This window comes from Gymnoscopelus microlampas (genome assembly GCF_963454915.1).
Source record: "Gymnoscopelus microlampas genome assembly, chromosome: 16".
Classification (NCBI taxonomy): Eukaryota; Metazoa; Chordata; class Actinopteri; order Myctophiformes; family Myctophidae; genus Gymnoscopelus; species Gymnoscopelus microlampas.
The window spans coordinates 6,297,931-6,368,413 of record NC_139953.1 but is presented as its reverse complement, the minus strand read 5'-3'; the positions used below and the strand labels follow the sequence as shown (position 1 = coordinate 6,368,413).

Here is a 70,483-nt window from a genome sequence, read left to right as displayed (position 1 = left end):
ACGGCGGCAGATAGGCTAATATAATGCATGTTTTACCTATAACTTAATTACAAAGACATTGTTCGGTATATTGCGGTTAATAAGGGAAATTATTAGTTTTTTTAATGTTAAAATTGTTTAAAAAATATGTTAACATTTTTTTTTATTAAAAAAAAAAAAAGGCTCAAGCTCAGGGGCCCCCCTAGCTCAGGGGCCCCTGGGCCTGGGCCCAGTCGGCCCGTTGGGTAATCCTCCTCTGCGTGTGTGGGGACATTCGGCCCTCACAAGTATAGTAACACGCACACCGCACACACACAAACACACACACACAAACATATGCGTGCACGTACACGTGCACACGCACGTGCATGCACAGACACACACAGACACAGACACAGACACGCACACACACGCACAGACGCGCACACAGACACGCACACAGACACGCACACACGCACAAACACAGGCACGCGCACGTGTGCTAACAAGCCACGCACGCACGCACACGCGCACGCACACACACACACACACACACACACACACACACACACACACACACACACACACACACGCACACGCACATGCACACGCACACGCACACGCACACACACACAGTGGAAGAAGTACTCACATTTTAAGAAAAAGTACAAAAGTATTGGCAAGTATTGGTACTTAAAGTCCCAAAAGTAAAAGTAGTCATTATGCAGAAAGTCCCATTTCAGGATTTAAAATGTATAACAATCTTTTGAAAATAGCACATCTACAAGCTATTCTGCTATTTTCAAATCTACAAAGTAACTAGTATAACTAAAGCTGTCAAATAATTGTAGTGGAGTGTAATAGTTAAGGGGTTGTCAGAGTCCATCTGCAGCGGCCCCATCAGGTACCTGATAAATGCACCTGCAGCTGCTTGCTCAGCCTCCATGTCCCATAGTTTCTCATCACCGCCGGCACGATCTGGAACAGGAAACACAAGAGGTCACAACCTTAAAACATAACAACCCCCGAAAAACCAATAGGCTCTATGCACAGCAGCCATATTATGAAGACATTCACAGGTGTTACCAATGATACTAATGAAGGCTCTGTTCCATTCTGGTCAAACAGAGTCAGGGTGCTGATGTTGTGCATGTTGGCTCACTGGAAACACTCTGTTACACCAGTGGGTCTAAAGTTGGGGTCCAGGGACCCTCATGGGCTTCCAAATGGCCCCTTACAGGTGTGTAACTCTGAGAGTGTACAAATGGAACCAAATGGACCCGTAAGGGTCCATTTGGTTCCATTTGTACACTCTCAGAGTTATGGGGGTCGTGGAAACCACTGTGCTACACTAAATGGAACAGAGCCTTCATTAGTATCATCGGTAACACCTGTGAAGGAAGTGATAATATGGCTGCTGTGCATAGAGCCTATTCATCCTCAATTTGGAAGTAATCTTCCTGAAAATAGCAGATCTACAAGCTCACAACGTGTCTCCTTTTTAACTTGTAGATCGGCTATTTTTGGCCATTGACACGTAGTAGCTTATAAAATCAGGTTTAATCTGGACGTGTCCCAAATAAGCACTGCTTCAAGCAGGTAAATATTGACTGAGGTGAAGACAGGCCTCAGTGATTCCTTGAAAATATAGACCCCTTAACAGACGACGTGGTTGCAAGCGTCATACTGGTTGCAAATGAAACCCATTCTGTCAGGTCTATAGCTATAGGACGCGCCTCACTAGCCAACACACAAGAGGGGGTTGGGGTGTGCTGAAACAGTGCACCTCGAAACAACAGGTTGAGAATTGATTGCATGAAACAATCACCTGTGCATCCAGTTTCAACGTTGGTAAGCAAATAATTGGTCTATAAATATATATTAATATAATATATATCTGCTGTCGGGCAGACACCAGAATACAGAATCAGAATCAGAATCAGGTTTATTGTCACATCACAGGTTTACAAGGTAAAAAAGTGGGTGAAATTCGTTTTTGTACAACACTCCCATCGCAACGTTAAATCCGTAGAAAGAAGATACAGTATTACCTTTTCAGGAAATGAAAAATAGAACATGTTTTTAGAACAACACAACAGTGCCTCATCAAAGTTGGTACAGTGACTTTATACATTGATAATTAAATGTGTCCTAATATCACCAACTTTACCCAAATCCAGCTCAAGTGGAGTTAGGAGGTTTGACCATTAATGTGGACCATCATTTTTTTTTCTGTCAGACTTCGTCTTTCTAATCAATGATGGAAGAAACAACTATATCCACATTTGGAGTTGGATAGGCTCTATGCACAGCAGCCATATTGGAAAGAAATTGGACTTCTTCTTACTTCCTTCACAGGTGTTACCAATGATACTAATGAAGGCTCTGTTCCATTCTGGTCAGGGAGCTGATATCGTGCATGTTGGCTCACTAGAAACACTCCATTTTGGTTCCAAAATGGCCCCTTATGGTGGGTGTGTAACTCTGAGAGTTATGGAAAATAAGACAACCACTGTGCCACACTAAATGGAACAGAGCCTTAATTAGTATCATCGGTAACACCTGTTAAGGAAGTGAGGAAGGGGGGGCCCAATTCATTCCCAATATGGCTGCTGTGCAGAGTAAAGGGTGTTCAATAGCACTGATTCATTAAAACAACTTAAAAAGTTTTAAAATGGAGATAGCTCTAGTTTCTGCCTGATAGCGACGATGTAGATTATATAAAATATAAATTGTCGTTGCAGCACACTTGCCAATACTTCCAATGAATAACCGCTTGTGATCAACAGAAACTAACTTCCCCTAAAGACTTAAAAATAAGAGCCACTGGTAATGATTGATTAACTTAGTTTTATTTTGGTGTCTACTTACAGGAAGTATATACCCATTTGTAGTAACGTGACACACAGAGCTATAAATAATAACTCTTGCGCTTCTTTTCGTTTGATCTGCGCGCAACATTAAAACTACAGTAACGAGCCTGTTTTGAAAATGTACTGAGTAGAAAGTACTAGCACTTGTGTTAAAATGTAACGGATAAAAGTAAAAAGTAGTCCGAAAAATAAATACTGAGTAAAGTACAGATACTCAAAAAAGTACTTTGTTACAGTAACAAAGTACTTACTTCCCATCTCTGCCAATGATTGATATATAGCCTACTGCAAACCTCATCATTTTTTGATTCATTCAACAGCACTATCACCAGTGTTTCGTTAAACGCGTTTTGGTTGTTTGCACATTATGTTTGCTAATCATTGGATTCCTGTTAATGTGTATTTTCGTGTCAGTTCTTTGAGGGAGGGAAAAAAAGAAAGAAAATATTCCTATCACACAAACGTTTGACAGGCCCCTTATATATTCTCTGAAGACACCCTAGGGGTCCCGGATCCCTGTTGTTATTACAGCAATAATTAATGTCTCAGTCATTTAAATGGAGAAAGAGAACATGGCTAAAGCAGACAACCAGGGTTGTATGGAAATAACAAGGAACATAATGTGTTAACGCAGGTTTTCTTGATCGTCTGATCCAGATGTTATGTAGGTTTTTATGAATACGTCAGAAAGAAAATATAGTTTCTCCACCTTACCTGTTCACAGGGTGTGCACCAGGGAAAACTGGACACCTTGGGAAGAGTGGGCACTAGCGAAATCTGGGCACCAAAACAGAGTGGACACCAGACCTCGGACAAGTGGGCACTTAGTGGTAATAGGCTCTATTCACAGCAGCCATAGCCTGGTTCCATAGACCCCGCCCACTCTATGCCACGCAGCTTCAGTCTGATAATCAGGCTAGACATTCACAGGTGTTACCAATTATACTAATGAAGGCTCTGTTCCATTCTGGTCAAACAGAGTCAGGGTGCTGATATTGTGCATGTTGGCTCACTGGAAACACTCCCAAATGGCCCTTTACGGGTGTGTAACTCTGGGAGTGTACAAATGGAACCAAATGGACCCTCAGAGTTATGGGGGTCGTGAAAATTGAAAAATCTGAGAATTACTGTGCTACAGTACACTAAATGGAACAGAACCTTCATTTGTATCACTGGTAACATCTGTGAAGGAAGTGATAATATGGCTGCTGTGCATAGAGCCTATCCAGGTACCAAAACTGTAATACTTTGAAATTTGGCACGCATATTACTCGAATGCAACTACATTCAGGTGATTTTTTTATCCCCATCCACACATTTTATGAGGTTAAGGTTAGGCATAGCTCTGTGAGGTTAAGGTTAGGTTTAGGCATAGTTTTACTGAGGTTAGGGTTAGGCATATTTGACCAAAAGGTGCCCAGTCTTCCAAGACCTGGTGCCTACTTTCTCTAGTTTCCACTCTTCTCTTGTGCCCAGTCTTCCCCCCCAAAAATGGTGCCCAGATTTCCCTAGTGCCCACCCTTCCGTATTCATTCACAGAGCCAAATGTCTGTTATTTTAATGTGTAATGGTATATTCTGGCCAGTAGATGGCGGTCAGTCATCAGTAATAGGCTACATAATTATTTGCCTCATACAGAGCTGTGAGTTTGTGAAGAATAGGCTCTATTCACAGCAGCCATGTTATGAAGACATTCACAGGTGTTGCCAATGATACTAATGAAGGCTCTGTTACATTCTGGTCGAACAGAGTCAGGCTGATGTTGTGCATGTTGGCTCACTGGAAACACTCTGTTACACCAGTGGGTCTACAGTTGGGGTCCAGGGACCCTCATGGGCTTCCAAATGGCCCGTTACGGGTGTGTAACTCTGAGAGTGTACAAATGGAACCAAATGGACCAGTAAGGGTCCATTTGGTTCCATTTGTACACTCTCAGAGTTATGGGGGTCGTGGAAACCACTGTGCTAGGCTAAATGGAACAGAGCCTTCATTAGTATCATTGGTAACACCTGTGAAGGAAGTGATAATATGGCTGCTGTGCATAGAGCCTATTGAGCTAATAGAGCCTGCCTGCTTGCTCAGGGGATAAATTGAATTGACCTTCGGGTCAAAATTCATGTGAAACCAGAAACAGGTTTGTATCAATGGTCATGTCTCACCTAGACACACAATCTAAATGTCTCAATAGAAGAGCAGGGAGACCAAATGTAACCATCCCGGTAGTATATGTTATATTGTATTAACATACTCTACCATACAGATTGTGTAAGTTATATTGTATTAACATACTCTACCATACAGATTGTATAAGTTATATTGTATTAACATACTCTACCATACAGATTGTGTAAGTTATATTGTATTAACATACTCTACCATACAGATTGTATAAGTTATATTGTATTAACATACTCTACCATACAGATTGTATAAGTTATATTGTATTAACATACTCTACCATACATTACATTACATTTTACATTACATTACAGTCATTTAGCAGACGCTTTTATCCAAAGCAACTTACAATAAGTGTATTCAACATAGGTAGGGAACGAAAACTACTAATCACCAGAAGTTTTAAGTACATTTCCTGCAAAAACAAGCAACCAAGAGTATACCTAGCGCTAAGGTAAAAGTGCAATATATCAGCTACCTACTTTCTTAAGCAGATGAGACAAAAATGGCAAAATCAAATGAGCACGAGCTAAAACAAATAAGTGTATCGACTAAACAAAATCCAATAAAACAATACAAAAATAAAACAAGAGTTCGTACAACTAGTTAACAACAAGTAGGCCAGGCAAAGAGGAAGGATAGTGTTTCCTGAAGAGGTGGGTTTTCAGCCTGCGGCGAAAGATGGGCAGTGACTCTGCTGTCCTGACATCAGTGGGAAGTTCATTCCACCACTGTGGGGCCAGAACAGAAAAAAAGTCGTGACCGTGTCGATCGACCAGAAGGACCGTTGAGTGGCGAGGGAGTCAGTCGCCCCGAGGTGGCAGACCGGAGTGGTCGGGCAGGGGTGTGGGCATTGACCAAAACCCGGAGGTAAGAAGGAGCTGTTCCTTTCACTGCTCTATAGGCTAGCACCAGGGTTTTAAACTGAATGCGAGCTGCTACGGGGAGCCAGTGCAGAGAACGGAGAAGGATAGTTGTGTGGGAGAACTTGGGGCGGTTGAACACCAGACGAGCCGCAGCTTTCTGAACAAGCTCCAGAGGTCTGATGGCTGATGCCGGAGCACCAGCAAGGAGGGAGTTGCAGTAGTCCAGGCGGGAGATGACAAGAGCCTGGATGAGCACCTGGGCTGTTTTCTCCGTGAGGAAGGGGCGAATCCTCCTGATGTTGTAGAGGAGGAATCTGCAGGACCGTGTCACTGATGCGATGTTAGCCGAGAACGACAGTTGATCGTCCAGGGTCACACCCAGATTCTTCGCAGTCCGAGTTGACGTCACCACAGTATTCTCAATGGTGATGGCCATGTCTCGGTGAGGACAGCCCTTCCCCGGGATGAACATCAGCTCGGTCTTGTCCAGGTTGAGCTTCAGGTGGTTTGTCGACATCCACTCCGAGATGTCAGCCAGACAAGCAGCAATACAGATTGTATAAGTTATATTGTATTAACATACTCTACCATACAGATTGTATAAGTTATATTGTATTAACATACTCTACCATACAGATTGAACAAAATGATTTTGTTCATTTAAAAAAGTTACATAGTGCCGCATGAATTAAAATAAAAAATATATAATTAAAATGTCCCTTGAAAAATGAGTTTTCATAGTGAAACCTGTCACGGGGCAACCCGTGCCCTATAGACACTAAGGACTCCACAGTGTAAAACTGGACATTACAAGCACACACTGCACAGCTGCTTCTAATAATTGACTGTCATCAAGCTGCCTTGGAGGTGTGTCTGTTCAACACCCAGTGTTGCAGGCTATTCTATATTTTCTGTATCGTCTCATTTTATGGTCATTGTTTTGTGAATTATTTGATGCCTAGAAATGCATTTCAAGTTTGACTCCGAAAGCCTGATCATTGTGTAGTCTAACTTATGGGCCATGGTTTGCCTTGTTTGAGTTGATGATGATGCCAATTACTAAATTGTGGGTGGGCCTCATGGTATATAATGGGGACAAACGTGCTCTGAGAACGCACGCGGCCCACCCATCCGACCACTTAACACGGCAGCCTAATGGCTGCCGTGTTAAGTGGTCAGATGGGTGGACCGCGAACACTTTTAAAGAGCTGGTGCCATGTTTTTGCACTGTTTCTGTTTTTCATGTGTCTATGAGGTTGATAGAACTTCATTAAGCCCCCCGGTGGTGGTTTTATGGTGTTTTATGTCTTCTCTGACTATTTGGAGTTTCTTCCTGGAGGCTGAAACCTTGAGGGTCAAACGTGCCAATAGAGAAACAGCGCTTTAGTGACATAGTAAAAACATACCTTCCCCCTCATTATCATAACACAACAGGTGTGGGCATGAGGAGGAGGAGGCACTAGGACAGGTGGGTGGTGCTAAGGTGGTGGAGGAGGTGCTAAGGTGAGAACCAGGTATACTTAATGAACTGGAGGCGTGTCCACACAAAAACATAATTTTAACAATTTCTGTACACTTTTTTGAAAAAAATCTTCCTCCTAGTATAACCATAATACCTGATGATTATGTTTTTTTTGGGGGGGGGGGGGGGGGGGTCACTGAAAATCACGGCACCCCGTCTTTAAGATTTCCAAGTGGGCCCAGATCCAGAAAAGATTAGGAACCACTTAGAATGAGTGTATAATGGTGATTTGGGTTGATTTGACCGTCACGGCTTATTTTCAGAACGTTGACTCAGGGGAAGTGTGTGACAGCCAGCTGGCACAGACAAACCTCCTTTTGAAGTGTTATTATACTCCCAATGGTTCTTCCAGTGGTGGAAAAAGTACTCAAATGTTTTACTTAAGTAAAAGTATCAATACTGCAATATAGATATACTCTGTTACGAGTAAAAGTCCGGAATTCCAAATTTACTTGAGTAAAAGTACAAAAGTATTGGTATGAAAATGTCAAAAGAAAAAGTACTAAAATGTTGGAAAATAGCAGATCTACAAGCTCACAACGCGTCGCGAGCTTGTAGATCTGCTATTTTCAAATAGCCTATGCATAAAATAGGGCTAAAGTGGTTAATGTATGTTTTATAATGCAATTTATATCTGCAAAGTAACTAGTAACTGCAGTTTTCAAATAATTGTACTGGAGTAAAAGTACAATATTTGCCTCTGAGATGTAGTGGAGTAGAAGTAAAAGTACTGAAAATGCGAAATACTCCGGTAAAGTAAAAGTACCTCAAAAGTACAGTACTTGAGTAAATGTACTTAGTTACTTTACACCACTGACGACAGCCAGCTGGCACAGACAAACCTCCTTTTGAAGTGTTATGCTCCCAAAGTTTCTTTGTGTATGACAGGACCATTCTAAGAATACTTCACTATAGCTGTTACAATCTGGACCATTCTGGGCTTCTCTCCTGCTGCACGACTGTCACAAGTGAATGAGTGGGAGTTAAAGGGGGGTGTGACTGATATTCTTTTGTTCAATTAAGTGTTAAATAGCTCTATTTTCCCATTGTAATTATTGCTATAGAGAGTGTTTGTTCAGTAACAGGGGTCTCCCCGGTTCTCTAGCTCTTAAGCAGAAAATACATTTTCAGGGCGGGCTCTGAGAGTGCACAAATGGAATCAAATGGACCCAAGGGTCCATTTGATTCCATTTGTGCACTCTCAGACTTACAGACCCCAGGGGACCCCATCCGTTTGGACCTCTGGTGGTCCCTGGACCCAACATTGAGGACCTTCTAAGGCAGTGGTTCTCAAAGTGGGGTCTGGGGACCAGCATCACAATCATTTTAACCACTTAACTTTACTCCCATATTTTACATGTTGGCATTCAAAAATAGCAGATCTACCAAGCTCACATCTATAAGCTTGTAAATCTGCTATTTTTTAACTTTTATTTTTTTATCTTGAAAGTATTGGATAATTGGGAAATGTTTTTTAACACGAATCTTTAGGTGGTATCTGGCACAAAACCTTTTCAGATGCGGGCCCGCGGCTAAATGCATAATCTAATTTGGGGGTCCTTGACATGAAAAGGTTTGAGAATCCTCAGTGTTCTATAGGTGTAATAGTGAAGACAGGGCCTTGCACCCTTCCGCTGATGGCCTGGCTATACGTGCATAGAGTGAGTCCAGGACTGTAATGCAGAGGAAGCCCCCCCCCTGCTACACCCCTGCAACACCCCTGCCTGCCAGGATGTCAAACTCCTCACTGTCTGGGGTCATGACCTTGACAGCCGTCTATATGAGGTTCTGGGTGTCGGTGCAGTCTGTGTGGCTAATCTCGCGAACCACTGTAGGCCTACCTTTCACCACCAAATGCCTTGACAACTAGGCTACTGTAGAATCCCAACATATTATTGTTCACATAATGTTCTATGCTTTTTATTTTTATATTTCCTTCTTCCCCTAAATTTAGAGTAGCCAATTCTGTTTTTACCCCCTTTTTCTCCCCAATTTAGTCGTTATGCCAAGTGATTCCTCCCCACACACATTTCTGTGTTGTCACTGCTGTTGAATCCTACTGACTCACCTGCCAGTGAGGAGCTCCTACCGGGAGGACGTTGGGCCTTCGTCCTACTCCTCCCGCCCAACACTCCTCCCCGCCGACAGGTGCCGCCCCCAGCCCGTAGGAATACATGCAGTGACTAATATCACCCTCCCCTGTTCCATACTATTTGTAATATTTAAACTTTAAACTTTTACTTTTATGGCTCAGATTCTCCAAATTAGTTTTTTTTGGTTTGGTTTAAACAGCCATTTTAAATTTAGAAAATGTCAGAAATGGATTCAGCATTCTCATTAACCCCCATTATCACTCAAATATTGTCAATATCGGCCATGCACTAGCAGAAATATTGTCCATATAGGCGATTATGCTAATTGTCTCTAATTATGTAAATTGCCCAACATATGCAAGTAAGCATCGTTCTCTTTCTATACGTAGGGGACCATATAGTGTACATTTCTAACATAGACTACTCAACTATCTGGCTCTGAAGGCTGGCACATATGGATTGACAGATAATAACACACGCAGCGTTTCTATAAATACATAAAAAGCTCCAGACTATATTATCCAAGAGCCTCGATTGATATCGTCATGCTGTCGGGAGGAAACCTTGTATGTCCAAAACCGTTACTTTACAGAAAAAGAAAAAAGACAAGAAAAAAACTTGTGTCCCAATGGGTCCAATGTAGTTAGTCAAAAGCTCTTGTTAATAATTTTCATATGCTCAATATTTATAAAAACACACTTAAAGGCTCACTATGTATAGCTTTTTTTTAATGAATAAAATGTAATTGTGTCCAATCTGTATAGTAGAATTTGTTAATACAATATAACTCCTATAATTGGGGTGGTTGTATTTTGTCTCCCTGATCTTCTATTGAGACATTTCGATCAGGTCAAAGGTCTCACCTAGACACAGGATCTGACAGGAATTTATCCCCTGAGCAAGCAGGCAGGGTCTATTAGCTCAATGGTAAAACATGTCAGCACTCGCGCAGGAAACCCTGTTCAAATCCGGGGGTAGAAGGAAATAAAAACCACAAAGACACAATTAACCACTTTCATAATCGTTTTTCTTTAAACAGCAAGAACAGCCGATCTATAAGCTCGTCGCTCGATGCGATGCGTTGTGAGCTTGAAGATCAGCTATTTGGGCTACATTTTTGTGACACTGTATGCACTGGCGTATGGTGGGTTCTAACGTTGACCGGGTCAGATTATTAAACCCCCCTCCCCCGAGGGGGGTGTCGCACAACAATTATTGAGAATTACCGAGCCATTCCGGGTGGAAAACGGAACGCTCGTCCCAAAACACACTGCCCCATTTTTTTCCGGCGGACCGAGGCCGCCGGTTTAGACGCGGGGCAGGGTGTTTCAGGACGACGGCTCTTCTTCTATTACATTTCTGAATGGAGAGGTGCTCGTCTCTGCGCAATGGAGAACCGGTTTGACGGCGAAACTGGTTTTCTAATGGCCACTCATTAACAATTCGGCCGAATGCAAATGAGCCCCATTTGAAAACAAAGGCGACTTAAAGGGTGAGGGGCTGCTAATGTTGTTATGTTGATTTTTTGTTTTTTTCTCCCCTGGGGGAGCAGGGTTTTACAGACCGGGCCATGGCCTCGTTGGCCCCAATGAGCGTACGCCTCTGACTGTATGAAGACGTAGGGCATTAGTTCACAAAAAAATAATTACGGAGATGTACAAGTTTTCTTCCCGACGGCTACAATGTTATCCAAGAGCCTCGGCTGATATGAATGCTGAATAAATGAGGGAGTGGAGAACAGAGGACTAGACACCTCAAACAAAATATTAATGAAAGTTGATCATTCTGACACCAGATGGGGCTTTGTGCAAGACGATGTCTGCACTGTGATTACTACAGGCTCTGCCAAGAACTGTTGGCAGCGCCGAACAAACCCCAAATTAATTCAACAACATCCTAAAGGGTGTTGCGATGGTGTTTTTTTTTGTTTTGTTTTAAATCCAAGTTACCCCTGCTTCAAATCCATAGAGCAGTGGTTTTCAAACATTTTCATGCCAAGGACCCCTTAAATTGATATACATTTTGGCCGTGGACCCCCATCTGAAAATGTTTTGTGCCAGGGACCCCCAGAAGCAAAGATTTCGAGTTAAAAATGTTTGCTTTAAAAATGATATATATTCAAAGATCATGCACACATTTTCAAGATTAAAAAAAAAATAGCAGAGCTACAAGCTCATAGCGCGGTATTCGGTGCTGCGCTATGAGCTTGTATATCTGCTATTTTTGAATAGCCAAAGCTAAGTGGTTAAAATGATACTGACGCTATGTTAACTCATTTAGCTGGGGGACCCCCTGAAAAAAAGTAATTTTGGGGGTGAACTATCCCTTTAACCACTCAAACCCTCTAATAGTCTTAGAGCAGTGGAACTCTTGTTTTTTTTGCAGAATGTTCCCTCCCAGAAAAAGGTATTCTGGCGTTCAGGTGATTTAAATGAAGCATTTAGCTACAGGAGCCTGATGTCAGACATGTGCTCCTTTGATATGACAGATACCATGCTTCACAATAAGCAGCCAGTGGTGCATTTTATATTCCTTTATATTCCTACACAAACAAACTCAATTATCACACAAAATGTGATGTATGCTAATCTGTGCGTATGTGCAGCATCTGACATTAAAAGTCAATGCGTTTTGCCCGCACGCACGCACGCACGCACGCACGCACGCACGCACGCACGCACGCACGCACGCACGCACGCACGCACGCACGCACGCACACACACACACACACACACACACACACACACACACACACACACACACACACACTCTCCCCCAGCTCCGGCAGAGTAGTTCCGGACAAGCGGATTGAGTGGCTCTGTCTTGCCCATAAGAGGACTGACCGTGGGTAGCTACTGGGACGTCAATCGGGGCTTGATCAACCCCGGCTGGGTCTCCTGGGCGAGGATGTATGGTTGCGAGACCCGAAACACCCGTCGACCCGAGGCTACAACAGTGATGATACGTCCCAGGTGCATCCATGTGATGTTTTTTTTTTCGTTCGAGTACAAGTATAGATTATCGAAAAGCTCAAGTAAAAGTACCTCACTCTCACACACACACGCACGCACGCACGCACGCACGCACGCTCGCTCACACGCACGCACGCATGGCTGGCAGGAGCACACATTTGCCCTCACTGTGTTATTATGTATTCATAAATCACCAGCTAGTGACGGAAATTAATCTGAAAAGATGGTGAGCGTTAAGTCGGCGGATGCAAATATGACAGCTTTATTAGAAAGCTGCGATCGCTGGAAAATTCGTCTGAATTAATGTGACACTTTTTGATTAAACAGGAAGCCTCTCTTTGCCACGGGAGGTGAGGAACAACAAGTGCCTCAGCCTCGGCACAGTAAACATACACGGTTTCTACTGCCTTACAACCTTCAGTCATATAGCTTTGTTATTTTATGACAAATTAACATTTGTTACTCAAGTAAAAGTATCAACACCACAATGTAGAAATAGTCTTTACTCTTTTTACAATATATTCACTATTTTTGCATGACACACCATAGGCTCTATGCACAGCAGCCATATTGGGAATGAATTGGGTCCCTTCTTACTTCCTTCACAGGTGGTACCAATGATACTAATTAAGGCTCTGTTCCATTTAGTGTGGCATAGTGGTTGTCTTATTTTCAAGGACCCCCATAACTCTCAGAGTTACACACCCACCATAAGGGGCCATTTGAGAACCAAAATGGAGTGTTTCTAGTGAGCCAACATGCACAATATCAGCACCCTGACCAGAATGGAACTGAGCCTTCATTAGTATCATTGGTAACACCTGTGAAGGAAGTAAGAAGAGGCCCAATTTCTTTCCAATATGGCTGCTGTGCTTAGAGCCTATTGCACAACAACGTAAAATAGGGCTTAAAGAGATAGTTCTATGGGTGAACTTATTTTATATCGATGAGTCACTCCATGGAGAATTCATGGATATTTTAAACATTTTGTTGCATTCCTAAGCCAATAATTTGATGACCAGCGGACCGGTATAGGCAATGGTCCCGATAGGAGACACAAAGAGACTCTTTGTGTCTCCTACCGGAACCACTGCTGGTCATCACATTATTGGATAAGAAATGCGACAAAAAATCTCCATGGGTGACTAATCGATAGGAAAAAACTATTTTTGGGGGTGAACTATCCCTTTAAGTGGTGCATCAGACTGAAGGCTCTGTTCCATTTAGTGTAGCACAGTGGTTTCCACGACCCCCATAACTCTGAGAGTGTACAAATGGAACCAAACCATTTGGTTACATTTGTACACTCTCACTCTCAGAGTTACACACCTGTAAGGGGCCATTTGTAAGCCCAAGAGGGTCCCTGGACCCCAACTGTAGACCCACTGGTGTAACAGAGTGTTTCCAGTGAGCCAACATGCACAATATCAGCACCCTGACTCTGTTTGACCAGAATGGAACAGAGCCTTCATTAGTATCATTGGTTACACCTGTGAATGTCTTCATTATATGGCTGCTGTGAATAGAGCCTATTAGAAGTTTTTTCCCCAGATTGATTCGTTGATATAAAACATTTAAATTAAAACATGCAAACATGTCAATAAGGTGACTAATCAAAAAGAATTATTGATAGAATAACTGCTACGAAGATAATGAATAGATGCAACCCTATACTGAAGTGAATGGACGCCCACAGCTTCCTCTAGCTAGCTCGTTGGTTCTCAAGACGGGGTCTGGGGACCCCCAGCAGTCCTTGAGGGGACCCCAGGGGGTCCCCAGCAAAATGTGTTAATAACAGGAATCTTGTATGGGGGTCCCTGGCACAAGATGTTTTTTGGGGGTCGTTGACATGAACACGTTTGAGAACCACTGGTCTAAACTAAAGGTTTAGGAAGCATCACTTCTCTATTCTATTCTATTCTATTCTATTCTATTCTATTCTATTCTATTCTGTGCAAACTAATTATCTCTACCAGGCATAGATAATAAGCAACAGGCCTGTTTAATTATCTGTAACAGCAAGTCATCTCTCCTGGCCAGCACAGTGTGTGTGTGTGTGTGTGTGTGTGTGTGTGTGTGTGTGTGTGTGTGTGTGTGTGTGTGTGTGTGTGTGTGTGTGTGTGTGTGTGTGTGTGTGTGTGTGTGTTACACATGGTGAGAAAATGAATGTATGAGCATGTGAGTAAAACTAATTCAGTGGTGCGTGCAATGTGTATGCGCCTGCTTGTCCGCGTACATGCGTGCGTGCATGCGTGCGCGCATGCCTATTTGTGTGTGCACGCGAGTGCACTTTTTGTGTGTGTGTATGTGTGTGTATATGTGTGTGTGTATATGCGCGCGCGCGCGTGTGTGTGTGTGTGTGTGTGTGTGTGTGTGTGTGTGTGTGTGTGTGTTTGTGTGTGTGTATTAATCCATCAGTATTATTGCTGCTGGCTAGTTTAAATTTAGACACATAATGATTCCAACAGCATGGAGACATTATCTCTAATCTAATAAACGCACAAGAGGAGAGAGAGAGAACAAAAGGAAGAGAGAGAGAGAGAGAGAGAGAGAGAGAGAGAGAGAGAGAGAGGCACATACAGACAGACAGACAGACAGACAGACAGAGAGACAGTGACAGAGAGGGTGAGAGAGAGAGAGAGAGAGAGAGAGAGAGAGAGAGAGAGAGAGAGAGAGCAAAAGGTTATTAAAAACAGCATGAAGAGATTGATGTTGAGTGCATTTTAGTTGCATGAATTCTTGTATGTTGCTCAGTGCAGCTTTAATCACACAGCCAGTGTGTGTCTCTCATAAATCTAAAACACATACATGCTTTAATCCTCTACCTACGACCACACACACACACACACACACACACACACACACACACACACACACACACACACACACACACACACACACACACACACACACACACACACACACACACACACACACACACACACACACACACACACACACACGAATATCAGCTCCTCATGTCTCATTTACAATGGTTTCACCAGTTCTATTGTCTGGGTGCTGGACAGCAAATTCATGGTCTCAAGTCCTATTAAATATGTCTGTAATCAGGAAAAATACATATGTATACATAAAGATCATATATACATACACACACACAGTTGTCTGCCTTGATTACGGTGTGTGTGTGTGCGTGCGTGTGTGTGTGTGTGTGTGTGTGTGTGTGTGTTTGTGTGTGTGTGTGTGTGTGTGTGTGTGTGTGTGTGTGTGTGCGCGTGCGTGCGTGCGTGCGTGCGTGTGAATAAGTATAAATGTCATCAGCTCATCTCTAGTCAGTCATTTAGAGACATAAAAGTCAGTTATCCTGTCAGTAAAGCTGTACTGTTCTGTAGTTCAATTCACTGTAATTCAATTCAATGCTTTATTGGCAATTTCACGAACAATGTTGTCAAAGCGTATTACAGCAGGAAAACAAAACAAACCCGCAGCAGAACAAAAGAACACTCACAAAGAAACATCTTTGTGAGTGCTGCTTCATTATTTATTTACAGTGCAGCAAAATAACATCATTCTGGGCCTGGCTCCTCTTTAAGCCCTGGATTCTTGGCCATACATTCCATGGTAGTGAATCAGTGAGCCAAGCATAATCCACATGCACCCTAGTGTCCCTATTCTGCATGTCGTAATAGGAACACATACAAACATAGATCGGCATTTTTTTTTTTAGTGGTTAAACACACATATGAGGACATAATCTGCTGTAAGTGAGTGTTGCATACAGTATGTGCACACTTTATGTTGTGTGAAGACCACATTATTGTGGAGTTGGGGGAAACAGAAAGACTTCTCCAGCAGACAGTGAACTGAGAAAAAGAAAGAATCAACTGAAATCTCAACTATTTGTACTGAACATCAAACTTGTTAAAGTGTCAATGTTTTAAAAGTCGCACAAATTATTTGTGTGTTTCTTGTTTTTTTTTGTATTTTCTTTTCTAACTTTTATTATTACGGGGCCAGAGCTCAGCTCTGGACCTGTTTTGTTATTGGCAGTATTCTGTCACTTCTGCCACTTTTCGCAGTTCTGGCTGAACCGTGCAGTCGCTTTTTACGAAACTCGGCTATATGGTAGATGGTCATGAAAAACGATCAAGAAATAATTCTCACAATCTTTCGTCCAAAGGTGGCGCTATAGCACTCAATTGAAAATGGCAACTTTGAACAGGTACAACTCATGCCCTGTTTGACCTACAGCCATGAAACTTGAATACACATATGTGTCTCCTCATGCTGAACAACTTTCACCCTCTGACTTTTGACCTCTGACCTTTAGATCTCCCACCATTTTGAATTATATGAAAAACAGTCATTGGCTCCTAACTTCTGCATTTTTTCACTTATGGAAAATCCGTTGGAATTTTTTGTAGGCAGTGGTCCAAAGTTCAAGTGTTAAACGTTTCGTGAAGATTGCTCAAAAATCCCAGGAGGAGATAGATTTTAACTATTACAGTTTTATGAAAATTATTCATCTTTGCCTAAAACATACATGCAGACTCACATTTCTTTGAAACTTTACAGAAATGTACAGGGTCATTCCAAATATCACTGAAACCAATCTTACTCCAATTGGCCAAAAGGGGGCGCTATAGCAATTTTTTGAAAAGGCAGACTTTAAACAGGCATAAGTCATGCCTCGTTTGGCCGAAAGTCGTGAAACTTGCTTACACATGTGCCTTGACTCATGAGGAACACACGTATCGATTTGACCATTAAGCTCCGCCCTTAGATTTTCCGCAATTTTGAGCAGTTTGAAAAATACTTGTTTTTGCCAGTTCTGGCTTAACCGTGCATACGCTTTTTACGAAACTCGGCCATATGGTAGATGCTCATGAAAAACTACCAAGAAATAATTCTCACACTCATTCGTCAAAGGGTGGCGCTATAGCACTCAATTGAAAGTGCCAACTTTGAACAGGTACAACTCATGCCCTGTTTGACCTACAACCATGAAACTTCGATACACACATGCGTCTCTTCATGCCCGACAACTTTTGTGGTCTGACTTTTGACATAAGTCATGCCTCGTTTGGCCGAAAGTCGTGAAACTTGCTTACACATGTGCCTTGACTCATGAGGAACACACGTATCGATTTGACCATTAAGCTCCGCCCTTAGATTGTCCGCAATTTTGAGCAGTTTGAAAAACACTTAAACCCAGGATTTTTCAGCTATTTGCGTGAAACTGTATCATCTGTGTGATCTCCTTTTTCACAGTTACTTTTCTGTTGGGCCAATGGCGTCTCCCTTAAATGAATGCCTCACAATCTCAAGGTCGCCAGTTCAAGCCTCACTTGATGCAGACTTAATTTAAGTTGAATTGCAAACAACATGACTGTATCAATGAATACATGTGCAAATGGTAAAGATAACCTGAAATGCTTATTTGAGAGTACGTTTTTTCAACGTATGACATACTTTATCTGAAAATAGCTGATCTACAATCTCACAACTTTTCATGGTTTGTGAGCTTGTAGATCGGCTACTTTCACTAGTTTTGGTTCTGAGGAGATGTACAATTTCTTCATTGGTAAATGGTTTGTGAACGAGTGATCTTAGTGTTAGTGAAACAGGGGCTTGGTTCATGAAAGAAGGCAAGAGTTTATGATCTTCAACAGACAATATCAGCCTGGACAAAGCTATAGCACTATAGGTAGTGTTGCAGCCTATTAGTCTGAAGGTTGAGAGTTCGAATCCTGTTAATGGCAGTAGGTTGAGATGTCCAATCAAACCATTATGTTTCCATCTCTCTCTCTCATCAATCTATTGTTTCCATGTCACTCTCTCTCTCTTCAATCTATTCCGTTTCCATGTCTCTCTCTCTCTCTATTCACTGGCCCCGTATTATCGCTGCTTGCAGCTATATTTCATATTAAAGTACTTGCTTTTTCTGTACGTTTGATGATCATTTCCTGCTTTGGCTTGCATGGTGGTTTACTGCATGCACGTACAGTACACACGCACACACACGCACGCACGCACACACACACACACACATACACACACACACACACACACACACACACACACACACACACACACACACACACTCACACACTCACACACACACACACACACACACACACACACACACACACACACACACACACGTAGTTTTGATGACAATTAAGAGATGTTCTGGAGTCAAATCGTTATCACTTTAATGTTCTTGAATGTCTTATGAAGGACAACCGGTAAAAAATGTCAAACTGTCATAAAAAGGGAACTAAGCACTGTGTTTTGTTTCGTTTCGTGTTTTAGTTGGTTGTTTGGTTTTAAACGTGGTCATACAGCTAGCTAGGCCCTTTGCTATTTTTGATAACAAGTGAACGTGGTTAAGTCTGTCTGTTGGTTTTATAAATACTTAACCAATGAAAAGAGAGCAAGAGCTTTAGTCACGAGAGCTTGCGTGACTAAATACTATCATAACACTTTTGGACATACAACGCTCATGACACGGACCTCACCGTCGCCAGACAACATGGCCACAATCCAGTTATTGTCAATTATGATGGTTCTCACCAGGATTTGTACATCAAACGAGTCAACCAATTCAATCATGGTGTTTCCAGGTAAGTCTGGAAGTAGGTTTATATTTTTTTATTTTAATATGGTGTTCATGTACCTGTCATGGTTCCCTCAATGAATTACCTCTTGGCGGGATATTTACTATGTAATGTTCGCGGCATTTGGGAAACTATTAATAAATCAATCAATAAATAAATAAAACAAGTAAGTCAGTCAGTCAGCCTCAAAGAGGCATGAAATATATGTCATCATAACATTTATGAGAAACATAATGGAGAGGGACGCTGTTCAGCTAGTTAAACCAGTGGTTTTCAAAGTGGGGTCCGGGTCCCCAGACCCCACTTTGACACACACAGACAGGGGTCCTATGGGGGGGGGGGGGTTCCTGAGCAAAATGTGTTATCATCATTTTATCAATCATTTTAAAGACTTTACCCATTTATAAGTTGGCTATTCAAGAATAGCAGATCTACAAGCTCACGGTGTGTCACTTTGTGCCACACTGCGTGCTTGTACATCTGCTATTTTTGAAATGTTTGGGAAAATCGCAAAAATGTTATTGTGACATCAAATGCATTATTTAACACACATCTTCTATTCTGGGGGTCCCTGGCACAAAACATTTTCAGATGGGGGTCCGCGGCCAAATACATGATCTATTTAGGCGTCACAAAACGGTTTGAGTTAACTAGAAAAACTAGGAAAAAACTTGATGTTTGTGTGTTTCTGCTTTCTTGAAGGACAAGGACGTGGTTTCATTGGGAAAGAGGACAGTGTGCAGGACCAGGTAGGCCTGTCATAATTATAACATATTCACCTAAATCACAATTATTTGAGACAATAGTTGCGCATAATCGTCACCATAATTGTTTCCATGATGAAATAGTCCCCGCTCATCAATATGATGATGTTGTTTGTCACTAAATAAATGCACCATTTACCATTTACCATTTATTTGTGTAACAGTTAATCATCAAGTAAAATGTCATGACATGATGGCGACAACCCTATAGGTGGAGGTCAGCCTTGAAGACCGGAGGGCCTTGGAAGGCCGGTTGACCACCATCTTACTCCCCATCCTCTACATGGTGGTGTTTGCGGTGGCCCTGCCCGCCAACAGCATGGCATTGTGGGTGTATGTGTTCAGAACCAAGAAGAAGCGTCCGGCCTCCATCTACATGGCCAACCTGGCTCTGTCTGACCTGCTGTTTGTGGCGTGGATCCCCCTGAAGATCTCCTACCACCTGAACGGAAACAACTGGATCTATGGAGAGGCCCTGTGCAAAGTGCTGGTGGGGTTCTTCTACGGCAACATGTACTGCTCCAGCATTTTTATCGCCTGCATTAGTGTTCAACGCTACCAGGCTGTAGTTCACCCGCTGGCCCAGCAGAGGGGGACGAATGGCATCACCGTGGCTGTGTGTGTTGGTGTCTGGGTTGTGGTGTGGCTTCTCACCGTTCCTCTCTACCTTTACGATCAAACTGTGACAGAAAAAAACCTAACCATTGTAACCTGTCATGACATCACCAGGTACGTATATGACTATATTAGTTTTTTGTCTTGCGTTGTGTGTTGTGCACTCGGGCGGGGCGATATGATTTCAAAGCGACATGATGATTATTTCAAACTCTGCAATTGTCAGGAATGAGTATCGGGTAGGGCCCAAAAGCAGACGAGGTGGGCAGAAGTGTTCAAATGAAAGGATTCATTAGATAAACTGAGGTTCCCAAAAGCATGTACTGTATACAGAACAGTACGCATCAAGCACCAAACAGAAACATATGTGACGACATAGGTCTACGGACCAACAATGCTTGTGCAAACACAGGACTTAAATAGAACAGGGGACTAACAGGACACAGGTGAACTCAACAGACAAATCAACACAGGATAGGCTAACAGGCAACGAGCACAGGTGACTAGGGTTACAATAATTACAGGGAGGTGAGACAAGACAGGAAACCGTAAACAAGGCAAACAGGAAACAATGCTACAAAATAAGATACACAAGACCAAGGCAAAGGCAGCAACATCATAACAGAAATACAATTGGAATGATACAACAGAATAGAGGCCTAAACAGGTCTAGAGAACGGCCCGAAAGAGTCCAAAACCATATAAAAGTCCAAGGACTGAGGGAGGAGCGTGACAGCAATTATACTTAATGGATGAATATCTTTTTTTTTTTTTAAATAAGCCCAACTTGCAAGATCACCAGGTGTGTACATCGCTTCTCGTTGTGACTTGTGAGCTTGCTTTTCTGTCTGTTGGTTGTGTGGGTGTTGAGTTTTTGAAAGTGGACCACAGTGGAAACTTTGTTTCTGCTTTTTTTGTGATTTGACCGCCGCTGGCGTTTATAACGGTTGCACCGTTTGCTTTTATTGACGCCAATGAAATTGCTGCATTCTCTTCCAGGCCCAGTCAAATGAACATGGCGGCGGGCTACTTCCTGACCATGGCTGTGGTGGGATTTGTAGTTCCGTCCATGGTGTGCGTGGTGGCCTACGTCCTCATGCTGAAGTCTCTGAGGAACTCCATGAGCAGCGCCTCCGTCACCAAGAACCGGAGGAAGGCCGTGGTTCTGATCATAACCGTGCTGGTCATGTTTCTGCTGTGCTTCACTCCCAGTAACGTCATGCTGCAGGTGCACTACTCCCTCATGCTGGCGGGTAAACCCAACAACCAGTACGCGTTTTACATCACGACACTGTGCCTGGCCAGCCTCAACAGCTGTGTCGATCCGTTCATTTACTACTTAATCTCGGAGGAGTTCAGGAACCACGTCAAGAACACCCTGCTCTGCCGGTAAGGCCGTCACAATTATTACATAATCGCCTAATCGCAATTATTTTGCACTAGACCTTACCCGTCGGGGGATATGAGCACAGGTCTACGCTTGTTTCACGCACATGATTTGGCAACCCGGGAGCCAGCGAACACAAAAACGCTAATAAACAGCTGACATTTGGGGAAAGCGAAAAACGAGCTTTGGTGTTCCGTGCACATGGTAATGGGCAATGTCTGTGTGCAAATGCAGGGCAATTGCTCCAGCCACTGAGGAGAACCGGGCAGAACTAAGACATTTTGGTCTCACCACTCGCACAGAGCTTTGTAGAATTATAGGAGTATAGGAGGATGTCAGTAATTGATCTGCTCTCTCTATTTTGAAAGTATAAAGTTATTAAATATGTCAGTAAGTTATTTGTTATATCTGCACTTTTGTTTGCGAAACATAAAAGCCAAACAGAAATGTAATTTTTGTATTCATATCTTCCAATGTCCAAAAAAAACACAGCTAAATCGTTATTCACGATAGGCTCTATGCACAGCAGCCATATTAACACTTCCTTCACAGGTGTTACCAATGATAATGAAGGCTCTGTTCCATTTAGTGTAGCACAATGGTTTCCACGACCCCCATAACTCTGAGAGTGTACAAATGGAACCAAATGGACCATTTGGTTCCATTTGTACACTCTCAGAGTTACACACCCGTAAGGGGCCATTTGGAAGCCCATTAGGGTCCCTGGACCCCAACTTTAGACACACTGGTCTAGCAGAGTGTTTCCAGTGGGCCAACATGCACAATATCAGCACCCTGACTCTGTTTGACCAGAATGGAACAGAGCCTTCATTAGTATCATTGGTAACACCTGTGAATGTCTTCATAATATGGCTGCTGTGAATAGAGCCTATTATGTGCGTGACGATGAATCGTCTCAAGTATAATCTCATGATGATGACATCTCTGTCTGCAGGAGCGTCAGGAAGGCGAACAGAGCCGCCACCGTGCGCATGCGCAGCAACGTGCACAGGGCGGTGCGTTCCCCAGGGACGGCAGCGGCTCAGGAGGAAGATCGGGCGCTTCCCGGTTCGATCCCCAGCTCCCCTTGTGTTACTGTCGAAGTGTCCTTGAGCAAGACACCCGAACCCCTAACTGCTCCTGAGGAGTAGGTTGGTGCCTTGCATGGTTTCCTTCCCCTCGGGGTGTGCGTGCGTGTGTGCGTGCGTGCGTGCGTGCGTGCGTGCGTGCGTGCGTGCGTGCGTGCGTGCGTGCGTGCGTGCGTGCGTGCATCAATGTATGGGTGAATGTGTGTGTGTGTGTGTGATGTATGTAATGTAGCTCTGATTCATAAGCCTTAAAATGAGTTCTCCTTAAGGGGAAGACCACTCATTTTCAACATTGAACTATGTCTTTAATACACCTTAGTGTTGAAATAAGAAAAAAGTACTTTTGGCTCCGCCCCTCCGCCAAAAGTACACCCTGCGTATGTCACTGTCAGGGACCGAGTTGGTCGGAAGGAGAGACACAGGGAAACGTGGTTGTTGGTTTAAAAGAATGTTCCTTTTTTTTGTATTTATTTCTCTTTTTTGTGGTTTGTTTCAAAAATAATCAAACAATAAATGTGCTCAAAATAAACAAATCAAACTAAATAACTAAACAGACAAACACAACTGAACTGAAAACTGGACTAACTAGAATGACACAGGAGGTGGACATATATAGGGATGGGTCAGACCACTGTTAACAAAAAAGGGGGAAAAGACAAAGACTACCATTAAACACACACACTCAAAACCCCTGCCCCACCCCATGGTACAGAGGGACTGTGGTTCAATCCAATTTGTCCAGATTAGCTGTAGATCCATAGCAGCTGATCCCCTCTGCTTTGGCCAGCCCCTCATGTCCATATATGTCCGTCAGAAACCTCCCACAGCACTAGTAACTCAAAGAAAACTCAGTCAAATCAAATGCAAACAAACTCATAGAAAAACAACAAAACAATAAACTGTTATTCCAATGGGTTGTGTGTGGTTACATATATTAGATGGCAATTGTGTATAATGTACAACTGAAAATAAACCAACTAAATAAATAAACCAAAAGGAATCACCATACCATAGGCTCAATGTGTGGCTGCTGAGTCAGCCATCACACACTCCCCCCCTTCGGAGCTCTCGCTGAAACAGCGAGAGAGATAGTCTGACGTCACATTGAGTTTGCCGGGGATGTGTTGTACTGTAAATCGGAAAGGTTGCATGGCCAGGTACCACCTTGTGATGCGGCCATTAGTGTCTTTCATCCGCTGCATCCACTGGAGGGCTTTATGGTCGGTCTGGATAGTGAATTCCCTCCCCAGGAGGTAATACTTGAATGAGTCGAGGGCCCACTTGATGGCCAGGGCTTCTTTTTCCACTGTAGAATACCGCACCTCTCTAGGCTCCAGCTTGCGGCTGATGAACGCCAGGGGATGTTGGTCCTCCGGTGGGCCCTGCAGAAGGACAGCTCCGAGCCCCCTCTCCGAGGCATCAGTTTGTAAAATGAACGGTTTTTCAAAGTCTGGACTGTATAGGACGGGGTTCTTACCCAGAGCCTGCTGAATGTCTTGGAAGGCTGCCAATGTCTCTTTCGTCCACCGGAGCCCGTTGGGCCGTGTTTTCCCGGTCATGTCTGTGAGAACAGCAGCTCTATCGGACATATTGGGAATGAAACGGTGATAGAAGCCTGCCATGCCAAGGAAGGACCTTAGCTGCCTCTTGGTATTAGGTGGGGGACAGGAATTAATAGCATGGACCTTGTGGACCTGTGGTTTGATGACCCCATTCCCAATTACAAACCCCAGATACTCAGTCTCAGCTCTGGCGAACACACACTTTGCAGGGTTAATGGTCAGGCCCGCAGATTGGATTCGCCCCAGAACCTCCCCCAGATGTTGGAGATGCTCCTCCCAAGTGGCACTGAAAATCACAATGTCATCAAGATATGCACATCCATAGTTATAACACCCTCTCAATACCTGATCCATCAGTCTTTGAAAGGTTGCCGGGGCCCCATGCAACCCAAATGGCAGGACTGTGAACTGGAAAAGCCCCCATGGAGTGCGAAAGGCTGTCAGCTCCCTAGACCGCTTGGAAAGAGGCACTTGCCAGTAGCCCTTGCATAAGTCAATGGTGGTCAGGTACTTTGCTTTGCCCAGTCGCTCAATCAGGTCATCAATACGTGGTGTTGGGTAAGAATCAAATTTTGACACAGAGTTCAGGTATCTAAAATCAATACAAAATCGTATTGTGCCATCTTTCTTTGGGACTAAAACAACTGGGTTACACCACTCACTTTTGGATTCCTCAATGGTGCCCAGGGACAGCATCAGGTCCACCTCTTTTTTCAAGGAGCCCTGGAGGCGTTCTGGAATCCTGTAACTCATACGTTTTACGTCAGCCTCTTTTTTTAAGACAATATCATGTTCAACAATATTTGTGCGTCCTGGATATTCTTGAAATATTTGAGGATTACATAAAGCTTTCACCTGATTTTGTTGATCCGTTGACAGATGGCCTAGATCAAGCACTGTGGGGGCAGGTGAGGGCAGATATTGGTCATCTACTGCCTCTTCCTCCTCCACCGCTCTGATCAGCATAACCCCTGCCGTCTTCTCTGGTCTCTCAGACCATTCCTTTAGGAGGTTCACATGCAACACCTTACGGGAGCGTGGCCGCCCTGGGGTTGCAACCTGGTAGGTGGTAGGGCCAAGTTGTTTCTCCACCTCAAATGGCCCTTGCCACTTTGCCAGCAGCTTGCTGTCGCTGGTGGGTAGCATGATCAGAACCTTCTGTCCTGGGCTAAAGGACCTCTGTCGTGCTGACTTGTCATACCACGTTTTCTGATACCGTTGGGCCTCAGCCATGTGCTGCTGGGCGAGTTCAGTCATCTTCTGCAGCTTTTCTCTCATCTTTACCACATAGGTTATTACATCAACAGCTCCCTCCTCCCCCGACTGGTCCCCTTCCCAAGCCTCCCTCAGCAAAGTCAGAGGTCCCCTCACCTCATGACCATACAACAGTTCAAATGGAGAGAAGCCAGTTGAGGCTTGGGGTACTTCCCTATATGCAAAGAGGAGGTAAGGTAGCCATTGGTCCCAATCAGATCCAGTGTCATCGACAAACTTACGGAGCATTTGCTTGAGGGTCTGGTTAAACCTCTCCGTTAGTCCATCTGTCTGCGGATGGTAAGGGGTCGTTCGCACACCCTTGATGCCGAGCAGCTGGTAAACCTGTTTCAGAAGGGTGGACATGAAATTAGTGCCCTGGTCTGTTAAAATCCCCTGCGGAAGGCCCACCCTGGAGAAAAACTGCACCAAGGAGAATGCCACAGCTTTTGCTTTGATGGATTTTAGAGGGAACACTTCTGGATATTTAGTAGCGTAATCTGTAATCACCAGCATGTAACGGTTTCCTGCTTTACTTTTTTCAACTGGACCAACAATGTCCATACCTAATCGTTCAAAGGGGGTGCCAATAATGGGGAGAGGCTGAAGTGGAGCTCTCGAGGGTCTTCTGGCTGATGTCTTCTGGCACTGAGGGCAAGTCCTACAAAACTGGTCAACATCTGCCTGTAGACCAGGCCAGTTAAAGTGTCGTTTAATGCGCGCTATGGTCTTGTGTTTCCCTAGGTGGCCCGCCCAGGGAACAGAGTGGCCCAAGGTAAGTACTGACTCTCGGGCTAACCTGGGAACGACTAGCTGCTTAACTGGTCCATGTTGAAGGTAGAGCATACCCTTCTGTAGGAAATACCCATTCCCCCCCTCTTTAGCATTTTGCAACAATGTGGCTAAACTGGGGTCATCCTGTTGCATCTGCACCATATTTGAGGGCACCTTAAAACCCAGCGGCAGGTCTGGAGCTACCTCCTTTGAGGGTTTTACCACAGTATGCTGGAACTTCTCCTGCCTCCTTTGTGTGTGTGGTTTTCGGGCTTTCCCGGGCTGTTGGTCTAGGTCTGCATCATAAAAAGGCAGGGTACTGAGTGTTACTGATGGCTCATCTACCAACTTGGCTTGGGCTCTGGTTACTGCAACATTACAACTGTGAGGTTTGTGTAACAAATCAAACAAGACAGGCAGGTCACTACCTAACACGGCTGAAAAGGGCAGATTGTCTGCCACTCCAATGTTCAACAGGTACGTTTGTCCTTGCACTTCAATGTACATGTCAGCCGTGGGGTACGGCTTCTTATCTCCATGCACACAGCAAATGGGAATTGTCTCTGAAGTGCAAATAACATTGGGTGGCACGAATTTCCGGTGCACCAGGGTCTGATCACTGCCAGTGTCAATTAGGGCCTTCAGAGTCTTTCCATTAATTTTGACGGTTGCCATCTTCATGTACTGATCATTATTAGTTTGTAAATCATTTTTACGAGGCACCACACACATTTGAGTGAGCTTGAGTGGGTTCTTTGGGCAATTTGGTTGTATGTGGCCTTCCTGTCCACACAAATAACAAGTGGGTACTCTATTAAACCGTTTTGTTGGTGTATTTGTTGGCTGGTTCTCCCTGATGGGAGCCTTACCCCCACCTGGTGTTGCATCCTGGTGGTATTGAGGAGAGGTGGGCCAGCGGTTCTCTTTTGCTTCCCTCCAGTTGTTATAGCTCCATGGCTGTCCTTTCCTCCTGGCGGCCACAAACACATCAGCCAATGACGCAGCTTTTGCTGCCGATGGGGGATCATGTTCCTTGATCCATATCTGTAGCTCAGGGGATAGCATGCGTAAGTATTGCTCCAAAATGATCATTTCACCAACATCATTAACAGTTTTATCTTTCGGTCGGATCCACTTCTGATACAGCTCCTTTAACCTTACATACAGTTCCTTGGGGGTTTCCCCCGGTTCAATATCTGTGTAGCGAAATCTCTGCCTATAGGACTCTGGATTAATGTCATATTTTCTTAGAATGGCATTTTTAACATTCTCATAATCATGAGTTTCATCAACATCCATATGTACATAGGCACTTCTCGCCTTACCAGTAAGCAGTGGAATTAGGCGGAAAACCCAATCAGATTTAGGCCACCTACATGCTGATGAGATTTTTTCGAAAGTCGTCAGAAAATGTTCAATATCATCTCTCTCAGTTAATTTTTCCAATCTAGGCTCTGGAGAGAAGCGGAACCGACCTGAGTTAGAGATGTCTGGGGAGCCCTCTGGAGACGCTGCTGCTTCAGCCTGTGGACCAGGTTCACCACCTGCATTGCGTTCTGGGCCAGGGGAAGTATGAGCCTGCACCTCCAGCTGCATCTGCTGGAACTGATTTTTCAGTGCCTCAAAACGTTGCTCCTGACGAGCATCCCGGGCCTCCTGTTTGTTTATGTGGTCCTGAAAAATACTGGCCAAATCTGTCAGTGTTGGTTCTCGGCTCAGGGGCTCCTCCAGGGGCTCAGGGGCTCCTCCAGAGTCTGGACTATCCTCCTCCTCTTCCTCATCCTCCTGTCTCGGTTTTGGTGGTCCTCTTCCTCCTCTGCCACGATTCATTGCTCAGGGTTTGGAAAAAAAAAAAAACGTATTGAGAAAAATGGGGGGGAAAAAAAGAAAAAACCTGTGCTCTCCTCCGTTGTCCCACCACTGCCACCATCTGTCAGGGACCGAGTTGGTCGGAAGGAGAGACACAGGGAAACGTGGTTGTTGGTTTAAAAGAATGTTCCTTTTTTTTGTATTTATTTCTCTTTTTTGTGGTTTGTTTCAAAAATAATCAAACAATAAATGTGCTCAAAATAAACAAATCAAACTAAATAACTAAACAGACAAACACAACTGAACTGAAAACTGGACTAACTAGAATGACACAGGAGGTGGACATATATAGGGATGGGTCAGACCACTGTTAACAAAAAAGGGGGAAAAGACAAAGACTACCATTAAACACACACACTCAAAACCCCTGCCCCACCCCATGGTACAGAGGGACTGTGGTTCAATCCAATTTGTCCAGATTAGCTGTAGATCCATAGCAGCTGATCCCCTCTGCTTTGGCCAGCCCCTCATGTCCATATATGTCCGTCAGAAACCTCCCACAGCACTAGTAACTCAAAGAAAACTCAGTCAAATCAAATGCAAACAAACTCATAGAAAAACAACTAAACAATAAACTGTTATTCCAATGGGTTGTGTGTGGTTACATATATTAGATGGCAATTGTGTATAATGTACAACTGAAAATAAACCAACTAAATAAATAAACCAAAAGGAATCACCATACCATAGGCTCAATGTGTGGCTGCTGAGTCAGCCATCACAGTCACTGATCACATGACCGCAATCAATTATCCTTTTCTAGGCAACACGGAAGGGGGGGGGGGGGGGGGGCTTTTTTCTTATTTCCACACAACAGCTCTAAGGTGTATTAAAGATAGTTCAATGTTGAAAATGAGTGGTCTTCCCCTTTAAGGCTATGGGTAGCCTGGTAAAAGCCCCTCCCTCCGGATAATCTCATTTCCATTTGATTTCAGGAAGGAGTCTGGCATGAAGGCTTGTCTGGGCGTTTCTAGCGCATTACCAAATAACCGAGCCTATCAGCGTCGTCGCTCATCGTTCTGTGATTGACAGCAACAGTTGGCCAATCAGGTGGCGAGTTCGAGTGAGCCCGAATGAAGCCGAGTGCAGCCTGAGTGCAGCTGACAAAAGACGAACGGCAGCCATTGTTGTTTGTGCGGTGTCTTCACTTCTTACTTTCGGTTTTAAAACGCTCTCAAACTTCTTTTTTGAGGCACGGAATTTACTTTTAAGGTATCGTTTGGATAGAATTTAGTTGTTTAACTTCATATATGTGGTCAATGAATCATGACAGAGCCCATTTAAAATAAAAAATCAGAGAACCGGCAGGGGCGGGCAGTGACATGCATGTATCCGAATAAGGCAACCTATTTTGGGCATGGCCGTCTCAAAAGTCCCGTTGCGTCACATTAGTCTGGAGGTGGTAAAAATGCACTGCTGATTGGCTGAAGGGGAACACTGCTGATTGGCTGAAGGGGTTGTCAGTCAACGGTACTACTCCCGCCCAACTCCAGCCCACAGCCAAAATTGCAGACTCACTCCTGAAATAAATGACAAATGAGATTTCCGCAGGAAGGAACTGGTTGGAATAACGTGTTCCTTCCACGCGCTACGTCCAACCAGGGAAATTCTCCCCTGTGAGGTGACAAGAAGGTCAGTTGGCTCTCATGCATTGAAGGAGGCATGAGCTCGGCCTTGGCCTCCCTAGGTTGGCAGAGGGAAGGTAGTGCCCAGGATTACATAGACAATTGGCACTGGGTGTAAAAAATGGGAGGCATGCGTTAATCCGACAGACCTTTTCTCCGACTATGTGGCATCCGCGTGCGGTTAGGGTTAGGGTGCGGGTTTGGTTCGGGTTTAGTATTGGAAACGTCGGAGCGCTGCGCTGTCGGAGGAATGCGCTGTCGGACTAACGTACTGCACCCGTAAAAAATAGGGGTTACAAAAACGTGGAATAGAAATTAAAAAAGAAAAGAAAAAAAGATTACATTATAAACATAAATTAACCACTTTAGCCCTATTTAATACCTAGGCTATTTGAAATTAGCCGATCTACAAGCTCGCGACGCGTTGTGAGCTTGTAGATCTGCTATTTTCAAACATTTTAGTACTTTTACTTTTGGTCCTTTAAGTACATTTTGACAGCAATACTTGTGTACATTTACTCAAGTAAAATATTTTACCTATTTTATACCTAGGGTAGTGATCCTGTGATCTTTGTCCCGGACACAACCCCAGGTTGGGAAACACTGGCGTAGCATGTGTCTCATCTTTGGCCCCGGCCTCCCTCATCATCAGGCCATGATTTATGACACGTCCGACAAAGTGACCCTAATGTCATCGCAAATATGTCTCTGTCTCCTTCTTTGTTCTTGTTGTCCCCTCCTTTGTCCTCGTCCTACTCTTCCCTCCTTCTTTCCCTCTTTGCTCTCACCTAAGGCAATGGTTCTCCAAACTTTTATCAAGTCAAGGACCCACAAATTGATATGTTTTTGGCAGCGGACCCCCATCTGAAAATATTATGTGCCAGGGACCCCCACTAGAGAAAATTTGTGTTAAAAAAATTAATCTAAATTATAAAAAAAAATGTACAAACATTTTCGATACTTTTCCAAAAATGTTCAGAAGTAGCAGATCTACAAGCTCACTGTGAGCTTGGACTGTTCTGCTGTATAAATGGAGCCAACGTATAAATGGATAAAGTGCTTAAAATGATTGTGAAGCTATAGCCTATTAACTCCTTTAGCAGGGGACCCCCTGGAACCCCCTCAAGGAACCCGCCCTGGGGGTCCCCGGACCGCACTTTGAGAACCACTGACCTATAAGGCACTGTTTGTCAATGTGACCTATGGGTGCCACCGGTGGGGTCCAAAAAACAGACTCTTCAGGCTCTTTAACCCTGAGATGTCACGGTGCGAGGCAGAGGTGTAGGACCCAAGCGCAGACAGCGAAGTAAGAGGCAGGATAGTTCAGATGCACAGGGTTTTAATAACGGACAACGAATACAAGGACAACGCTGTAGGTCACTGACTGAACACAGTGACAACATTAACCCATTGAGACCTGAAGCCGATTCTACACTACATGTCTCCTAAATCCCAACAGTTTTCTGAAAAACGTATGTTTCTATATCAGTGGTGTTCAATCTTTTTCATGTCAAGGACCCCCAAAATGTATTTGGCCGCGGACCCCCATCAAAATATTTTGTTCCAGGGACCCCCCAGAAGCAAAGATTTGAGTTAAAATGTTCGCTTTAAAAATATTTATAGTATTCAAAGATTTGCACACATTTTCACAAATTTTCAAAAATAGCAGATCTACAAGCTCGTAGCACGGCACTCGGTGCCGCGCTATGAGCTTGTATATCTGCTATTTTTGAATAGCCCAAAGTGTAAAATAATGCTTTTTAGCTCAAATCAAAAAATGACACAGTTCCAGGTCTTAATGGGATTAACGAACCAACACAGGGAGAAAACTAACCTCGCGTCACCAGTCTTTCCACCTCGGAGGAAAGCCTGGTATTAGTTATTAAAGACCCGTTTGATCTGGTCTAGGCCACGCCTACTGAACAAAAAGAAAGAAAGAAAATAATTCTCTTTCCGGACATTGCCCATCCGGTTTTGCGGAGCCGCTTTGTTTTGGTTCCCCAATCCCTATTTAAATGGAATATAATTTCCCCGTGGGATAATAAAGGTAGACAGATGCTAAATAGTCTCCGGAAGTACACTCACATTTATATTAAAAAAATAAGCTAAACTACGCCACATCAAGGATTGTGTTAGGTAGGCCCGCGGACAAACCTATTTTGGGGTGAAGTCTTTCCGGATTTGCGTTTCCGGGCACCTGATGACGCGCCCAGTGACGTAGGGTTACTTCCGCTCCTGACCGGATCTCAAACCCAAAAGGTATTGATCCCAGGCTAGGATAAAACAGAGGGGCATGTGAATAGACAGGGACTAAACTAGGCACAGGTGAACTCAAAAGACAATCAACACTGGGATAGGCTGGGGAGACCAACAGGACACAGATGGAGAAAACTAGTAATCAACAGGGAGTAGAGACAAAACAGGTAAACAGTAACTAAGCAGACAGGAAGACACAGAACAATGCTACAAAATAAGGTAAACAAAAGCAGGGCAACAACAGAGTAACAAATAACAAGACTAAATACAAAACAACAGAACAAAGGCCTAACAAGTCCAAGACCTTATAAGGGCAGTCACAGGCTAAATAATAAGTCAAAGTCCAAGGGCCGAGGAGCGGACCGTGACAGGAGAGCGTACAAATTAGATTCATTTTTTTTTGGGGGGGGGGGCAGGATGCTGGCACATAGCACGATGCATACAGCACAGTACATTAATAAAACAAAGTTAAACATTGATTTTGATCTTAAGTTCTTTCTGTCCAAAGCATTGACTTTCAGTGCGTAAGCAATCTGCAAAAGCTGTAATAAATGAGTCTCCTCTGTGTCTGGATGCGTGAACTGGATATGCAGTGTAGTGTTACACAGTGTGAACTGTATATCGCCACTGTCGATCAGTAACCTCTTATCTCCATATTCTAACTTATTGTGTTTCTTCTTTAATTATCGCCCTACTTGATCATACTACAGCCTCACGCAATCTTCGCGCCGCGTTTCGAGCTTGTAGATCTGCTACTTTTGATATTTTTGAATTTGAATCCTGATAAGTAACCGTTTTTGGACATGTGAGGTTTCCACTCGACGGAGACGATACAGTATAGTGTTATGAACACACAGTGTTTTCATGACACTGTGGTCGTAATATCGTCACTGTCGGGCAGAAACCATCTATCTCCGTGTTTTCTCGTAAATTTAACGAACCGCTTCCGATTTGTACAAGTTTGTCGCGCAAAGTGCAATTTTAGCAAAAAAATGAAATCGAAAATGACAGTGAAAGTTAAGCGTTTCTGTCCGTTTTATATTTGATTGAGAGGCGGACCATTTTCCTGGTCCTCCTCCTCGCAATACAGACGGTTGTTTCATGGTTAAAAAATTTATTTTCAGAGCTCCAACTTTGGAGACCCCTGTGAGTCTAACACAGTGGTTCTCAAACGTCTTCATGTCAAGCACCCCCAAATTGATATGAATTTTGATGCGGACCCCCATCTGAATCTTTTCTTTGTGCCAGGGACCCCCGGAATAGCAGATTTGTGTTAAAAACATTTGCGATCTTTCTTTCTCGTAATCTGCTATTTCGAATAGTGGTCACTTAGTCCATGAGCCAGACAAGATTTCATTATCGAAAGAGTGGGCAAAACCATACCTATATTAAATTGTTTATACGGTCAATATAAGTAAATAAATATATGATAACCTTTCCACAGGAGCAGCTTTTTCATAATTATCACACATTTTGTTATTTTCCCCATACGTACATGACAGGTGAAAAAATGACAACATTTAAAAAATAGTTATCATAATGAAACTTCCCCAGTTGATTACTTAGGGCGGATTCACACTATGGTCCCGGGTGCGCACCCTGGACCACTTGGCTGATGTTGTGATAGTGTGAACGTTGCGTATCGTTCCCCGAAACGGATCACCGTACCGTACTCGAGACCGCCTCCGGAGGTAGTCTCGGATCCGGATCATGCGTATTCGGGTACGGAACGATGCAATGTGAAACGTGTTAATATATGAATGCGCCCTGCTGTAGATAAGCCAGTGTTACCATTATGGGCTTATAATTAGGAAAAGATTCAGGTTGGATTTAGGGTTAGGATTAAACATTTAGAGATTAGGTTTCGCCGTTGGTGTTGGAGTTATGTCTATTCATATTTTTCAGCTGTTTTCCTCCTAAAATTCCTCACAAGTATAGTAATACAAGTGTGTGTGCGTCTGCGCGCGCGCGCGTGTGTGTGTGTGTGTGTGTGTGTGTGTGTGTGTGTGTGTGTGTGTGTGTGTTTTATTGGTACTAGCCTATATAAAGCGGTTAGGTTCAGCTCAGTGTTTGCAGCAGCTGCTGTGTGTGTGTGCGTGTGTGTGTGTGAGTCTCACTCTCTAATTATAGCCCTTGCCAGCGCAGGCTCCCAGGGCAAGGCGGGGGTCAGGTTACACCATCACACACTTTCCTCACTCAGACACACACACACACACACACACACACACACACACACACACACACACACACACACACACACACACACACACACACACACACACACACACACACACACACACACACACACACACACACTATAATAAAAACAGGTACACTCAAGAAGGGGTTCAAATTTTGGACTCAGTGCGGGTCATCTAAGGAAAAAGGGTTATTTACAGTAAGAATGATACTAATTATTTTTTAATTATGGATTCAAAACGTTCGTGTTTTAATGTAGCGCCCAAGCATACATCAATAGATTCCTTTTTCATATCAGGAACGCAGCCTCATTAAAAACGTAGCTCTCTCGTTAAAAAAGTACAACTGTCTTCGGAGAATTCACAAGAACAAGACCATGACCCAGTTTGACCACAACAGCACTTCCTTAACAGAACAGTAATAAAGAGCTGTTACTGTATAAGCTCTTCATTTAAATGAAACTGTCGGGTATACCACTGTGATATGAACATGTCACCAAGCTACTGTGTCTATAGCCTTGAGCATTGGCTCTCAAACATTTTTGAAGTCAAGGACCCCCAAATACATAAGTTTTTGGATGCGGACCCCCATCTGAACATGTTTTGTTGTAGGAATCCCCAAAAGAGTTACAACAGTTACAGCATTTTCGATATATTTCAAAACATTTGAAAAAATAGCATAATGCACAAGGAGCTTGTAGATCTGCTATTTTTGAATAGCCAACATTATAAATGGTTAAAGGGATAGTTCACTCAAAAAAATACTTATTTTCTATCGAACAGTCACCCCATGGACTTGAATTCATGGATATTTTTTTTGTTTTTGTCGCATTCCTAAGACAATAATTTGATGACCAGCGGACCGGTAGGCAGCGGTTCCGGTAGGAGACACAAAGGAGACTCTTTGTGTCTCCTACCGGAACCGCTGCCGGTCATCAAATTATTGGCTTAGGAATGCGACAAAAACTCTGTCTGCTGTCTGTCTTCACTGTCCTAAGTACATTTACTCAAGTACTGCACTTAAGTACAATTTGAGGAATGTTTTACTTTACTGGAGTATTTCCAATTTTCTATAGTTTTACTTCTACTCCACTACAGCTCAAAGGCAAATATGGTATTTTTACTCCACTACAATTATTTGTAAACATTAGTTACTAGTTAGTATGTAGATTTTGATTATAATTACAAAACCATTTCAGACCTATATCTACTTTGGCAATTTGAAAATAGCAGATCTACACGCTCACAACACGTCGCTTTGTGGCACATTGTGAGTACTTTTACTTTTGGTACCAATATACTTTTGTACTTTTACTCAAGTCAATTTTGAATACCGAACTTGTACTTGTAACAGACTATTTCTACAATAGGGTATTGATACTTTTACTTAAAATAAAAAAAATTGAGTACTTCTTCCATCACTGCTTCTATCACTCTCTCTTTCTCTGTCCCTCTTTCTTCCCCCTCTCAACTAATCTCTCTCTCTCTCTCTCTCTCTCTCTCTCTCTCTCTCTCTCTCTCTCTCTCTCTGTCACCATATGTTTCTATCTAATTTGGGACATTCACACAGGGGGGGGGCAGGGCCACTCTATGAATGGGTCAGAGAGTCACCCTCACCCCCTGTCTCTCCTTCTCTGTGTCTCACTCCTCCATACTGGGCTGGCTGGCTGCTTCAACTCTAAACTAACTCATACTTCAACACCAAAGGAGGAGAAACACAGGAAAACAAAGACTTATTTATTTTCTTTCTTGGACAGGTTTGCTTTCTTTCTTTTTCTTTTTTCTTTTTCCACTGGAGTCGTTTTCCTTTTCTTCAACAGGGGGATATAAAAAACAAAACAGTTTGTGATCAGCTGGTGATTGGTTGTTGCTACATGAACCCTGTTGCCGCCATCTTTTCCCGGGGAAGCCAGCGGAGCCAATACGGATTGAACGCCAGGAGTTATACCTGTTGTTACCACGGTAACTGACTGAGACACCCGAGAAGAGCCGACTGCAACTTGCACCAAAGTCACATTCCAAAAGGTACTGTCTGTAACATTTCACTTTAGTGAAGCCAATCGCATGGAACAGAATGCATTATAGCAAAGTGGGTCTTCAACATGGGGTCCGGGACCCCTGCGGGGGGGGGGGGGGGGGGGGGGTCCACAGAGTCACTACAGGGGGGCCGCCAAATCTTTGTGTGATAGGATATCGTTTTTTTACATTAACCACTTGAACCCCTAGCAAAATAGCAGATCTGCAAGCTCACAAGGTTGTGAGTTTGTAGATCTGCTATTTTCGGCCAAGAGGTTTTGTGTAGGAGGGGGGAAAAGAGCACACCAAGTACAAAGGTGTGTGTCAAGTTTACTAAGGGTGGATTCAGACTACAGTATGGTCCCGGGTGCACCCCGGACCGCATGGCAGATGTTGTGGTAAGTGTGAATGTAGCGTACCGTTCCCCGTAACGCATCACCGTACCGTACCCGAAACCACCTGGGGAGGTAGTCTCGGGTCCGATTGCTGCGCACTCGGGAGCGGAACGCTGCAATGTGAATCCATCCGTACCGACAGGAGGAAGTGGACTGCTAATCATATATCATTTATATATTTTTATAATGACACATTATTTTAGCTGGGTTATACCTTCTCATAGTTCTACTTGAATGTTGACAAGAAATAATAATCCCGCTAGTGTTTGAGTAGCGCGAGCCGTGGAAAAACAAGAAAAAAACACATGTGTAGCGAACGTGTATACAAGGATAAATATACCAAGGATTAGTCCGTGACGTCACTGCTAAAATACCAAGGATGTATCAGTGACGTCACGATCATATTGATAATAACAGAGACGCAATAATTTGATGACCAGTGGACCAGTAGGCAGCGGTTCCGGTAGGAGACACAAAGGACACTATTTGTGTCTCCTACCATAACCGCTGCCGTCATGAAATTATTGTCTTAGGAATGCGACAAAAACTAAAAAAATATCCATGTATTCAAGTTTCCATGAGGTGACTAATCGATAGAATTAAAGATTATTTTGGGGGTGAACTATCCCTTTAAAGGTCTAAATGCCCACTGTGCTGTATGGGTTCATATAGACCCCTTAACAGACGACGTCACACTGATAAGAACCAGTATATGCGCGCAGGCCGGCACCAAAAGAAACCCATTCTGTCAGGTCTCGCTAGGACGTGCCTCACTAGCCAACACACAAGAGGAGGTTGAATGAACTGAAACCAGCGCACCCCGAAACAATATGTTGGGAATTGATTGCATGAAACAATCACCTGTGGATCCAGTCTCAATGTTCGTAAACAAATAATTGGTCTATACTGCTCAGTGCACACTGACTGACAGGTCTGGATTCAAAATACTTTTTGTTATACTGTCATTCAAGCCAAAGATTCACCACTTTGTGTCAAGATTAGATTGAACATTAGCATGCTAAACCTTGGACACATTTAACCACGTAACCCCTATGTAAACCGAATAGCGAAAACATCCGATCGACAAGCTCACAAAGAGTTGCGATGCGACACGTTGTGAGCTTGCAGGTTGGACATTCTTGCTAGTTCTGACAATTGTGAAAAAAATCTTGGAAAATGTGGAAATATTTATTTATGCAACGTTAATGACACAATGTGACCTGCGTAACATTTTAAGTGTGCCCACGATACAGATGCCGAGTTGAAAGTGATGAAGCTATACCTGAAACACATTCTCATATGTAATTGATATTCAATGAATAACTGATGATCAATCAATTCTTTTTTTTCTCTATGCATAAAGTGGAGTTAGTCCTCAAACAAAGGATTTGATTGGTCGGTGTTGTTGCTATACTCTCTGCTATTCCTCTTGAAGTGGACTTTATTACATGTGTTTTGCATCATTCTGCTGGGGCGAGGGGAGGGGGGGGGGGGTGTGTGTGTGAAGGACACAGTAACACTGTTAGCTTCTATTCTCTCTATGGGTTTTTATCCCCCAGAATGTACCCACAATGCTATTGTATGGAGACAACAGGTAGACTAGATCACCTGTTGCCAAGTAGTCCACACACACACACACACACACGCGTGCGCGCGGACGCACACGCGGAGACACACGCACGCACACGCACACACACACACGCGTGCGCGCGGACGCACACGCGGAGACACACGCACGCACACACACGGACGCGGACGCGTACACACACACACACACACACACACACACACACACACGCGGTCACGCACACGTAAACACAAACATGTGTGTGCGACAGTCAGCTGCTGCCACACCTGCTGTGTGTCCCCTCACTTTGTCGGTGTCCCCCCCCCCCCCCTCCCCCTCCCCCTCGTCTGGTCATCTCCATTGCATTGCATTGCGGCAATGAGTACTCAACAACAATACTTCAGTATTCCAAAGTAAATCATTACAGATTTGCATTGCTGTATCAACATGTTGTATCAAAAGAAAAGTAGGCTAAGAAGCCTTCTCACCATATGTTTGACCTGTATATCATTGGTAGGCATGTTTGGTCATTTCAAACTTTTTATTTTTATGCAAGAACTGTGGCTTTTCAGCATGCTAACGTTCAAGGAAGAGTACGTCTGTAGTTTCTATTGTCTTGGCATAGCCATGGAGGAGGGTTTCTGAACTGTCCACAGCCCTTGAGACACAGAGTGACTAGACAGAAATGATTCCATCTTATATATTATGCCAATAGGCTCTATGCACAGCAGCCATATTGGGAATGAATTGGGCCCCTTCCTTACTTCCTTCACAGGTGTTACCAATAATACTAATTAAGGCTGCGTTCCATTTAGTGTAGCACAGTGGTTGTCTTATTTTCAAGGACCCCCATAACTCTGAGAGTGTACAAATGGAACCAAATGGACCCTTACGGGTCCATTTGGTTCCATTTGTACACTCTCAGAGTTACACACCCACCACAAGGGGCCATTTGGGAACCAAAATGGAGTGTTTCTAGTGAGCCAACATGCACAATATCAGCACCCTGACCAGAATGGAACAGAGCCTTCATTAGTATCATTGGTATCACCTGTGAAGGAGGTAAGGAAGGGGCCCAATTCATTCCCAATATGGCTGCTGTGCATAGAGCCTATTGATTCCTCCCCCCACACACACACACACACACACACACACACACACACACACACACACACACACACACACACACACACACACACGTGTTTTGTGTGTTGTCACTGCTGTTGTATCCTGCTGACTCATCTCCCAGCGAGGAGCCCCCACTGGGAGGACATATTGTGCCGCGTGCCACTCCTCCCGCCCAACACTCCCTGCTGACAGGTGCATGCCCCAAGCCCGTAGGAGTTCGCACAGTGACAAATATCACCCTCCTCCCCGCCATGGCTTCCCTCCCCTGAACACGGGCCAATTGTGTTCCTATAGTATAGACGCCAGTGTTAATTTCGTCGACTAAAATTATGATGAAAAATGTTCGTCCACTAAATACATTGACAATTTCGTCAACAAATAAAAACTGGCCTAAAATATTAGGGCGGGACTAGTGGAGAAGAGATCCAGTAGAACTAAAAGACAAGTCATGTTATGTTTGGTTGCGCTCGGGTGTTGCGCTCTGAAAATAGCAGATCTACAAGCTCACAACGCGTCATTCAGCATGCAACTAAGTGTAAAATGAGCCATTACGTTGTCATCACGGCACCGTCAAAACACATGTTAGTCGACTAAATCAACTGTAGTTTTAGTCGACTATAATCTTATGATATTTAGTCGGCTAAAACTAGACTAAAACTAAAACATTTCAGATGACTAAAATATGACTAAAACTAAATGGAATTTTATTCAAAAGACTGTGACTAAATCAACACCGATGAGACGCTCAACAAAGCCGGGTGCACCGCGGTGGATTCGAACGCACATCCTCATTTGCACTCAGTGCTGCGCTATGAGCTTGTAGATCTGCTATTTTTGAATGGCAAAAATAGTTCCTGTCCACCACGGACAGTGTTCCTGTCCACCACGGCGTCTGTAAGCCATGCAGGGCTCCCTGCAGTGCTCTGAGCCTCCGTCAGAGTGACATGGTGGAACATTAGCTACCTGCTATTTGGATCAATGTGTTGTCCTGGGCAGCTACTGTCAGCCCTGCATGGATCAATGAGCCGCTTTCTTAAAGCACACACGCGCGTGCACACGTACACACACGCACACGCACACACGCACGCACGCACGCACGCACGCACGCACGCACGCACGCACGCACGCACGCACACACACGCGCACACACGCACGCACGCACACGCACACACACGCGCACACACACACACACACACACACACACACACACACACGCACGCAACACGTCAGTAAGCAGAGTTATGTTGGATCGATGGCGCAGCACAAAAAGGTCAGGCTGCACCGCGTGATGTCATCGAAACAAATGCTCCCAGACAGACAGACAGACAGACACACAGACACACACAGACACACACAGACAGACAGACAGACAGACAGACAGACAGACAGACAGACAGACAGACAGACAGACAGACAGACAGACAGACAGACAGACAGACACATCATTTAGGTTGTTTTTTTTCATAAATGAATGCACTTACTATTTTATTCTTTGTTGTATCACAGCGTCGCACAACAGTAACAGAACAGGCCAATAATCTACAAGCTGCTATATCGCCACATACTCTCTTCTCCTCTTGTCTATCGTCGTCGTAGCCATAATTTGTTCTTCTCTTCTTATTTACCTTCCTCTCCTCCTCAAACACACAAAACCCACCAAACACATTGCATCATGTCTTCATAATAATCACAACGACCACATTGCAGCCATACAAACTACAGTAGGGACATGAAGCTGAAATGAGACACAAGCAATGGACAGAATGCCGCTCAATGTTGAAAGCACATTTTTGGTTTTAGTCATAGTCTTTTGAATACAATTCCATTTAGTTTTAGTCATATTTTAGTCATCTGAAATGTTTACGTTTTTGACTAGTTTTAGTCGACTAAATATCATCATATTTTAGCCTCAATGGCATCGTAATGGCTGATTTTACATTTGGTTGCATTGCATCTTGAAAATAGCCGATCTACAAGCTCACAAGTTTTTGACTAGTTTTAGTTGACTAAATAACATCATATTTTAGCCTCAATGGCATCGTAATGGCTGATTTTACACTTGGTTACATTGCATGTTGAAAATAGCAGATCTACAAGCTCACAACGCGTCGCGCTGCGACGCGTTGTGAGCTTGTAGATCTGCTATTTTCAGAGCGCAACACCCGAGCGCAACACCCGAGGGCAACCAAACATAAAATGACTTGTCTTTTAGTTCTACTGGATCTCTTCTCCACTAGTCCCTCACTAACAGTATAGTTTAGTTTTTATTTGTTGACAAAATTGTCAATATATTTAGTCTTAGTTTTAGTCATCATAGCTTAGTTTTCATTAAGGTTTCTATTTAGTTTTTTGTCAGTGAAAAAAGGTAGTCGACCAACATTTTTCGACATCCGACGAAATGAACACGGCCGCTCCGAGAAGTGGCATTCGCACTATAGTTCACCAGTGGTAGATGGCACTAGCTTTATAAAGAATATAGTTATGCTTATAAAGTATTTAATCTTCAACAGGGGGTCCGGGACCCCTAGGGGGTCCTCAGAGTTACTCTGATATGGGGGGCCGCCAAATCTTTGTGTGATAGGATCATGTTTTTTACATTAACCACTTGAACCCTAGCATCCCTATTCTGAGGGGAACATTAGCCAAAAATAGCAGATCGACAAGCTCACAACGCCTCTCGCTGCGAGACGTTGTGAGCTTGTAGATCGGCTATTTTTGGCTAAAAGGTTTGGTGTAGAGGGGAAAAAATAGCGGACTAAGTATTGACGATTCAAGTGGTTAAATGTATGTAAATACACATTAATCCAACATTGATGATACTGTCAAAGTCTATGAAACTGCAGAAACCTATGAAAATGTTTAATCTGCAACACAATGTTATACACTATGTAGTGGGGGGTCCCTGCTTCTTCTCTCTCTCAACTAAGGGTTCAGCCCTGAAGTTAAATGTATGAGTTAAAAGGTATTTAGATGTATCATCTTCACACATTATTCCCCCAAATTGGAATCCCACCACGATGTAAATTAAGTGTAGCAAGTTTTTACATTGTCGTATCAATAAGACATGTTTTATGCCAAATTAAAGGGATAGTTCACCCAAAGTTTTTGTTGCATTCCTAAGCCAATAAATTGATGACCAGCGGGGACCGGCAGGCAGTGGTTCCGGTAGGAGACACAAAGGAGACTCTTTGTGTCTCCTACCGGAACCACTGCCGGTCATCAAATTGTTGGCTTAGGAACTCGACCAAAAAAAAAATCTCCATGGGTGACAAATTGATAGAAAAAAAGCAATTTTGGGGGGTGAACTATCCCTTTAGCTCACTGCATAACAATATTATTTTGATGTTACTTCCACATGAGGAAAGCGCTCTGTTCTGCAGCTTTGCTTTGTCCCGTCTCATATTCTGTTTTGAAAGCTGCTGAGGAACCTTGATCAACAGCACACTGACGCCTTTCTTAATGTGTTAATCAAAACTCACAAAAGCTTCAAAGAGCAAAATAAAACATCATTCATTCAAAGGCATGTCTTGTAAAGTGTGGAACCAAATAGAAAACAGACCCATAACAAAATGCATCTTTAGCCCTTTAAGACCGTGAACGCATCAGAGTGTCATTTTTAAGATTGTCTTTGGCTATTCAAAAATAGCAGATATACAAGCTCATAGTGTGGCACTCGGTGCCGTGCTATGAGCTTGTATATCTGCTATTTTTGAAAAATCTTGAACATTTTTGAAAATCTTTGAATATACATATATTTTTAAGTGAAAATGTTTTACTCAAATCTTTGCTTCTGGGGGGGTCCCTGGAACAACAAATTTGGCAAATACATATGATTTTGGGTGGTCCTTGACATGAAAAAGTTTGAGAACCACTGATTCGTGTTTTCTCAAAATACTATGAGGATTTAGAAGACATTTGTAGAATTCCCCAGAAGCAAAGACTTGACTTACAAATGTTCGCTTTAAGAAATATAATATTCAAAGATATGCACACATTTTCACGATTTTTCAAAAAATAGCAGATCTACAAGCTCATAGCGCGGCACTCGGTGCCGCGCTATGAGCTTGTATATCTGCTATTTTTTGAATGGCCAAAGATAATGGTTAAAGTGGTTCAAATCTAAAATGACAGATGCTTTCCCGGTCTTAATGAGTTAGAAAAGCCATTGATATAGCTCGATCCAAACTCATGAATTGCATTTTTTTTTGTTTTACCATTTGCATTCACTCTCTAAGACTGTGTCCATTCTACATTCTGCTGCCATAAGACTGTGCATGGGAGAGTTTAGGGTTTGTATAGTCTGGGAGGCTTCGGCTCAAAGCCTGGACAGCAGGGGCGCGGCCACTGCGTTCTGATTCAAATCAACAGCCAATGAAGAAAAGGGGGCGGGATCCACATGCAGTGGGTGTTGCATGTAAATAGGACACGCCTCCAGTTCATTAAGTATACCTGGTTCTCACTTTAGCACCTCCTCCACCACCTTAGCACCACCCACCTGTCCTAGTCCCTCCTCCTCCTCATGCCCACACCTGTTGTGTTATGATAATGAGGGGAGGGTATGTTTTTACTATGTCACTAAAGCTCTGTTTTCTATTGGCACGTTTGACCCTCAAGGTTTCAGCCTCCAGGTAGAAACTCAAAATAGTCAGAGAAGACATAAAACACCATAAAAACACCACCAGGGGGCTTAATGAAGTTCTATCAACCTCATAGACACATGAAAAACAGAAAAAGTGCAAAACCATGGCACCACCTCTTTAACATTGCAAAGCTAAAGAACCCACTGTATATTCTTCAATATCGTTATCGTTATCAGTGGTTCCCAAACGTTTTAGCTCGAGACCCAAAAGAAAACTTTGACCTTTGCCCGGGACGCAAACTACAGAAAATAGCAGATCTACGAGGTCACACGCGAGCTTGTAGATCTGCTATTTTCACTACGTATTCAACTTTTTTCTATTTATTTATGGAAATGATTTGTATTTATTTAAATACTTTTGAAAAATATCGGAATTGTTTTTAATTGACGAAAAGTTGTGATTTAACAAAATAATAATGACCCCCTCCCCCCCCACATCCTCAATTAATTGATTGTTAACATCCCTAGTTCCAGAAGATCCTCTGACGAGGACAAGTCAAATGTATACACGTCTTCGGGTGCGTCGTGTCCTCCAAAGACCACGATGCGATCTCCCACCATGTGGCAGCACATCGCGGCCATTGGACCCGGGCCTTTCCCCTTGCGCTCAGCCTTCTTCCAGGAGAAGGTCTTTGGATTGAATTTCCACAGATCATGTAGGATACGCTCAGAGTTCCCGCCGCCGAATATGTGCAGCTCTCCGTCGTAGGCAAAGCTTGAATGACCCCAGCGTACCTCTGGAAGAAGCTGTGCAGAAGGCGTGTTCAGCCAGACGTCGGTCTCTGTGTCAAACACTCTGATGTCGTTGGAGAACCGCTGTTTCGTCCCGCCCCCAAATACAAACATCTTTGTCCCGATGATGGTGGCAGAGTGCCATGCTGACTCGGGTGGTGGAATGCCTCGGGCGTTAATTGAAGACCAGACCATTGTGGTGGTGTCCAACTTGTAGATGTCATTGGTGTGTCCAGTCCTCGTGTTGTATCCTCCATGTATATACATGACCTTCCCCAAGACACAGGCCGAGTGGTTGGACCTCGCATCTGGAACCGTCCCGGAAACCGTGGGCTTTGACCATTTATGGGCGTTGACATCAAACGCGTAAAGCTCGTTGCAGTGCGTCCATAGATGGTTCAAGCCCACTGTGTAGTCGTTATACCCTCCCCAGATGTAGACGATACCTCCTACCAGCACGGCCGTGTGGCCACGGCGCCCGGTGGGAACCTCAAGGTGACGTTCTCCTCTTCCAGGTGTCACTGGAGGCAATCTCCTCCAGCAGAAAGTGACTGTGTTGAAGACATACACACCGATGTGATCACTGCAGCCACCTAACCCTAACCCACCTCCTCCTCCAAAGCAGTACAGCATGTCTCCCACCGCTACAGCAGTGCGACCAACAGTTTCTGGTCCTTTGACTTTGGTCACCGTCCAATGCGACATCTCTCTTCTCGCGCCTCCTCTCTGGATGTGAAAGGTCTCAGCGTCTCGTTCCGTGCTTCGGTCCGTTCTGGATGTTTGTCGACGTCTCTGCTTTATATAAGCCAGAGCTCCAGTGTGACATCACACACGGCCTAGCAACGCCGATTTGCACAGGCATTCATATCTGCACACATATTCCTATATTAAAACTGGCTTAACCTCTGACGTCACGCTCATCATGTCACCATGACTCAGCCATAACCATATAAGGAGTTCCCAATGCAGCTACACCCAAATATGGAGTGTGTTGTCTAACCTCAATGTGTTGTCATGGCATCAGGCTCAAACAAATCAGTCAGCTCCATATATGGGTACAAAAGGGGGATATGCCCATATATGGGCATAGGGACAAGGACTGACATATACAGAGATCTCCATATATGGGCATATCACCATGCCCATATATGGGCGTGTACTGATGACATCAGGGATCTCCGTATACGGGCATATCGGTCAGATGGGCGATGCAACGTAGGCGTGAGACGCCACGTAGCGGCCCGAACCTCTAGTTCTATAAATTAAGCAAATCTCAGTGTGCATGTAGGCATAACTGATGACATCAGGGCTCTCCATACTGTATATGGGCATATACGTGTGTGTGTGTGTGTGTGTGTGTGTGTGTGTGTGTGTGTGTGTGTGTGTGTGTGTGTGTGTGTGCTGTGTGTGTGTGTGTGTGTGTGTGTGTGTGTGTGTGTGTGTGTGTGTGTGTGTGTGTGTGTGTGTGTGTGTGTGTGTGTGTGTGTGTGTGTGTGTGTGTCACAGTCAAAAACACAAAGAATCAAAAACAAAGTTGGAAAAAGAAAAACGAACGCTAAAGCACTAGGAGTACCTGAGAACAAACTCACTAGGAGTAGTTGGCTAGAAGCGTGACCACGACGTGAGGCTGTGAAACATCGTGACGGTGAATTGAGTGAAGACCAGGGTTTCCTGTGGAGGCTGATGAGCTGACGGCAGGCAGGTGAGGGAGACGAGGGAACTGGTAACAGGTGTGCCACGCTGGAAGCATGGAGCCATGCCTATACCTACCATGGTGCCTATACGCCCACACACACACACACACACACACACGCGCGCGCTCTCAAAGACACAAGCCACATAATACACAAGGATAATGACAGAGACTGTGACAATAACTGTAAATATGTTGTTTTAAAACAATTGTAAATGTTCAAAATCTTCAAAAATCTTCAAACTGAAGTGGACGGCAGAGTCCTCCACACCGCGACTAACGTCGATGGTGGTGAGGGATGCTGTTGGGATCATTTTCAGAGCGACTTGAGACACTGACAGCCAATCAAAAATCCATCTGCGTTTACAGGGCTACAGGCTATATGCACAGCAGCCATATTGGAAAGAAATTGGGCCTCTTCTTACTTCCTTCACAGGTTTTGCCAATGATACTAATGAAGGCTTTGTTCTATTTCAAGTAGCACAGTGGTTCTCAAACTAATTTCAAGGACCCCCATAACTCTGAGAGATGTACAAATGGAACCAAATGGACCCGTCCATTTGTACACTCTCAGAGTTACACACCTTTTAACATGCACAATATCAGCACCCTGACTCTGTTTGACCAGAATGGAACAGAGCCTTCATTAGTATCATTGGTAACACCTGTGAAGGAAGTAAGAAGAGGCCCCAATTTCTCTCCAAAATGGCTGCTGTGCATAGAGCCTATTGAACACCCGTTACTGCGTTACTGTCTGTGTGTTGGTTAAAAAAAATATTGAACCAATGAAAAAGTTTGTTTGTTTCATTTCCTGAACATTTTGGAGTTAGCTGGGTTCTGCCCGACAACAGAGTGTACAGTTAGTGATATAGCCCTAAACGTGTAAACAGAGCTGTGTAACATTGCAACTTTGAAGTCACTTACAGGTACAAAAATAAAAAATAAATAAGTAAAAAGAGAAAAAAACTCTCTCTCTCTCTCTCTCTCTCTCGGCCGCCAGCTCCAACCCGAGCGATGGGGGAAGGCAAGGCTCCGAAGAGGTCGTTCTTGCAGGACCTGGTGGTGACCTTCAGCTCTCCCATGGCGTGGCTGCTGGTCATGGCCCTCGTCCTCACGTGGACGGGCGTGGCCATCGTCCTGTTTGACCTGCTCGACTACAAGACCCTAGCAGGTACACGTAACACTCTAAAAGGTAACCACATGTACTGTACTAGACACTACCCCTGCACCGCAACATCCTCAGCGTCCTTTTACCTCAGAGAGTGTGTACAAATGGAACCAAACGGACCCGTATAAGGGTCTGTAACTCCAGCTCTCTGAGTTACAGACCTGGAGGGGTCCATTTGGCTCCATGTGTGCACTCTCAATTTGCTTCCCAACTATCAGTCATTTAGCCTAGTGGAGCCTAATCTCTGAGGACAGTGGATCCTTAAAGGTAGGGTAAGTGATTTTCTTTGGTTAAAATAAGTGTTAAATAGCTCTATATTCTGATAGTACTCATTGCTATAGAGTGTTTGTTCAGTAAAAGGAGTCTCCTTGTCTCTCCAGCTCTTTATAAAACAGAAAATGCATTTTCTTTTCAGTTTCAGTTTCATTTCCAATTTTATCCAATCAGGATAGAGAACTCAATCAGGATATAGATTAAACGAGTGAAATTGGAAGTGATGACACTAAGAAATGAGCATGCAAAATTGGAACTGGAACACTATCAAAAGGAAGCTTAAAAATCACACCCTGTGTGAAGGTAGCGGCGCCTTTGATACATTATGTCATCGATATGTGTTTATAATGTGTTTATAGCCATGTGTCACATGAAGCTTGACCAATCACTTTGTTGACGGGTCTGACCAATCAGAACGTTGACGGGTCTGACCAATCAGAACGTTGACGGTGAACACGGACAAAGTCAGGCTCCTGAGCACAGGTATAGAGCAGGATCCTGACCAATCAGCACGTTGACGGGTCTGACCAATCAGCACGTTGACGGGTCTGACCAATCAGAACCTTGGCGGGCCTGACCAATCAGAACGTTGACAGACCTGACCAATCAGAACGTTGACGGAAAAGCCAGGTATAGAGCAGGACCGCTCTATACTATGTATAGAGCGGCGCCAGCGCCGCTAAAAATGGGTACTTTCTCCTGATTGGCTGAGATTTAGACACCTACCGGAAAATGTATTTTCAGTTTATTAAAGAGCTGGAGAGACGGGGAGACTCCTGTTACTGAACAAACACTCTATAGCAATGATTACTATCAGAATATAGTGATTTAACCTTTTAACAAAATACTTTTTGTTTTAACCAAACAATATCACTTACCCTACCTTTAAAGGTATGGTTCACACAAAAAATATTTTTTTCCTATTGATTAGTCACCCCATGGAGACTTGAATTCATGGATATTTTTTAGTTTTTGCCTCATTCATAAACCAGTATGCAGCGGTTCTGGTAGGAGACATAGCGGAACCGCTGCCGGTCATCAAATTATTGGCTTAGAAATGTGACAAAAACAAAAGAAATATCCATGAATTCAAGTCTCCATGGGGTCACTAATCGATAGAAAAAAAGTAATTTTGGGGGCGAACTATATTTAATGTACAACTGTAACCACATGGACCTTATGTGATCATTGGTTACATGAGTATACACTCGGAATTACAAACGGCTAAATTAACACGGATGATTTTGCCTTGCAATAGGGTAATCTTTACATTCTGAGTTAAATGAACACTCAGGACTTTACTGTGTGCACTGTGTACTGTATCGATCTATTCATACATTCATCAAATAAAAACTTAACTTAAAGGAGCCCATTTTCAACCTATCTTTATAAAACCATATCATTGGTCCTCACTAATGCTCATTATAATAGGGTATCATATCTGTCTACTCACTCTGTGTCCCATGCTGTGAACAGTTCAGAAACCTGCCTATACCAGTGACTTAATTGGTAGGCAGGTTTGGTCATTTCAAACACTGTAGTATCAAGCCCCCAGAACCGAGAGGGAGCAGTGAAGCGCATTGGACATACTGGCCAAACATAGGTACTGCAGCGTATCACGGCTGGGGCCAGCCACATGAACGAGCAAAAAACGGTTTTGACCAATGGGCTCGACTCACAAGCTTGCGCACGGGGTTGCACACGGAGGTGACGCAAAACGCGTCACATAGGCCCCAAATAGGCCCCGCCCGTCACATTTCCCAACCAGGAAGAAGGGGTGAAAAGGGAGTATGTGCTGGGTGAGCAACTCCATTCAAGTGGATGGGCGGGGAATTCCCGGTGCCCTCTCTATTATTTTAAACTCTATGTGTGGTATCCATTAGCTTGGATGATGTCATTGGTAGGCAGGTTTCTGTCCACAGCCCACCAATGAGACATATAGAGTGAGCAGACAGAAATGGTGCCATCTCATAATGACCATTAGTGAGGATGAAGATGAAGGTTGAAAATGGTTGAAGTGCTCCTTTAATGGAAGTTCTCATAATGTCATTAGAATGCTCCTGCAATGTGGTACTGATGATATTATGAACATAACCCTTCAACGGTTCCAACATCATCTGTCACGTTTCATTCAAACATACATCTTCCACCAACGTCATCCACAGTTTTTTTGCCCCTTCTTGGGCATTTTTGAAGCTGACTTCAAAAGTGCATACACTCTTAACCCATTTAGAGCGGGAATGTATCTGTGTAACCACTTTAATCATTATCTTATACTTTGGATTGGCTATTCAAAAATAGCAGATATACAAGCTCATAGCGCGGCACCGAGTGCTGCGCTATGAGCTTGTAGATCTGCTATTTTTGAAAATGTGTGAGAATGTGTGAAAATCTTTGAATATATATATATATTTTAAAGAGAACATTTTTAATTCAAATCTTTGCTTCTGGGGGTCCCCGGAACAACGTATTTTGAGATGGGGTCCGCGGCCATATACATATAATTTCAGGGGTCATTGACGTGAAAAAAGTTTGAGAACCACTGATATTATAGCAACTTAAGTTTTTTCAAAAAAGAAGACAATTGTACAAAGAAGACAATAATTGTATTGTTTTTGTATTGTAGAATCCCCCAGAAGCAAAGATTTGAGTTAAAATTTGTATTTATTTATTTACAAAGATTTGCACACATTTTCAAAAATAGCAGATTTACAAGCTTTCACACATTTTCACGATAAAAAAAAATGCAGATCTACAAGCAAGGCACTCGGCTTGTATATCTGCTATTTTTGAATAGCCAAATAGATCTATAAAATGACACAGATGCGTTCCCGGTCTAAATGTATTAAGCTACTTTCTACTGCATAGAATCTCAACTCAACTCGAGGCAGTTCCGTGCAGTGGAAAAGCATCATTATCTTTATAATGTCAAAATGTGTTGAAAAAGTGATGCTCTTTCTTTTAAGAGTGGAGACCATGCATTTTAATGTTTCATCTTCCAACAGTCCACCAGATGGTGTGTACAATATGTAAACTATTCATCTGTCATTCTGCCATCACTGTCACAGCCACACACATCAACATTCTTTACACATAAACTTAGAATGGATGGAAAGCACATGATAGAATGTGCATTAATTATGCTCCTGTAAAAATGCACTAATTATCAAAGAGTGTTTTTGCCAAAAGATTGGTGCATTCCTTCAAGCAGTGGTGTAAAGTAACTGAGTATATTTACTCAAGTACATAAGTAAAATGTTGCGGTACTTTTACTTTACTTGAGTATGTACATTTTTCAATACTTTATACTTACCTTTATACAATATCCAATACATCCTAGACTAGGCATATGTTGCACTTTTTACTCCACTACAATTATTTGAAAACGTTAGTTACTAGTTACTAGCAGATTTTGAGCATTACTACAAAACTATGAATTGTTATTACAACATTTGATACATTCTGCATAATGAATACTTTTGGTCATTCATATTTTTTTACTTATTTCTGGCTGTGTATGCACGGTGCAAGAGATTTTAGTTTTTCCTACCTTTTCACCACAGAAAATTTAGATCCATTATTGTCGCTCATCCGGCCGTTTGTAAACGCATCTGGTATCAGTGTGCGTCGCCCAGAGAACCGCGCGGCCCCTTCTCTTTTAGCAAGCATGTTGAAAATACCATGTCTTGCGAAATCCAGGGCAAAAAAAGTCAACTCAAGATACAGCCGTTTTCTTGAAAAAGCTAAACAGGAAGTGGACGTAGGTACCCTAGGTGGGGTTGATGAAAGCATAGACATATAAAGGTAGACGCCTCCTCCGGCTCTGAGGCGTCTGTATCTCGGGCGCGCACCAGCTTCCGCCCTCAGTCGCGTGCGTCACAGAAGGGGACGTTCGGTAGGCCAATCAGAGGCCTACGGAACGCCCCCTTCTGTGACGCACGCGACTAAGGGCGGAAGCAATACAAGGGTATTGCGATACAGGTTGCTCCAATGAACTGCAGAGGCCAATGAGGTATCTAGGTTTCTATATCTATGGATGAAAGGGCCTACTCTGTGTGGAGTTTGCATGTTCTCCCCGTGTCTCCTAGGGTAGTTAATACCCTCACAAAAACATGTAGTAATCCTGGTTGCTATACCGCCTCCCCCATGACAGCCGGGGCGCCTGATGGAGGGGAAAGGAACTGGTTGGAATAACGTGTTCCTTCCACGCGCTACGTCCTACCAGGGAAACTCCCCCCTGTCAGGTGACAAGAAGGTCAGTTGGCTCTCATGCATTGAAGGAAGCATGAGCTCGGCCCTGGCCTCCCTAGGCTGTGGGGGACTGGTGTAGCGCTGGTGTAGGCCTGGTGTAGGGCTGGTGTAGTGCCCAGGATCACTTAGGAAATTGGCATCGGGTGAAAAAAATGGGTTACAAAAATCGCGAGATCAAAATTTAGGAAGTGGACGTAGGCGAAAATCTTATTTCCGGATCCTTGTGAGTAGAAAGTGAAAGTGATCACTCGGGTGATAGAGAACAGCGCAATATTTTATAAAACCACAAAAAGTCGTCATAAGTCGTCCTTGGCAGTGAATGAATTAAGTCAAAAACTCTTCCACCACTGTGTGTGAATGTCCTTTCCATCAATTCTAGCTGTTTTGTGTCTTACTCTACCATCACCACTCAACCGCCATTACCACAAACACATCACATGACCCGACCTATCCAGTAGCAGTAAAGTAGTCCAACACATTCACACCCTCCCATCTCTAACTCCACCCCCCCCGCCCTTTCTCACCCCCATCCTCCACCTCCTTCTCTCCCATCCCTCCATCCCTCCTCCACCTTCTCTCCATCCTCTCTCATCACCGCCATCCGATCACCGTTGTTGTCATGCCGACGTCATCCCATCCCACCAAAGACTACACGTCATACTGTGACGACCCAAAGTGTTTCTCTCCTGGTAAAACCACGCCCACCACCATCCTAACACACCTGTGTTGTTTTGACTCACCGCACTGTTTGCTTGTGACTGCTATGTTTGTGCTCAGTGTTGCCAGGTTTTGCGAGGGAAATAAGCAACCAGGTCTATGAAAACAAGCCCAAAATAAGCAACTATTAGACAAACAAACAAAATAGCAGACGTACAAGCTAACAACACGTCACGATGGGACGCGTTGTGAGCTTGTAGATCTGCCACCCCCCCCCCCCCCCCAAAAAAAAAACATAAAAAAAAACGTTTTAACAACACAAATCTGGTATGGGGGTCCCTGGCACAAAATATTTTCAGATGGCGGGGGTCGGCGGACAAAAACATATTAATCTTTGGCTCCAATATTTAAAAACAAGCCCAACATCGCTTATAATTAGCAGACATGGCAACACTGTTTGTGCTATAGTTTGATCCAATTTCTGGTCTAACTCCATTGACCATGGTGTCCCTGTTTTGTATCAAATCATTGATTGTATTTTTGTCTAAATATAAAAGCATGTACCGGTATAGAGGGCTCACTTTGTTTAACATTTTTGTCCTTTTCCTGATTTTAGGCAATAATCCTGGTGTGGTAAATCAATCATTCATCAAGCAGGGTCAAATATTTGTCATGTGCCCAAACCTGAAGTATATTTGCATCAGCTCCAAACAGAGCCTGCATGTTATTAACCTTTTCAGACCCAGCACGTCCACAGGCACGTTACGCGCACCTGAGTCCGTGCAGGGGCATTCTCATCAGCCAGATATGAACATATTCAGAGTGCATCTCCATGGTTACCTGCATGGCCATTAGCTAAGTGGTCCGCTGGAGTCCTTATCAGCCCTCGAGACCAAGAATGACCATGAATAAACGGGAGATAGAAAAACAGCTTCCTCAGCGGTGGGATTCTCGGTGGAGAGCCATAAACCCTCGAAAAAAATCCATTAAACATGTTCCGAAAGATATGAAAAAAAAAGGCACAGTAGCACATCTCGAGCTTAGGAGTCAAAAGAGGACAAAATACTCCACATATCCACCGGCTCACGGCAAAGAGCCTTCCTCTCAAGGCTCTTTGCCTGTAACGCGCAATAGGATGGGGGGGGGGGGATGTGAGTATTTTGTCTTCCATGACTTGAAGTTTGAGATTCTTTCCTTTTTTAATTTCTTTTGGAATCTTTTGTGTCATTTGGATAGGAATGTTATAGGTGTGCTTCTACCAGATGGCAATTCATTCACGGAGAGAGAGAAAGCACGCATTTTATCCACCTTGTCTGTCGCCAGAAATGGTCAAATCTCCGAGGCGAATCGTGTCAAAACACGTCAGAGACCGATGTAAACAAACAGTGAAGATCCGTGGTAAAAACCCGGTGGTTCAGTGGCTCGCCTCGAGCGAGCCGAGGTGTCGCTTTGCTCGGTTTTGTCAAGCCCCGCCGAAGCCAAATAAGGTTTGGCGTCGCTTGCAGCCATAAATACCAGTGGTTCTCAAACCTTTTCATGTCAAGGACCTCTACATTAACGTGTACATGCGGCTGTAGGACCAACATAAATCAAGAAAATATTTTGTACCAGCGAACCCCATACAAAATTTGTGTTGTTAAAATGTTCCAATGTGTCGCATTGTGAGCTTGTAGATCAGCTATTTTCAAATAATTGATGTAAATTGCCCATAAAAAGTTGGGAAACTTTTATTTGATTATAATTTAATGTGTTTTATATAATTGTTATCGTTGATTAGTCACCTTTACAACTTTATAACTTGTACGGATCGGGCATTCGTGGAATGAGTAACACAGCTAACCGTGTGGGTAGCGCCTCCAAAAAAAATGGCAAAATCACCCAATGTGCTTCTGTTGGCGATCGCTCTTGTTTTGAGCGACCTGCCAGCACACACCTGCTGAGAGGTGTGTGCCAGTCACAGGTGGGTGACTGGCACCTGATCATGGGTTCTGCAACTTTGTTGAGTTTGTGTTGATGCTCCAAGCAGCAACACTGCCCATGGAAAGATGCCACGTTTCTCCCTTCAGGATAAGGCCCGTGCAATAGGCCATTGGTTCTCAAAGTGGGGTCCGGGGACCCCCAGGGGTACTTGAGGGGGTTCCAGGGGGTCCCCAGCTAAATGATAGACAGGAACCAAATGGACCCTTATGGGTCTGTAACTCAGAGAGTGTACAAATGGAACCAAATGGACCCGTTAGGGTCCATTTGGTTCCATTTGCACACTCTCAGAGTTAGATTAACATTGATTTGACCATATAAATTGGGGTCCCAGAGATATAAATGCCATTAAATGGGGGTCCGTAGCCTAATGCATGTCAAACTGGGGGTCCTTGAAATGAAAGTGGTTGAGAATCGCTGCTAGAGCCGTAAAAATCTTCTCTTATGGGGGTCCCTGGCATATCTTTTCAAATGGGGGTCCGCGGGCTTATAAGTGTCAATTTGGGGGTCCTTGACATGAAAAAGTTTGAGAACCACTCCAATAGGCTCTATGCACAGCAGCCATATTGGACAGAAATTGGGCCCCTTCCTTGCTTCACAGTGTTACCAATGACACTAATGAAGGCTCTGTTCCATTTAGTGTAGCACAGTGGTTCTCAAACGTTTTAATTTCAAGGACCCTGAGAGTGTACAAATGGAACCAAATGGACCCGGGAGGGTCCATTTGGTTCCATTTGTACACTCTCAGAGTTACACCCTCTCAAGGAACCATGAGGGTCCCTGGACCACACTTTGAGACCCACTAGTATTTCTAGTGAGCCAACATGCACAATATCAGCACCCTGACTCTGTTTGACCAGAATGGAACAGAGCCTTCATCAGTATCATTGGTAACACCTGTGAAGGAAGTAAGACATTTTTTCTCCAAAATGGCTGCTGTGAATAGAGCCTATTGGGCAAGTGAAGCTGGTGTTGCGTTACACAGATTACGCATTATTTGGTGTTAGCCCTGGTACCATTTGCAGGCAGGTGTGTGCCAGTCACAGGTGTGTGAGTCCTGCAACTTTGACATCTGTCTTTGGTACCGTTGTGAAAATCTTGCCTGTAAATCTATGGTTCCTCAGTGAAGGGTCTTGGGTTGTTGTCTTCCCTGTTGACTTCACCGGGGTGACAGAACTTGGTCCTATGTTTGGAAATGGTACCAGGGCTGACTCCAAATAATGCTGTCACTCTGCATACGGGAACATTATCCCTTAAAGGGATAGTTCACCCACAAAATGACTTTTTCTCTATCGATTAGTCACCCCATGGAAACTTGAATTCATGGATATTTTTGGGCGGTGCAACCACCCCTACAGTATATGTGAGGTTTGGACCCCCACCCATTGCACCCCCCCAACCCTGCGCTGTGATTGGCCACCATTGTACCCCCCTAACCCTGCACCGTGATTGGCCACCATTGTACACTGGTTGACTCTATTCAGGACCGTGATTGGCTAGTGAAACACATGACACATGTGCAGTCCTATAAATAGGACTGTGCACTTTAAAAAAACACATTTATGTTTTTTTTAAGTGAATCACCCACTGTGATGACCACTGTGACCACACCGCCCACTTCACACTGGGTGTGATTTTTATTTCGTTTTTGTCGCATTCCTAAACCAATAAGTTGATGACTGGCAGCGGTTCCGGTAGGAGACACATAGAGTCTCCTTTGTGTCTGCTGGTCATCAAACTCTCCCCCATACCAAAAGGGTTATAGCCGTGGACCGAATATAACCCAAGCCAGCACGTATAAAAAGGGAGCTGAATCATAATAGTCTCAGTCCAAACTCTCGGGCAGAGAAAAACTAGTGTGAGAAGCGGTTCAGATGTCATCTGTAAAACGTAGTTATATCTTCTGTGAGGAAGTGAGAGGGTGGGCCTGGCGGAGCGCGGTGACAGAGACAAAACGCTGGCCTGCATTTTTAATCACGCTGCTGCTTTTCTCCAACCATGACATTTCCTCAAAGGCCAGAATGTGTAAATGAAACGGCAAGAAGACTTATTTTTTGGGGGGAATGGAATTCTCCGTAAGCGTGTAGCCCCGGCTTAATGCATCGTCGCACAACAGAATCACCTTTCAGGGATATACCTGATCTACAAGCTCACTGATGAATTGAGAGAATTGAAAGGGAAATGGACACACACACACACACACACACACACACACACACACACACACACACACACACACACACACACACACACACACACACACACACACACACACACACACACACACACACACACACACACACACACACACATAGATACATAAGCAGTGGTTGTAATGTAGGATAATTAATTTAGCTGGTTGGGAAGGGGGTCATGCCTATGTTCCCTCAGCCCTATGTTCCTTCAGCCCTATGTTCCCTCAATCCCTAACAATTTTATTTTATCCAAATTAGTCCCTATGTTCCCTCAGCCCTATGTTCCCTCAACCCTATGTTCCCTCATCCCAAATTAGACCCTATGTTCCCTCAGCCCTATGTTCCCTCATCCCAAATTAGGCCCTATGTTCCCTCAGCCCTATGTTCCCTCATCCCAAATTAGACCCTATCTTCCCTCAGCCATTCCTTCAGTGTCACATAATGGCCCTTCCATAATGTGCTGTTGGGGTCACCTGTTGGGTTCCCCCAGGCTCCCCAAGGTATCCCCCAAAGGTATTAGACTATATATAGATATATTATTAGTACGTTCTAAGTTATAAGACTTCATAAACTTTTCTTTACACCGATGATGATGGTGACCACAACATTAAATTGTGGCTACGTGGTGCAGCTCCGACGGCCCAGGTGAGGCGCGCACCGTGGGGTTGCCGGTCCGCGGAGACCCCCGTCTCGGTCTCGCTAGGTCGGGGTGGGCCACGGAGGAGTGGGGAGGAGGCCGGGGCCTCTCTGCACGTGGTCCCGCCGCGCCTGGTCGGCAGCGTCCGCCGAGCAACCAGAGGTGCACCTAGAGGTGCCGGCGGGGCCCTTGCAAGAGGCGGGCTACGATTACCAATCGGTCAGAATCAATTGTGGGTTCCACGGCCCTTGCGGGCGGCGTGGTTCCCGGAACACAGTGCTTTGACTAGAGTGGCCACCGTGGCAGACGGCGGGCCCTGCATTCGGGCAGGCCTACCGTCCGTCCAGAGCATCCGCACGCCGGATCAACATATCCGGTCTGGGAAAAGTTGCCGATTGTACCGGGAGAGAATTTCAAAAGAGGGGGCCATGGTGGACCCCAGATCCTCCTGGGCTCTCCGAGGACCTCCAGGGCGCCCATCCGCCCGGCCGTGCCCGAGCGGAGGCCTCTGTCTTCCCGTAAGCCCGATGGCCACCGTGGCCTCCAATTTCATGGCCATCGCCGCTCGGCCCACCTGGGCCGGCCCAGACGGAGCCTCGCGTCAGGCATCGCCACGGCCAAGCTCCACAGGTACGTTCTAGAGTGAGTGGGCGTCCCGACCGGGAGACTTTTTCACAGGAGGGAGGCAGTGACGAGCGGGACGCCTCCTGGGCCACGGGGAGGGGACAGGGAGGTACGACGCGGAGATCCAGGGCAAGGCGGCCCGCGCCCCCCCCAGACGGAGCCTCGCGTCGGGCGAGGCTCCGTCGCCCTAGCTATCCTATGGCACCAGTTGGCCCTTGTCCGTAGCTTCCCACTCTCCACCAGGGGAAGGGGAGAGCCAGGGAGCCCAGGGCGACCTGAGGCTGCAACACTTCAGGCTGCAACCTCCAGGATCCATGGCCCTGCGAGGCACGGGGACGCCCCCGAATATGTTGCAGCATGTCCGGCCATGGTCCCTAGCTACCCTATGGCACAAGTGGCCACTTTCCCCCCATGCGAAATTTCACCCATGGGAGAGGCCGCAAGCCCTAAAGCTCCTGAGCCTTCCGGAGCTTTTTTTTTTTTTTTTCGGACGCCGTTTGCCCGGGCAGCCACCCAGGGCCCCGGGGGGGGGGGGGGGGGGCACCGACGCGTGCGCACCCCCGGCCCGGATCCAACGAGCCCTCCGCCGGCCCCGGGCGACCCACGGATCGGGAGGTATACCGGCCGTTTTAGCCCAAAAAGGCGCAGATCGACAAGCCGAAAAAAGTTGGAATTTTAGGCCGGGGGTCCTCCAGGGGGTCCCCGGGGACCTCTGGAGCCCATGCGGACAGTTAGAAAAAAAATCGATTTTTTTCAAAGAACCATGATTTTGGGGGTCTTCGTCGCCCCGTCGCTACCCTAGGAAGGTGCCTCCTCCTGGGCATGATCCCTAGCTATCCTATGGCACGAGTCGGCCCTTCTCCCTGGCTTCCGCCTCCCAGCAGACTGCCGGGTTCACACTCGGTTGCTCTACCCGCCCCGGGAGCCACCATCCCTGGGCGCGGAGGTGGGCCGGGGACCCCTGGGGGGGACCATGGACCGGGGAGGGCCTTGTGGACACGGCCGGTATTGCGCCCCGCAGCCACCACAGGCCTATCCAGGCTTGTGGATCTGCTCTTTTTCTACGACAGGACTTTGTCCCTTTTCCAGACCCACGACCGGGGACCCGCCGGCCGCCCTTACCCGCCTCGGGAGCCACCGTCCCTGGGCATGGAGGTGGACCGGGGACCCCCGGGGGTCCCTGGCTCCATGTGGACACTTAGCCCCATCGCTTCCCCCAGGAAGGTGCCTCTTCCTGGGCATGGTCCCTACCTATCCGATGGCACCAGTCGGCCCTTCTCCCTGGCTTCCCCCTTCACACAGGGGAAGGGCAAGGGAGCCCAGTGCCTCCCGGCACAGTGCCGGGTTCACACTCGCCCGCTCTACCCGCCCCGGGAGACACCGTCCCGGGCACTGAGGTGGTCCATGGACCCCTGGGGGACCATGGACCGGGGACGGTGCCACCTGTGGCCGCCGGTGGTATTGCACCCCACGACAACAGGCTTTACAGGCTTTTACAAGCTTGTGGATCTGCTCTTTTTCCACCCTTTTTGAGCCCGGATTTCGGCTTTCGGACCCACGGGGCGTCGGAGCCGCGCCAAATAACCTTAAATTGTACGTGTTGAAAGCATATGTTCTGGGGGTACGTATACGTGTACATTATGTCACAAGGAAAACTTGACCATGATGACCATGACCATGACTGACCATGATGCTGACCATGCTACTGACCATGATACTGACCATGATGCTGACATGATACTGACATGATACTGACCATGATACTGACATGATACTGACCATGATACTGACCATGATACTGACCATGATACTGACATGATACTGACCATGATACTGACATGATACTGACCATGATACTGACATGATACTGACCATGATACTGACATGATACTGACCATGATACTGACCATGATACTGAACATGATACTGACCATGATACTGACCATGATACTGACATGATACTGACATGATACTGACATGATACTGACATGATACTGACCATGATACTGACATGATACTGACATGATACTGACCATGATACTGACATGATACTGACAGACAGACAGACAAGACAAAACATTAGAATATTACATGGGCTGATGGAACATAAGGCTGAAGGAACATAGGGCTGAGGGAATATAGGGCTGAGGGAACATAGGGTCTATTTTGGGATGAGGGAACATAGGGTTGAGGGAACATAGGGTCTAATTTGGGATGAGGGAACATAGGGTTGAGGGAACATAGGGTCTAATTTGGGATGAGGGAACATAGGGCTGAGGGAACATAGGGCTGAGGGAACATAAGGCTGAGGGAACATAGGGCTGAGGGAACATAGGGTTGAGGGAACTTGAGTACGCTCCCGTTGGGAAGTAGTGACCACTGTGGTGCATGGGTAAGAATGCAGAGATGCTTCTTCTCATCTTCCAGGGTATTTATTATAACCTTGGTTACAGAAAGTACTGTTCAACACAGTCCCATGTTGCAAAGTAAAACAATAATGTCTCTTCAGCAATATAGTCCAAAACACGATCAAAAAACAAGTAATAATATGTCAGGCATAAAAGTAGCTCTACAGCCCAAACTGATTTAACACACCTGAGCTCTGTACTGTAATTAGCTGTAATAGGCTGAACACAATCATCAATTAAGTGACACAATACACATCAGGTCAAAGTGACCCACCTAACAAAATAAACAGGGATCCTTCATCACAGTGGTTCTCAAACTTTTTCATGTCAAGGACGGTTACATGGCGGCTTTCCGACATGTCGCCTTTCCGACGTTAACGAACCCTATACCTAACCCTCACCCTAACCCTAACCGCACGCGGAAGCCACTAGTCGGAGTGGCGAGATGTCGGCATGGAAGACGGTTACCGTCAAGGACCCCCAAAATTATATGCATTTGGCCGCAGACCCCCATCTCAAAATATGTTGTTCCAGGGACCCTCAGATGCAAAGGTTTAAGTTACAAATGTTTGCTTAAAAATATATATATATTCAAAGATTTGTAGCCTACAAATGTTCAAGATTTTCCAAAAATAGCAGATCTACAAGCACGTAGTGTGGCACTCGGTGCCGCGCTACGAGCTTGTAGATCTGCTATTTTTGAATAGCCAAAGTATAAAATATGGTTAAAGTGGTTAAAATGACGGGAAGCTATATTAACACATTTTTCTGTGAACCCCCTGGTATCCCCCCCAAGGACCCCTGGGGGTCCCCGGACCCCACTTTGTGAACCGATGCTCTGAAGGATATCAGACAGAGGAATGTAAAGGCTGAACAGGGACAGTTCAAAAGACAAACTGATGCCGATAGAGAGGAGAGAGAGTATGAATATTTGATCACAGTAAGGGAAAGCTGCAAGAACAGAATAATCACTGGGCGCACTCAACAGGTGTTTTCAATCAGGCATCTAATCAGACAGCTAACATCCTTGTTCTCATTGGCCTAGGACCTTACAATCAATGACCACCCACACACACGCACGCACGCACGCACACACACACACACACACACACACACACACACACACACACACACACACGCACAACCAGAGAGTTGAAACATTGAAATGATGACTAAAGGAAAGAAAGAAAGAAAGAAAGAAAGAAAGAAAGAAAGAAAGAAAGAAAGAAAGAAAGAAAGAAAGAAATACAGACAGAAAGAAAGAAAGAAAGAAAGAAAGAAAGACAGAAAGACAGAAAGAAAGAAAGACAGAAAGACTTGAAACGGCTGAGCTGTGTGGAGGGAAAGCCATAGAGAACAAAGGCCATATAATGAGAAAGTGAACGACTGACAGAGATGAAGGAGGGAGAGAGGAAGAGAATAATAACTAGAGAAGAATGAAGGATGAGAGAGAGAGACATACAGAGACACAGAGAGAGAGAGCGAGAGAGAGAGAGAGAGAGAGCAGACAAAAAAGCACTCGAGGAAGACAGAATGAATGATTTACACAAAGCTGAAGAAAGACAGAAAAGATGAGAGAGAGAGAGAGAGAGAGAGAGAGAGAGAGAGAGAGAGAGAGAGGGGGTGAAAGCCACTGGCAGGCCCGGGGTGTCAATCACACAAAATGTCATTGCATTAATCAGTTGTTTATGAGGATTAATTATAACGCGGGGGCCACAGCCAGACAGTCACATCCTCGTGACACACTGTCCACCGGGAGACACAGCGAGAGGCACAGCAACAGAGACATTACCATTCAGAGAGAGAAAACCACCACTCCAATTACAGTGGTGTACAGTGCCGGCTTAACGGAAGGGCTTTAGGTGCTGAAGCACAGGGCACCAGGGGGGGGGGAGACACCAAACACCAAACGGGGGAGACACCAAACGGCGTGGAGAAAGTGAAAGGAGACAGAACTATGGCCGAAAAGAACAGAAATTCAGAAGCAGCCGCTGCTGAAAGAGCGTTAAAGCGGTGAAACGCGCCGGTGAAGTGCATTTTTTTCCCGCGCTGCACCCCCCTGACAAAACGGTCCCGGGGTGCACCGAAACGGGTCGTAGCACAGGACACCACGAAGGGTTAATCCGGCCCTGGTGGTGTAAAGTAACTAAGTACATGTAGGCTACTTATAAGTAACATTTTGAGGTATTTATCTACTTGTAGTATTTCTACATTGTAGTATTGATACTTTTATTTAAGTAAAACATGTGAGCACTTCTTCCATCAATGTCCAATTATAATATTACCAGTGATGGGAGACTGAAAGCGGAATACCACTCATTTAACTATTATGTCATATACCTTCAGAGCTGTTGTGTGGAAATAAGAACAAGCTCCTCCCCTTCCGTGTTGCCTAGAACTGGAGAATTGCTTGTTGGGGTCATGTGATCAGTGACATACGGAAGGTGTACTCTTTGGCTCCGCCCTCTCTAGTCTGCCTCATTCACTTCCAGTTGAAACAGGGCGACTTCCAGTATACATGACGTTTCACAAGACATATAGTACTTGTAGATAATAGCAATCAATTGGCTGAAAATGCTCTAACAAGTCGTAACTTTATATTCAAGAAATAGAAATATAGTCAGAAATAGTCTAAACTTTAGTTAACTTTATAGCCTTTCCTTGTCCGTGAGCCGATGCTGTGCAGTGGTTCTGTGTGTGTGTTGTCGTTGATTTGAATTCATGTACGTACATAATGCATGCATGCATGGCTCTATGGCTGGAGGTGGTCAACGGGGCCACTGTGACATCATGCAAAGATGCCCAACGTAATATTTTGAGGGCAATTAATGAATGAATGAATTAAAAATAATAATACATTAATTTGGCAACGATATATGATCTCTATTATAATGTTGTGTGTGTTCGTGATGTTAAAATGTCCTCCCTTCCCTCCAGGTCTACCTCCTCCGTCCGCACTTGGCAAGAAGATTATGAGATCTAAAGGCAAGCACTCTATTCTGTTCTGTGCTCTTTTGTTCCTTCCTACACTGCCCTGACATAAGTACTGTCAGACTATGTGACTCAATTACTATATTTGGGTAAAAATTGACGGTAACACTTTGTATGAAGCCCATGTCTGTAGTGCATCATAAACATTCAAATACTTAACTTACTTTTGGTACTTTAAGTATATTTTGCTTGTTACTTTTACTCAAGTAACATTTTGAACACAGGTCTTTTACTTGTAACTGAGTATTTTTATATTATGGTGTTGCTAATTTTACTTAAGTAAAACATTTGAGTACTTTTTCCACCACTGAGTAAAAGTGCCGGGGTGGTTCATTTATTATTTTTGGAGCACAGTTCCACGGACGCCCGTTTGACCCGTTTCTCACCTCCCGCGTTCTCTCATCCTCTCAGTTGGTGTCAAAGCTCTGAAAGCAAGCCTGATGGCCGCCGCCCCCGTGGAGGAGGAGAGCGCCGATTGGCTGGAGACGGCGTGGGCGTTTTTGGCCAGCCTGGTCGCTCCCGAGGACGAAGAGGAGGAAGGTATTCATCAGCTAACTGAGTTCACATGTAAGATCAGTAGAAACATCACTCTACATAACTAACAACAGTGTCTCTGTCCACCCCGACACGCTCATGGATTTGTTTTCATAAATATCATATAGCGTTGCTGTCGAGGCAGAATCCTCTTATCTCCACATTTTAACACGTTTTTTCAAAAAATAACGCCCTTCTTTTCTTTTTTTTTTGTAACCCTTTTTTCACCCGGTGCCAATTTTCTAAGTGTTCCTGGGCGCTACACTCCCCCCGCCCTTCTTTTTTTTCTTTCTTTTTTTTTTTACCCTTTTTTCACCCGGTGCCAATTTTCTAAGTGTTCCTGGGCGCTACACTCCCCCCGCCCTTCTTTTTTTTTTCTTTTTTTTTTGGTAACCCTTTTTTCACCCAGTGCCAATTTTCTTAGTGTTCCTGGGCGCTACACTCCCCCCCACAGCCTGGGGAGCCCAGGGCCGAGCTCATGCCTCCTTCAATGCATGAGAGCCAACTGACCTTCTTGTCACCTGACAGGGAGTCAGAGTTTCCCCGGTAGGGCGTAGCGCGTGGAAGGAACACGTTATTCCAACCACTTCCTTTCCCCTCCATAAGGCGCCCCGGCTGTCATGGGGGAGGCTGTATAGTGACCAGGATTACTGCATGTTTTTGTGAGGGTTATTAACTACCCTAGGAGACACGGGGAGAACATGCAAACTCCGCACAGAGATTAACGCCCTTCTCGATCATACTACAGCGTCACGCAAACGCATCAAAAGTAGCAGATCTACAAGCTCGAAACGCGGCGCGAAGCGACGCGTTTCGAGCTTGTAGATCTGCTACTTTTGATGCGTTTGAATTTGAATCCTGAAAAGTAACAGTTTTGGACATATGAGGTTTCCATCCGACAGAGACGATGTGCGTGTGTGTGTGTGTGTGTGTGTGTGTGTGTGTGCGTGCGTGCCTATTTGGGAGCAAATAATATATTACAATACCTATTATAACATAACAGAGTATTGATGGAGAAGATGATTAAGTGAAAACAATAGCAATTGAAATCCTCTAACATGTGAGAACGGTCATGTCTGTTAAAATGCTAACACACATTCATAGAGCATTGCAATGCTAACACACGTTCTGCATTACCAGTCATGTCTGTTACAATGCTAACAGTAACACACATTCATAGAGCAGCATTACCAGAGAAAGACTAACCCTCATTCACTGTGTGCTAGTGATGAGAATAATGATGATTTCAGAATGATCAAAACAGTGATGGAAATGTGTGGCGCGGTGGGAGGGTGGTGGCGTAAAGTAACTAAGTACATTTACTTAAGTACTGTACTTGTACTCGACCACATGACTGCAACGTCGATCTGGTTGGATCGTGTCTGGACGCTATAGCCTCCTGTCTCTCTAAAACTCTCCACAGAAACAATCATAACAGAATAATTAATAATGGATTAATCCTGAATTTGTCAGAAGCTGTGAAATTGCTTTCTGAAGCAATTTAACATTTGTTCTTTAGTTTATAGAACCATTGGGTTGGGTGGGGGGGGGGGGCTGTGATAATTTGTCTCTGTATGGTTGTCTGTTTTGTAATCTTTGTGAAGTGTGACATTTTTACTGATAAGTTTTTACTGACAATCAAAATGTCCTCACTCAGAGATTATAAAGGTGAACTTGAGTGTTACCTCCAGAATCTAGATAATGAATAAGTCATGAAAAATTAACCTCGCCCTTCAATCTGGTTAGAATCACAAACAGTTATCCGATGAAAACATGAAAAACCAGACGTGCATTTTGGACATTAAACAGAACCCTCTTATATTTTATTCAGGGTAAACTTATGTTACTGCTGCAATCAATGCTTCAGTGCAAGACTAAGAAAAACTGAGCAAGTTGATAGTAAAACAAACTATATAGCTGGGACTAGTAATATACCATTAGCAAAGCATATTGACAAAAAAAAGCCCATGAATAAAACAACTTTTTATCTACACGATTTCACGTCATTTACACGATAACAGTAACCTCAATATTTACTGGTACACAATAAAAGTCTTTGAGTTATTTTATCCATTTGAAACTAGAAGAGAGTTCAAATGGAACCAAATGGAACCGCGACAACAAAGATTGCATATCATTTCAGGATGTAGAACAGGGGTCTTCAACGTTTTCAGGCCAAGGACCCCTTGGCTGAGAGAGAGATAAAGCAGGGACCCCCATTATATATTGTATAGAATATAATCTTTTCATAGATTTCATAGATAGCTTCATAGACTTGTTTGACAGCACGGTCATCAGTGTTGGATTCATGTTAAAGAGCTGGTGCCATGTTTTTGCACTTTTTCTGTTTTTCATGTGTCTATGAGGTTGATAGAACTTCATTAAGCCCCCCGGTGGTGGTTTTATGGTGTTTTATGTCTTCTCTGACTATTTGGAGTTTCTTCCTGGAGGCTGAAACCTTGAGGGTCAAACGTGCCAATAGAGAAACAGCTCTTTAGTGACATAGTAAAAACATACCCTCCCCCTCATTATCATAACACAACAGGTGTGGGCATGAGGAGGAGGAGGGACTAGGACAGGTGGGTGGTGCTAAGGTGGTGGAGGAGGTGCTAAGGTGAGAACCAGGTATACTTAATGAACTGGAGGCGTGTCCACATAAAAACTTAATTTTAACAATTTCTGTACACTTTTTTGAAAAAAATCGTATAGTATAACCATAATACCTGATGATTATGTTTTGGGGGGGGGGGGGAATCACGGCACCCCGTCTTTAATGTGTGTTTTCAGACTTTCAACCACATAAACCGTCCATACTAACTTGACCCACTCTGCACTTGGTCTGCTCTTTTTCCCCCCTACACCAAACCTCTTTGCCGAAAATAGCAGATCTACAAGCGCACAACGCCTCGCGCTGCGAGGCGTTGTGTGCTTGTAGATCTGCTATTTTTGGCTAAAGTTCTCCTCAGAATAGGGATGCTTGGTTGAAGTGGTTAATGTAAAAATCACAAAGATTTGGCGGCCCCCCCATGTAGTAACTCTGAGGACCCCCTAGGGGTCCCGGACCCCCTGTTGAAGACCCCTGATGTAGAACATGATACAAACTACACCTGGGCTACGAAACAGAACGTGTCCACCTCTTTTTCAGCCATCCTCTCGGAAGAACTCTGAAGGTTAGGAGACAGAAGCTGGACCTGAGGGAGAAGAGGTGGAGAGACGAAGAGGAAAGAAAAACAGGAATGTGTTTCAAGGACAGAAATTAGTGTTGGACGAAGCTCAAAGAAGGACAATATATATATATATATCATATACTGTATGTCATATATTGTGATTACTGTGATTACCATTATTGACCCCTGTGGTGCTGTGATTTACCATTATTGACACCTGTGGCGCTGTGATTTACCATTATTGACACCTGTGGTGCTAATGCAAGCCAAGGCATCTCATGATGTTACAGACCTGACCTGCGGTGAATAAAGACCGTTGCATCCCAAACAACGCTCCGTCTTATTTGTTGTACAGTTAGTGTCGGATGTACTAATCAATCAAGGAGATACAACAAAGTGGCGACGAGGATGTGTTGATACCTGCACTCGGTTTGACTACAATATACATATTTCAGTATCGTTTCTAACTGTATGTTTGTCTTTCACTAGACTGTGACAAATAAATAATTGCCCACACAAAATGTTTGATGGACTCTGATTCTCATCTGTGGGTGTCGTTCTACCGTACCAAACCTGTGCTCTGTGTTTAGAAGTGGAAGTTTCTCTGTCATAAAGGGACAGCCAGACAGATACAGAAATCTCTACATATGGGAATAAAATGTACAACGGGGAATCTGACAACAGGCGCAACGGGTATTGCATATCTGGGTGGGTGGAGTCTGAAGAGGTGAGTGCTAAGGGGTGGAGTTTGAGGATGTGAGTCTTCAGACTACGGTGGACAATAGGCTCTATTCACAGCAGCCATATTTTCACTTCCTTAACAGGTGTTACCAATGATACTAATGAAGGCTCTGTTCCATTTAGTGTAGCACAGTGGTTTCCACGACCCCCATAACTCTGAGAGTGTACAAATGGAACCAAATGGACCCGTACGGGTCCATATGGTTCCATTTGTACACTCTCAGAGTTACACACCAGTGGGGTCATTTGGAAGCCCATGAGGGTCCCTGGACCCCAACTGTAGACTGGTGTAGCAGAGTGTTTCCAGTGAGCCAGCACGCACAATATCAGCACAGAGCCTTCATTAGTATCATTGGTAACACCTGTGAATGTGTTCCAAAATGGCTGCTGTGCATAGAGCCTATTGGGAGTCTGCTGTTCTGACTGCAATGGGGAGTTTGTTCCACAGTTATTATCGCTCTCATTACCACTCTTATGCAACTGCCGACAGCGGTGAAGCCATTAATAAGTCATTTGCATAGAATATGCATAAAGACACACACGCACGCGGCGCATGCAACGCACACACACACAGATGGAGGGAGGGACAGGCTTGAGAGGAGAGCCAGGTAGAGGTTCAGAGGAGGACATGGCAGGAGAAATGAGAGATGAGGAGCAGAGTCAGAGGAGGAGAACAATTCCGAGGTGCCAAATTAACCAAGACAAAGTGAAACATTGATGAAGATAACAATGAATTATATATCTATATCACAGTATCTCTCTCCCCCTCTTCTCTCTCTCTCTCTCTCTCTCTCTCTCTCTCTCTCTCTCTCTCTCTCTCTCTCTCTCTCTCTCTCTCTCTCTCTCTCTCTCTCTCTCTCGGTCTTCAGATAAACTATAAAATCAAGATGGAAAATTTGCTTTTATTTCAATTGGGTGTTTTAGAGAGGTTTTGAAGGAGAGTATAGTCACACCTTTGCATGACTGTTGGTAGTCGAGCATTCCACATTTGACCCCATATTTGTGCCGAAACTGGGTTCAGTGAGATTAGTGGGGCTCCTTCTCCATTTTAAACAGACATAATGTAGACCTATCCCTCATAGACCAGAAAAGATCTGAGCACTGAAACGTCATTATTCTGCGAACACGTCTAGCACTTCAAAACAAGCAACAGTCCACTCCAAACAACTTGAGACATATTATTGAAATGTGCAGCTCCTATGCTATATCAGCAACCCGTAATAATAGCCTAATTTCTATGTAGTCTCTGCTCAGTTTTCTTCACCTGACAACTTACATTGTCCTCAATATAATTTAAATTCCTCGGGACTGTAGCCTAACAGAAAACACCCGGTGGCAACTGGCTTTAGTTCGAGAAATGACATTGTGACGTGGAGTAGATTCGGTACACTGGGCACCGGAATTATTCTCAGTGTGAACAGCATGAATTGTGTGAGCTGCTGTGCTGCTGAAGCCTCTACAACCTGCTATAAGAGGGCAGTGGTGGAAAAAGTACATTTTGTACTTAAGTAAAAGTAGCAATACTGCAATGTAGAAATACTCCATTACAAGTAAAAGTCCGGAATTAAAAATGTACTTGAATAAAAGTACAAAAGTATTGGCATCGAAATATACTTAAAGTACCGAAAGTAGATGTAGGCCTACACATTATATTAGAAAGTAGCAGGTCTACAAGCTCACAATGCGTTGTGAGCTTGTAGATCTGCTGTTTTCACCTCTGTTGTATGATGAAATAGGGCATTAATTTACGAGAAAACGTGGAGATATATTATATATATAAATGTTATATATATTGAAATATTGGCGATAAGGTTTCTAGCATGACAGCAATGACATTCAGAAGACGTGGCTAATTCTGCTAGAATGTGATGCATGATAGATACGTTTGAATCCAGCGGCTGGTATAATTATGCAAACTATGGACCCGCCAGAAATGAATCAAGCTGCTCTCTCAGTCTGGGAGTCCAGCTCATTAAAAACACAGCTATCACAGTTCTGATGAGGACGAGGACTGCGTACGTGTGTGTGTGTGTGTGTGTGTGTGTGTGTGTGTGTGTGTGTGTGTGTGTGTGTGTGTGTGTGTGTGTGTGTGCTTCTGAGGGCCAAATGTCCTCACAATTAGAAAATAATTTATTTGAGAAATAGACGCTGTGAGGACCATTTTGTTGGTCCTTACAATAGAGAGATTTTTGTTTTATGGTGTTAAAAGAAAGATTTTTAGTGCCAGGTTTGCCATTGCTTTTCTTTTTCTGCTT

General features: G+C 44.3%; 3 protein-coding genes across 6 annotated transcripts; 2 read left to right on the top strand and 1 right to left on the bottom strand.

Moving 5' to 3' along the window:
- Window positions 1–20,051: 20,051 nt before the first annotated feature.
- LOC311062787 (proteinase-activated receptor 2-like) lies at window positions 20,052–23,730 on the top strand (the record flags this gene model as incomplete). Its single annotated transcript, XM_084082005.1, has 4 exons — window positions 20,052–20,536; window positions 21,422–21,811; window positions 22,765–22,900; window positions 23,725–23,730. Exons 1-4 carry the CDS (start codon window positions 20,091–20,093, stop codon window positions 23,728–23,730), a joined length of 978 nt encoding a protein of 325 aa, XP_083938131.1. The 5' UTR covers window positions 20,052–20,090.
- A 12,338-nt stretch (window positions 23,731–36,068) lies between these two features.
- Window positions 36,069–67,990, top strand: trdn (triadin). 4 transcript variants are annotated; one of them, XM_084081628.1, is made up of 6 exons: window positions 36,069–36,460; window positions 47,606–47,776; window positions 52,945–52,986; window positions 63,733–63,780; window positions 64,198–64,353; window positions 67,466–67,990. In XM_084081628.1, the coding sequence occupies exons 2-6, from the start codon at window positions 47,620–47,622 to the stop codon at window positions 67,486–67,488; spliced, it is 426 nt and encodes a 141-aa protein (XP_083937754.1). In that variant the 5' UTR covers window positions 36,069–36,460; window positions 47,606–47,619; the 3' UTR covers window positions 67,489–67,990. The 4 variants fall into 4 exon arrangements, with proteins under 4 accessions (XP_083937754.1, XP_083937755.1, XP_083937757.1 ...); XM_084081629.1 differs by having other exon boundaries at window positions 47,606–47,797; window positions 64,198–64,326; XM_084081631.1 differs by lacking the exon at window positions 52,945–52,986.
- Window positions 44,625–45,617, bottom strand: LOC311062786 (kelch domain-containing protein 3-like; the record flags this gene model as incomplete). Its single annotated transcript, XM_084082004.1, has 2 exons — window positions 44,625–44,996; window positions 45,105–45,617. 2 exons carry the CDS (start codon window positions 45,615–45,617, stop codon window positions 44,625–44,627), a joined length of 885 nt encoding a protein of 294 aa, XP_083938130.1.
- Window positions 67,991–70,483: the final 2,493 nt, after the last annotated feature.

Bases quoted from the DNA above. Each gene is read 5' to 3' on its own strand.
- trdn (XM_084081628.1), top strand. From the start codon at position 47,620: ATGGGGGAAGGCAAGGCTCCGAAGAGGTCGTTCTTGCAGGACCTGGTG. The intron at 47,777-52,944 runs GTACACGTAACA...ATCCCACCAAAG, and splicing joins CGACTACAAGACCCTAGCAG to ACTACACGTCATACTGTGAC. The intron at 64,354-67,465 runs GTAAGATCAGTA...CCTCTTTTTCAG, and splicing joins TCAGCTAACTGAGTTCACAT to CCATCCTCTCGGAAGAACTC.